The 72,089-nt window shown below is 36.4% G+C and overlaps 2 protein-coding genes across 5 annotated transcripts in view; both read left to right on the forward strand.

The window, feature by feature from the left end:
- The first annotated feature begins 16,645 nt into the window (after window positions 1-16,645).
- Window positions 16,646-28,200, forward strand: LOC109011462 (protein NARROW LEAF 1-like). Of its 3 annotated transcripts, none has more exons than XM_018992677.2 (6): window positions 16,646-16,958; window positions 18,797-19,291; window positions 19,556-19,699; window positions 25,296-25,536; window positions 26,761-27,261; window positions 27,596-28,200. In XM_018992677.2, the coding sequence occupies exons 2-6, from the start codon at window positions 18,800-18,802 to the stop codon at window positions 28,036-28,038; spliced, it is 1,821 nt and encodes a 606-aa protein (XP_018848222.2). In that variant the 5' UTR covers window positions 16,646-16,958; window positions 18,797-18,799; the 3' UTR covers window positions 28,039-28,200. The 3 variants fall into 3 exon arrangements, with proteins under 3 accessions (XP_018848222.2, XP_018848223.2, XP_018848224.2); XM_018992678.2 differs by lacking the exon at window positions 16,646-16,958 and adding an exon at window positions 17,137-17,908; XM_018992679.2 differs by lacking the exon at window positions 16,646-16,958 and adding an exon at window positions 18,253-18,435.
- A 41,503-nt stretch (window positions 28,201-69,703) lies between these two features.
- Window positions 69,704-72,089, forward strand: part of LOC109011463 (serine/arginine-rich splicing factor SR45) — a 19,381-nt gene continuing 16,995 nt past the window's right edge. The window contains exons 1-2 of one of the 2 annotated variants that reach the window (XM_018992682.2): window positions 69,704-70,079; window positions 71,218-71,286. In XM_018992682.2, coding sequence (XP_018848227.1) covers window positions 69,856-70,079; window positions 71,218-71,286 — 293 coding nt within the window. In that variant the 5' untranslated portion in view covers window positions 69,704-69,855. The remainder of the gene's footprint in view (window positions 70,080-71,217; window positions 71,287-72,089) is intronic. The other variant, XM_018992683.2, reaches the window with a different exon arrangement.

The raw sequence follows: 72,089 nt of genomic DNA on the forward strand, positions 1-72,089 counted from the left end.
CTTAGGAGTAATGCTAGATAAAGTCATGAGTTGTGCAAGCGTTGTGTACTTCTTTTGAAAAAGAGTGATGTCTACTATTAAAAAAATTAATTTTTTCATGTTAGTCTCATATTTACTTACTTTTAAAAAAAAGAATGCACGGCATTTAAGCACTCTATTACTATAAATATAATTTCTCTTCTCACATAGTGCATCCCATGACCCAAGCAATGACCTCTCCTAAGACTCAATGACTTCAACATAATTCAATCTTACAATAAAAAGGCTAAAATAACCTTCAAAATAATGAAAATAACATACACACGTGGCACTAGACAGTGCCTTATTTTTCCTAGAAAAAAGCTACACAACCTCCCACTGTACACAAGCCCACGTGGCTTTTTTTTTTTTAAAAAAAAATGTTAAAGCAGTGCTGCATTTTTCCATTTAAAATCAATATATTGGAAGCAGTCCTGCGTCTTTCCCCCGCTCGGCATACATAGTATCCTTGAGCCTTCTGAGCTCAAGGATACTATAAATATAATTTCTCTTCTCACATAGTGCATCCCATGACCCAAGCAATGACCTCTCCTAAGACTCAATGACTTCAACATAATTCAATCTTACAATAAAAAGGCTAAAATAACCTTCAAAATAATGAAAATAACATACACACGTGGCACTAGATAGTGCCTTATTTTTCCTAGAAAAAAGCTACACAACCTCCCACTGTACACAAGCCCACGTGGCTTTTTTTTTTTAAAAACGTTAAAGCAGTGCTGCATTTTTCCATTTAAAATCAATATATTGGAAGCAATCCTGCGTCTTTCCCCCGCTCGGCATACATAGTATCCTTGAGCCTTCTGAGCCCATCTCTTCTTGTAACGCCCCGTTCCTGGAGGTCTAGAGAGTTATCTCTTGTAATCTAAATCCAACTTCCATAACATATTTAAATACTCCAATATTCTCAAAAAAGTACAAACCCATTTATTCAAACAAAAAATATATGCTCCTTTACCAGGACACCAAATAAATAGCTCAATGAGATAATTTAAAACTCTACTAAATATTTAGAAATATCTAGGACTCCAAATATCAGCTAACATAAAATCATAAACCTACTAAATAAGACTCCAATAACACTTATTCCACTACGATCATCACACTTTACTAAAACTTCCTATCTTATTCTCCAGCTGAACCATCAAAATTATTTGAAAGATATTAGGAGATAAGGGGTGAGTTGTCAACAACTCAGTAAGCAGAGAACATATACTAGCATGTAAACATGAGCATTTTCAGAATTCAGAATGCCAAACAAAATGTTTATCTTCAGAATGCAGAAACATAAATATTTACTTTCAGAATGCAAATATCAAAACATGTTACAAAAATATCAGAGTGAAACTTTCAGAAAAACATTCTTATTCAAAATTCCTTTTGACATATTCAAATATGAAACCTCATCTTTATCAATTAGAGCATCACATCAGGGCCGATACATGCTTAACCCCCGTGATAGGGTTATAAACCACCATTATAACCCGTGGAATGGCCGTATCCACTATTATTACCCGTGGTTGGGCCGTATTCCACTATTATTACCCATGGCTGGGCCGTATCCACTATTATTACTCGTGGTTGGGCCTTATCAGAACATAACAGAACCATCAGAATCAAACTTTAATCAGAATACAGAATCAGAATCTCATGCCAAGGTTTTTAGAAGCCACATCATATAAAAAACCAAATGCTGAATAGTTTCAGATAATTTCACATGTTCGAAATAAACAGAATCAAAACATTTTCATTTATTCACCACAAAACTTTTAGATTTTCATATTCGTTCTTTTTGCATGATCAGAAACAAAATGCAAAAAATTAGCTTATGTCTACACCAGTCATGACGAAAATACTTTCTCTTATACAGCTTTCATGCATATGCAGAACACATATCTGAGATTATTTTCTGATTTTTTTTCAAAACAAACATGCATATTTTTAAAAGCAACCTCATTTTATATTATTTTATGCAAATTCTAGCATAGAAATCCCGCTTACCTGAACTTCTTAGCTTTTCAAAATTTTCCTCAAAATGCCAAATCAACTAAAAGTCGTCACCTATAAAATAATCACATAATTTTTATAAATTTCCATTCGAACACATATTTCAATATTTAAGCCTAAGATTCTAAAATAACCTATTTTAATTCTTCAAAACCTAAATTCACGTAATCCTAAAATATCGTCACATTTCTAAATTCATCAATATCCAATTAGTAAGTCTGACTAAAACACACAAATCTAACTTATTTACTAATGAAATCAAATTGTAAAATTTAATACTAGCTAATATATTTATACCAAAGTATTTTAAAATTAAACAGCTACAACTATAATAAGCCAGATCATAATAATAAAATACAACATTATTGTTTACTCTTTGAAAGAAAACCTTGCTTAATACTAATTTAATTTACTTCAAAGATTTGTGTAAAACATAAATAAATTAGAGAGTACTAAAACATAATAAAAGTTTAAAAGCATATTAATACAATTTGTAGTAAAGGGTAAATGTAATTTCATTTAATTAATAGACCAACTATTCGGTAAGGTATAGTTAGGCATTTTATTCTTTGAAAACATATAAAACTTGTGTGAAATTAGTTTTGCATGGCAGGGGCTCACCGAGAAGAGAACGTGTGATGGCGCAGGGAGCTGGCTGAGGTCGATGGCGGTGAGGGCGGCGCCTGGGCAGTTGAAAATGATAGAGAGGAAGAGAGAGAGATGAACGAAAGAAGCACACGATGAGAGAGTGAGGGAGAGACTGAGAGAGACCGAGAGAAGAGAAAAATAAAAAGAAACGACGTGAGCTTACAGGAGCCTGAGGCGGCGTGCGGCGGACTGGGGTGACGGGAAGTCTTTGCCAGTAGTTTATGTATACACTTGCCGTGGTTGATGGCAGCGAGAAGGAGCTGGGAACGGCTGTAAGTGGTGGCTCTGTTTTGGTGTGGGAAAAAAAGATGACAACGGCTGGCGGCTTTCTTTAGGGCTAGTGTTTTCTGTTGTGCAAGGGCCAATCGTGTGGGTTGCGGTGTGGAGGAGCTTGGCAGTGGGATTGCCCTTCGGTGGTGGTTGTGCGGTTTCTCGTGGGGCTCGGGCAATGGCTATCACATGATGGTACACATGGCTAGATTGGTGAAAGCGCATGAAGGGTGGTGCATGGCAGCGTGCATGAAACAACCAATATGCTGCTGGTTGCTGGGCGTTCTTGGACAGGAGGCATGGAGGCTTGGAGATGCTAGTTGCAGCAATGGTGGTTTTAAATGGAGGGCTCACTCGTGGCTGTGGGAAGCTGAGAGAAGCTGAGAGAAGCTTGGGTAGCACAAAGATTGGACGGTAACGGGGAGAGCTTGACAGGGGTTTTATGGTGGTTGCTGGCCAGTGGGGGAAAGGTCCGAGAAGGTTAAAACTGGTGGTGTGGCGACACTCTAGTCTAGGTTAAAGATCATTTACGTCTTCCACGTACGAGTTCTATATATATTTGGGGACGGTTGCCGTGAAAATTGAATGGAAACGTGCGTGAACTGTGAAGTTAACGTATGGATATGTGGGTGATTGGAAACCCAAAAAAAAAAGAAAAAAAAATACAAAACCCTAAAGCTGAGGAGAAGAGAGACGTACGTGCATAGGAGTGCTAGCGTCGGCGGGTGAGGAAAACTGATCATAAACTGATAGGTTTTCATGGTTTAAACAAATAGGTGTGGCCATGTTCCACAAACTGCTGGGCCAAAAGCCCAAAATAAAATCACTACTTGACCCATAACATAATAACCAAAAAAAAAACTAAATATCAAGCTCAATAAAAAAGTCCATAGTCCAACCATACAAATTCTGGGTCCGTAACCTTTTCTCAAAAATTACTCGCTAAAATCCCAGTGGATTTTTCATCCCTATTAAAAAAATTCAAACAAAAGTTTCGTATTGGGCCTGGGTGTTACACTTCTCCCTCATTTCTTTCATCGTACTCCCCCCTCAACCCATCTCTTCTCCCTCACAGATGCCTATCTCTTCTCCCTCACCCCTGAAACCCTAGAAATGCCATATTTCCTCCTCAACGAAGACCCCATCTCCCTCACCCCCTTCAGCCCCTCTCACCTTATAAGGACCGTGCTAACCCCATCCATCTCTCTCGCTCTCAAACTCCAGACGGTGGCTATTTTTAGTGTAGAATATTGGCACATTGTTCATTTTTTTGGTTGTTTTTTGCTTTATCTCGCGAATGAACCTGCATTGCTGACTTATGTTATATGTGGCATATTTAGATTTCAGAGAGCGAAACCAATAATTGTAGACCCGGGATTGTATATGACAAATAAAGCGGACGTTTACTGGGTCACGTAGCAGAGAAGTGTGCCAACAGTATTCAAACTCTTCACAAGTGCGAAGTTCCCGTCATATGTTTCATGTTTGTTCATGCCTTCTATATTAATTATAGAATACAACTTTGCTCCACTTTGTTGAATCCCCTGTAGTAAAACTCTTTCAGCAATTTAATAATTCTTCTTCATCTTTTTGGGTATTGGCTCTCAAGCTTTTTAAATGAGGAATTCTCTTGCAGTATTGTCAATGACCGAAGCTGCTTGGAAATCAAATAATTGGTTTGTAATAGATAGTAATGTTATTTTATAGAATGAGTTTAATTGGTTGTTCATATGCTGTGGGATAGACAAACATATGATGTAGTCTCCCTAAAATTTTAAATATAAAAAAATCAATATATTGGAAGCATAATATTTGTCTATCTCACATCATATGAGCAAAGCAAATGCGATACTAGTCTTAGAACAAATTGTTATCAAAATTTTAGTCGCAAAATACATTAATTGGCTTATAAATAAAGCTAAGACCTTGAATTTGTCTATTTAAGTAGATGAAGAAAAATGCCAATTTTTAATTGATAGTGTGAGTTGCTTGTTGAGCTTGGGGGTGAATCTCAAATGTGGTCTAGAACTGTTTTTAAGAAATGTTTCATCAGTGGTGGATTACATGGAGAGCCTAGACAAAATATATTATATTGCACTTCAATTTTCATTGTTCTCCAAGTGAATTCACCTAATTACCATTCCAGTCATTTCTTTGTTTTGTTTAATTGTACCAAACTATCATCTCTATCACATGATATATTGATACTTTGGGTCTTCTTTTACAATTGATATATTGCCTATTTTCCTCGCTTTCGAATGCATTTACAAAGTTGTTATCTTTGAAGCTTGAAATTCTTGACTTCTACGCTGGGAGAAGCAAGATGTAAATTTTTTATATGGGTAGATATATTGCAATTAGTAGAAGGAAATATTGTAATAAGAGAGAATGCAAGTATGAAGTTAAAAAAACCAAAGATAAAGTAATAGAGAGAGAGAGAGAGAGCAAGAATGAGCTTCATAAGCAAAAAGACGAACTTCAAAGGTGGATCACAGAGAATAGGGGTGCACGTACAATGTTATGTTTGTACTAAATCATATCTCTTGTAATAGTTTTTGGTTAGCCTGTGCTATAGAATGTATAGGGATAGTTTGAATGTAATCTAATCTATTTTGAGTAAGTAGTTCTCATTTCTGAAGTCCAAAAATATGTTATGGTAGTTGAGCAGATTATTCTTGAGAAGATTATTCTGGTAGTTAGGGAACAAATGCAGGATGAAGTAAATTGTTATAGTGGTTCATCCCTTGTATATGTGGTTGACGAGTAGCTTTTTTTTATATATGGTATTTGGCGGCTTAACAAGTATTTGGAGGGGAGATTATAGTGCAATTGTCCTGCACCCATATTGATGCACAAAAGGCATCAGATTTGAAGAATCATGCACTGACAAGTCAAAGTTGTTCTATTATATTTTAGCAATTCAACTTTGGATAACTTCCACGAGAACTTAAGAAAAAGAATGAAAATATTTTGGGTAACAAGATTGCTCTACTTATTGCAGATAGAAATTTATAGCATCCTTAGAACAAGTCCTCCATAAAATTTGAACTTCACTAGAGTCTACATAAATAATATTAGTCTGCCTTAACTCTTTAACACCTGAGTTTTAATGTCATCGCTCTTAAAGTTAAGATGACACTTTGAAATGCAGCACTCAAAATTATATTGTAAGCTGCCCTGCCCCCTCAACTCAAGAAGCCAGAGATTCATGTCTAGATGCTTCACTTCCATATGTAAGTGCTTCGTATTGTGCACTGGAGTTTCCACCCTCGAGAAGACTGCCATACACGTTGAGTAAAATCCTGAAGACCATTCACTTCACCACTACCTGCCTTTCAAACTCAATCAACTACCAACTTAGGTCTTTCAAGAAAACTGCCATCTTGGGGACATGTCAATCCAAATACAATAGGAAAATAATATATATACTCGGTTGTGATCCACCAAGACCACCAAAATATTTACAATCATTTTTTTTTATAATCATTTCCATATCGGCTCTAGTAGGTCACAAAAAAATTATTTTGCAGACCATGTTCAACCATTTTACAATCATTTCTATACCGGCTCTAGTTAGCCACACCAAAAATATTTTCCATACCTCATTCAAGTATTTACAAATACACATTTACCCATATTTTACACAAAAAAGTGTTGCTCAAACTTGACCACTAAGTTGCACTAAGTTCTATAAGGAATGCAAGGCAATTCTTGGAGATATGCAAAATTTTAAAATTAACCCAAAAACATCATCATATGAATATTTGAGAAAGATTTACAAAGGTAAAAAATAAACTCATACCTCATTATTGTCTGGTGGCGTTGGTTGTGTTAGAGCACTACATTGGGTTGGGATAACAATCTCTTCAAGACTATTACCAACTTGTGATTCCAGGAGGTCACCATATTGTATTTTGTCGTCAAATATTTTCCTACATGTCTAAATTGACAAAAAAATTATGAACATGTCAAAAAGTAATATACATGCAATCCAATATTTACACAAGTACTTGACCAAAACGTAATACATGTTTCTTCTTTCTTTTCATTGCAACATTCTCCACTGGCAGTACCTTTCTTCTTGTTGGCGGCCTTCCTTTGCCCGAACCACATGAGGGCTTAATATTTTCTTACCCTTATCGGCAATCATCTTCTCTTTCACCTTGGTTGAACTAGACTCAAGTTGTAATCCTGCAAATTTGTGCTCAAAGTCATTCAAATGCTGCAAAAATGTATTCACATGGTCATCACTTGGGTATACACACGTCGCCAATCTCAGACATCTTTTAACCACAAGGTCATATCGTTGTGCATCCGCATTGATCCGCAAGTCATCATAGCTACTCTTCACTAGTGTGTATCTCCTCTTTAAGTCTTTTCTTCATCGATCCAATACATATTTCTCTGGCAGCTCATGAATGTACGTCATCTGACAGACTCTAAATACATGCCTACAGACAATCCCTTTCATCTTAAACAGGGCACATGTGCATTTAACTTCGCACTCCTCTTCATTATAGTAAATTGAGTATTTGACAATTTTTACATGTTCATCGGAGGTGAAAATTTATTCGAAAACATCGAAGGTGAAAATGCAACCTTTTGTGCTGACGAGTGCAGGGTTACACAAAACCATCCCCCAAACCTCTCACTGGACCTCTTTAATGATATGAACCTGCGGGAATTGAATCCCTTAGACCCAGAATCAATTTGAAAACTCACCTAAGAAAGTCAAAATCAAGTCAATGAATAGAGAACCTAAATCCGATGAGAACTTGTTTCAAGAACCTAGATTATATTAAAATCTAGACCCGTTGAAGAATCTATCTCAAGAACCTAGATTACAATGAGGAACGCCACAAAAGTTGTGATTTACCTCTGATAAATTCAAAAGTTCAATCAAGAACAAGAGCAGATAAACTCAACTCACAATAAATAAATTTATCAAATTTCATAACCTATTTAAACCCTAACCAAAATAAATCTCCATCTTCCAAACATGCCCCTCGAGTGAATAGTGCCACGTCCACAGTGCGGCTACAATAACTTCTTGAAACCCTAGTTCAATAAAATAATAATTTTCTCAATATGCCATTGCATAGGTCCCCCTTAAGTCATTCTCATAATAAACTCAATTATTCTAAACTAATAACATAAGTCCTTTAAATAAATTAAATAAGTTGAAAGCCTTCAAGTGCCAAAAAGCTTTCAAGTCATGTTGTTGCCCTCTTTAATAACTTATCAAATGAATCAAAACTGGATCTTCATCTTTCAGGCCCATCTTGAATGTTGGGCTCTTGCTAAACTCGTCCAAAGTGGATTGTATCAATCCTTGCATTACCTCATTGATTTTCTTGGCTCTTGACATTGTAATTGGCTCATCTGGAACTTGCAAATGATCTTTAAGACTAGGTCCATATTGATGCCCATCATTCACCCTCTTCTCAAAAGGATTCGGCCTCAAATTTTCAACTGGATCAAAGGGAAAAATGTTAGTAACATTGAAAATAGAAGAAACATGATACTTACCTGCAAGATCTACTTGATATGCATTATCATTAATTTATTCAAGAATTTGGAATAGTTCATCCAAGATACTCTTGTCATCAACTGGTAAATGTATTAAATCTAAAGAAGTAAATAGATTAAGTTTATAAACAATTTCAAAAGGTGAAGATTGAGGAGTGGCATGAATGCTCTAATTATATATAAACTCAATGAATGACAAATAATACTTTGACAAATGTTCACGAAACATATCTAAAATCTTTCTTACACCAAAATGACCACTCTATTTATATGCAAACTCAATGAAACACAAATGATACTCCCACAAACGTTCATGAAGCACACCTAAAGCTTTCCTTACCCCAAAATAGCTATTCCAATTTTATGCAAACTCAATGAATGGCAAGCAATACTCCCACAAACATTCATGCAACACGTTAATAAATGACAAATGATACTTCCACAAACATTCATGCAACATGTCAATGAATGGCAAATGATACTCCCACAAATGTTCAGACAACACATGAAAAGTTTTCCTTACATCAAAGTTACCCAACAAACTACCATGTCTATCACACACAAGCAACATATGCATAAAACTAGTAGGCACATAAAATCTATTTTCTCTAAACAAGTACCAATCTAGTTTATGGAACTTACCAAATTAGGCTTTCCCACGTACTCCACACACACTAGCCAAGCCATCATAATTAACATACAGTTTCTTATCATATTCAAGTCTCAATAACTTTGTATCTAAAATGATGACAAGGACATACATTCTTGCTAAAACATCAATCACAAAATTTTTCTTACTTTGTGTGTACTTGATTACATGAGGAAATGTCTCAATGAATTGCACTCACTTGGCATGCATTCTATTCAACTTACATTTTCCCTTCAAGTGCATTAAGGACTCATGTTCTTCAATTAAAGGTCGGGTAGGAATTGTCGCACCTGACACAAAATCAATGTAGTGCTCTATCTCTCTAATAGGTGGCAATCCACCAAACACACTGTTAGGAAACACGATCTCATAACCCTGCAACAAAGAGACAACAACACTAGGCAAAAATAAGTCAAGTTCATTAGTATTAAGACTTGCCTTAGCATAAAAACTCACTTTTCTCTTTGTTTTTCTCTCACTTTCTTCACTCTCTCTTTTCTTTCCACACTCTTTTTCTTTTTCACTCTCTTTTTCCATTTCACTCTCTTTTTTCTTTTCACTTTTTTTTAGCTCAATCTCACTTTCACTCTTGTTTTTTAGCTCAATCACTTTTTCACTTTTTCTTTTTTGATCACTCTCACTTTCACTCTTTCTTTTTTGATCACTCTCATCTTCACTCTTTTTTTTTTTTTGAGCAACCTCACTTCTTAGTTTCAATTGGTCCCCATCGACTTGTGTTGGAGTTAAAGGAGTAAGTTTGATTATATTTCCATCATTTTCAAAGTTGTAAATGTTCTTTAACCCATCATAGATCACATTCCTATCATACTGCCACGGTTTTGCCAACAAAATATGACTAGCATGCATAGACACTACATCACAAAGGACCATATCTTGGTATTTTCCAATTGAAAAAGAAACTAGCACTTGCTTATTTACTCTAATCTCCCAACAATCACTCAATCACTGCAACTTGTATGGTCTAGGGTGTTTCAAGGTAACTAAATTCAATTTCTTCACTAAAGTAGTGCTAGCCAAATTAATACAACTCCTCAAATCAATGATCATACCACATACCTTGTTGTTGATGTGGCATCTAGTATAAAAAATGTTCTCGCTCTGTATCATCCATCTTAATTTGTGTATTGAGTGCATGCCTGGCAACAAGAGAATCATCATACTCTTCATTCTCATACCTATTTTGAACACTAGACTCACGTCACCTCTTATATTTCCTGCCCTGTAGATTTCTAATTACCGCTTCTTGATGATCCATCATATCGCTTAGCTCACCCAACACCAAGTTCAACCGCTCAAACTATTGTTGCATGACTTGCAACACAAATGATGAGTTATCTGCCATCCCCTTTAGTGATAAGTAACTCCTATGAGACATCGTAATGTGCTGCACAAAAAGAATGTTAGTGAAAAACCTCACACACTCCCTTATGTGTTTATACTCATATAATGATACTCTACTCGTGTTTCACTCTTAATTGATTTTTTCTCAATAATAGTCTCACAATCTCTTGCATTTTACCTCAATAGTTTTCCTGCTCAAGTTCTTTAAGAACTAGTTGAACTAAAATCAAGACAATACAATCTTGTATAATTCCAACCAATAATATAGATCCAAGGAACAAGGAAGGAATAAAATGAAGCGAGACTTAAGGAATTTATACGAGGGAAAGAGTAATTATAAAATAAGATACCAATTAGAAAGATGTATTTAGCCCTTATGATGATAAAGCTTAATCAACAAATGTATTTATTTCTCTTTGTTGTAACTACGTAGTAACCTTTGAATATGCTACATTTTCTTTTCTTCTTCTTCTTCTTTTTTTTCCTTTCTTTTCCTTTCGTTTATCTTTTATAATTCAATCACAAACAGCAATATTCAATTGTGAAAATCAAGCAATTGAATTCAAACACACAAGAATTGACAATGAAGTAGAAGAGATACAGTGAAACAACACTCCAAGCAATTGACAAACTTAGAGATACAAGAAACCCTAGAATTTTGAAACCCTAGGTGATGCAAATTTCAGCCAAACCAAAAATCTTAAGAACTTTGGCAGTCTAATTTTTTTTTTACAACCCTAAAACAATGAAGCCCTATAATCAAAATTAAAGATGCAAGAATTAAAAGATAGAATCATACCTGATTGGAAACCTTGCTCTGAATACCAAATGATATGAACCCACGGGAATGGAATCTCTTGAACTCACAATCAATTTGAAAACTCACCCAAGATAGCCAAAATCAAGTCAATGGATGGAGAATCTAGACCCGATATGAACTCATTTCAAGAACCTAGATTATATTAAAATCTAGACCCGTTGAAGAACCTATCTCAAGAACCCAGATTACAAGGAGGAACGCCACAAAGGTTGTGATTTACCTTTGATAAGTTCAAAATTTCAATCAAGAATAAGATGAGATAAACTCAACTCACAATGAATAAATTCATCAAATTTCATAAAATTCCTTAACATGAGGCTACAAAGAGTTTTTAAAGTAAAACCTAATTAAATCCTAGCCAAAATAAATCCACATCTTCCAAAAATGCCCCTTGAGTGAATAGTGTCAGGTCTACATGTTGCTACAGTACTCGCTACAGTAATTTCTTGAAACCCTAGTTTAATAAAATAATAACTTTCCCAACATGCCCTTACATAGGCCCCCCTTAAGTCCTTCCCATAATAAACTCAACTATTCTAAACTAATAAAATAAGTCCTTTAAACGAATTAACCAAGTTGAAAGACTTCAAGTGCCCAAAGCCTTTAAGTTATGTTGTTGCCTTCTTCCATAACTTATCAAATGAATCAAATTTGGATCTTCATCCTTGAGACCCATCTTGAATGTTGGGCTCTTGCTCAACTCGTCCCAAGTGGATTGCATCAATTTTTGCATTGCCTCCTTGATCTTATTGGCTCTTGACCTTGTAATTGGCTCATCTAGAACTTACAAAGGATCTTTAAGACTAGATCCATGTTGGTTCTCATCATTTAAACTTCACATTCATGTACAATGACTGAAACTGCTTCTCAATCTTGAATGCGTATGCACATGGTATCATTTGATTACAAGAATGGAATTCAGTCGTCGTCTCCACCTCCACCTTCTTCCTTAGAGCATTATCAAATTGATCTAATTTTTTTTTAATATCGTGCCAGAATGCACAAACCCATCAAAGAATGCATTCATGCTCTCAGACAACTGTGTAGTGCTCATACCAGCCAAGAATACATCATTCAAGTAAACTGGTACTCAAAATAACCTCTTATTGTACAACTCCTGCAACCATGCATTATCAGTAAGATCATATTTATGAAGTAATTGACCCCACTTCTTCTCAAATTCTCGCAACTCTGTATATCATAGAGTGCATTATGAATCGAAATCTTCAACCCTGCATCGTATGCTGCATGGGATCCCAATTTCTCGAGCAGTTTTCGTATGATATGCTAGAGACGATATCTATGACGGTTGTTCGGGAATACGATGTCAATAACACTCTTCATTGCCTGGTCTTGGTCTGTTATAATTGCTTTGGGTGCCCGTCCTTTCATGCACTCTAACCATGCTTCAAACAGTCAAACAAAAGTACTTGATGGGCACCAAGATGGATCTAGTCTTAAAGATCTTTTGCAAGTTTCAGATGGGCTATTACAAGGTCAAGAGCCAAGAAGATCAATGAGGCAATGCAAGGATTGGTGCAATCCACTTGGAACAAGTCTAGCAAGAACCCAACATTCAAGATGAGCTTAAATGATGAAAATTCAGTTTTGATTCATTTGATACAAGCTATGGAAGAGGGCAACAACGTGACTTAAAGACTTTGGGCACTTGAAGGCTTTCAACTTGTTTAATTCATTTAAAATACTTATTTTATTAGTTTAAAATAATTAGATTTATTATGAGAAAGACTTAAGAGGGGCGCCTATTAAAGGGCATGTTGAGAAAATTATTATTTTGTTGAACTAGAGTTTCAAAAAGTACTGTAGCTGCGTACTATAGCGTTACTGTAGACGCAACACAATTCACTTAGTTGCATTTTTGGACGATGAAGATTTATTTTGACTAGGGTTTTAATTAGGTTTTGCTTTAAATACTCTTTGTAGCCTTATTTTAATCAATTTACGAAATTTGATGAATTTATTCATTGTGAGTTGAGTTTATCTCCTCTTATTCTTGAATGAACTTTTAAACTTATCAAAGGCAAATCATAACCTTTGTGGTGTTCTTCCTTATAATTTGAGTTCTTGAGATAGGTTTTTCAATAGGTCTATATTCTCATATAATCTAGGTTCTTGAAACGATTTCCTCAACGGGTCTAAACTTTCCATTGGCTTGATTTTGGCTTTCTTGGGTGAGTTTTCAAATTGATTGTGGATTCAAGGGATTCCATTCCCTTGGGTTCATATCATTTAGTATTCAAACCAAGGTTTCCAATTAGGTCTTATTCTAACTTTTAATTCTTGCATCTTTAAATTTAATTCTAGAGTTTCATTGTTCTAGGGTTGCAAAAAAAAAAGTAGGCTGACAAAATTTTTTGGGTTTTTGGTTTAGTTGAAATTTCCATCACCTAGGGTTTCAAAATTCTAGGGTTTCTTGCATCTCTAAGTTTGTCAATTGCTCAGAGTGTCGTTCCATTGATTTTCTTCTACTTCATTGTCAATTCTTGTGTATTTGAATTCAATTGCTTGATTTTCACAATTGAATATTGCATTTTGTGATTGAATTAGAGAAGAGAAAAGAAAAGAAAGGAAAAGAAAATAAAAAAAATTCTAAAAAAAAAAAGAAAAGGAAAAAGAAAAGAAAATGTAACATATTCAAAGGTTGCAACATAGTTACAACAAAGAGAAAGAAAAACATTTGTTGATTGAGCTTTATCATCAAAAGGGCTGAATACTTCTTTCTAGTTGGTATCTTGTTTTATAATTACTATTTCCCTCGTATAAATTCCTTGAGTCTCGTATAATTTTATTCATTCATTATTTTTTGTTCATGTTTCTTGAACCTGTTGTTGGTTGGAATAATATAAAATTGTATTGTCTTGATTTAGTTCAACTAGTTTTTAAAGAATTTAAGTGGGAAGACTCTTGAGGTAAAAGGCAAGAAAATGTGAGACTATTATTAGAGAAAAAGCCAATTAAGAGTGAAACACGAGTGGAGTGCCATTATTCTAGTGTAAACACATAAGAGAGTGTGTGAGGTTTTCCACTAACATTCTTTTTGTGCAGTGTATTACTATATCTCACAAGAGTGACTCATCACCAAAGGGGATGATAGATAACTCATTCTTTCTGTTGTATGTCATGCACTAACAATTTGAATGGTTGGATTTGGTGTTGGGGAAGTGAGGGATATGATGGATCAACGAGATGCGGTGTGTAGAAACTTGCAAGGTGGGAGAGATAGGAGGAGGTATGAGCCTTGTATTGAACATATGTGTTAGAATGAAGAGTATGATGAGCCTCTTGTTGCTAGGCGTGCTCTCAATATATAAATTAAGATGGATGATATAGAGCAGTAGAACGAGAACATTTTTCATACTAGATGACACATCAACAATAAGGTATATAGTATGATAATTGATGGGAGGAGTTGTATTAATTTGGCTAGCACTATTTTAGTTGAGAAATTGAATTTACCTACCTTGAAACACCCTAGACCATACAAGTTGCAGTGGCTGAGTAATTGTAGGGAAGTTAGGGTAAATAAGTAAGTACTAGTTTCTTTTTCAATTGGAAAATACCAAGATATGATACTTTGTGATGTAGTGCCTGTGCATGCTAATCATATTTTGTTGGAGAAGTCATGACAGTATGATAGAAAGGTAATCCATGATGGGTTAAGGAACATATACAATTTTGAAAATGATGGAAAAACAATCAAACTTGCTCATTTAACTCCAATACAGGTCCATGAGGACCAACCAAAACTAAAAAGAGGAAGTAAAAATGAGGATGAGATTGAGGAAAAAAAATAGTAAGATCGAAAAGGAGAGAGAGAAAAATGAGAGAGAAAAAAGATGAGGGTGATGTTGAAATCACAAGAAAAAAATAGATTGAGTTGAAAAACAATTGTGAGGCTGAGAGTTCAAAAAAAGAGGAGAGAGTGAAAGAAAAAAATAGAGTGAAAAGACAAAAAAGAGTGAGAGGAAAAAAGAGAATAAGACCGAAACATTAAGAGAAAGATGGAGTGAAAAAGAAAACAAATAGGTGGCTGAGAGTCAAGAAAAAAAAGTGAAGCCACCAGAGGAAAAAAAAAGAGAGATTGCATAGAGAAATAGAAAAATAAAAGTGAGTTTTTCTACTAAGGTAAGCTTTGATACTAACGAATTTAACGACTCATTGCCTAGTGTTATTGTTTCTTTGTTGCAGGGAATTGAGGTCATGATTCCTAACAGTGTGTTTAGTAAATTGCCACTTATTAGAGAGATAGAGCATTAAATTGATTTTGTGTCAGGTGCGACAATCCCTACCCGACCTTTCTTTGAAGAACATGAGTTATTGACGGACTTGAAAGGACAATGTAAGTTGAATAGAATGCATGCCAAGTAGGTGCAATTCATTGAAACCTTTCCTCATGTCATCAAGTACACACAAAGTATAAAAAATTTTATGGTTGATGCTTCAGCAAGAAAGTATGTCATTGTTATCATTTTAGATATAAAGTTATCGAGATTTGAATATGATAAAAAATTGTATGTTAACGGGGGTAGGACGATGCTGAATGTTTAATGGGGGACGCGAGACAACGTACGCCAAAGGGGGGGGGAGGGTTTCTAGGAAGGATAATACTATGTCCACAGGAGATTCTCTCTGATCATGCTTTTTTTTTCACTTTTTTTTTCAAACATTTTTTAAAGTATTAAAATATTTCTTAAAAATAAAACAAATCATAAATTCATTTAAAAACACTTCTTTAATCATTAAATAAAAAAATTAAAAAAATAAAATGTAATTCGGTAGAAACTTTATGTGAGAATAGTATTTTCCTTCTGGAAAATTTTTTTAAATGAAAAAATGCAGTATCAGTTTAACATTTTATTTTTTAAAAAAAAGTCACATAGATTGATATATAGAAGTTGTATAAACAGTGAGAAGTTGTGTATCTTACTCTTTTTTTCAAGAGTAATGCTACAGCCTCTATACAGCATTGGGTAATAGTTTTGAGTGGAATTTATTGTTAAATAATTTTTTTTTTTTAATTTGAGTCTTATATTTATTATTTTTTTTTAAAAGAATTGTGGGATACTTACAAATTTTACTGTTTCGAATATGATTGCTATTTTCCCCGACACATAGCAGTTCACATGGCATCGTTGCTCAACCCGAGTTCTCACTTGCATTAGTTGTAAACTGTTGTAAATGTTGTTGCGTTTACATGTGCGTTTACATGAACGGATGTCAATATTTCTTGCATGTGAAAATCAATCGGAGTTCGACGTACTGATACAGAATAGTGAAATCAAACGGCTTCCATGGAGATACCTCAGAATCCTTTATACGAAGCTGCCAACACCCTACACGACACATATTCCACTAACACTTTGTGACTTTATACAAAAAAAGTGAACAAACTCAATAAATATATGGGCAAGTCAGAGCACGCTACGCCGCTTGCTTTACCATATTTATGTACATAATATATACGATTTTGGGTTTCGTGGGTTTCTATGTCAACCTCCAACAGGCAACGCAAGCTGCAGCTTTTGAACAAATTCTTCTTCAATCCGGTATCTTTGAGGGGCACGAGAGATAGACGTATTCAAATTTTGGACATTCAGCATTGCTTGCAATTCTGTGAGTCTTCCTCTTCTTGCTATACTCTTTGAATATTTTTCTGCACGTACTGTCAGTTTTGTTGCTGGTCTGTGTAAAGTTGTGCCTTTTGCTTTCCGGGTTTTCCTATTCTTCTTGTGTTCTTGTTTTTTTTTTTTCACCGAAAAAAAGAGAAAAAAAATCGAACCTTCACCATTGCTGATTATCTATTGGCGCTGTGATTTTAACGTTTATATAGTTCTTTATTCTTCTACCTCTCTCTCTCTTGTGATTTAATTATTTAAAGAAAAACTTCAACTCCAATAGCACAAAGGATTGTAAATGGCTTTTTATTCTTCTGTCCGGTTGCTGAGAAATACACGGACATAAAATAAATTTGAGTTTAACTTTTTCTTTTTGGTTTGTTCTCAACTGCAAAATGCCGGCTTGAAGTGATTTCCAACTTTTTTATGATCGGTTTTAAGTGACTTTACCATTATTAGGAGCCACAATTTCGGAAGATGCCAGATTTCGGATTGATTCTTTTTTCCAATTCTTTCTTAGTTTTTCTGGGTTACCAAACAAGTGGGGGCACGTTGTCACTTGTGATTTATGCTGCTTAGCTATGTGACATTTTTCCCCCTTTCAGTGTCATGTCTTTTCAGGTTTATTTGCCTAATTACGTTTTTCGTTTCTTTTCTTCTTGAACTAGGCAGTGCATAAAGCTGTCATTGTGGGCGAAAAGCAGCCCTTCTCTTTTAATTTAATGGGATTTTATTCCTGTAGGTAGTGCGGGAGAATGTATAATAAGCTAGTTTACTGTTTTCATATTTCACCTTTGAGGAACCCTTGTTGGTTTTTGCGTCAGTTTTTACCCCTTCATGTCTCCAGCATCCACTTTCTGTCGGGCAGTGCAAATTCAATCGGTGGCCCATCGTGTCTGATGCCAGATTGGGTTTTGTTTAATATGTATTTCTCAGAAGAAAGATAATGTATGTTACTATCGACTTAGCTTTGCATTAAAGGAACTAGCAGTAATTTCTGTGGATGTATGCAAAAGTCTTTGTTGTGTGATTTCAAGTGTTGAAACCGCTGCATGCCATGAACCTCGAGATATTTTTCTTCTGTGCTGAATTATGTAAAATATATCAGAGGGAAAAAGAAAAACTGAGAAGTGAAAAACCAAATAAGTGCAGTAGCTGTCCAAGTTATTTCATCAAAACAAATTGTGTCATATACACTTAAAAATACATTATCTCACATAATGCTGTACTTCTTTTAGATTGTGGAAAAAATTGTTAAAATAGTTCACAGTTGTTGATGATAGCTTCTTTTCCACATTTTACTTTTAACCTTCTTTTCATTTGCTTTAAAAATTGAGGGAAGCAACATGTTAACCATCTCACCCATTTTGATATGTTTAGAACTTAAGATGTTGGTGCTCACTGCTTTCTGGAAGTCACTTTGTCTGTACTTATTATGAATTCTATCCTTTCCCTCAAGTGCTTATAACTCACAGGTTTGTTCTTTGTACTTTCCATTTTGAGAGTGTCGCTGATTATGCAGTCACCCCATAGTTTCTGTATTCCACTTGCTGTTGACTTTGTTTGTCTTTTTTTTTTCATTATTATTATTGTTTTCTTTTCTGTTGTTCCAGTTCAAGCTTTGCGATCGCACCCATAATTACTTTTACTTGATGTATGCATCAAGCAAGAGAGTTATTTTTCCTCTTTGTTATTGTTGTGCACCTTTCCTCTTTATTTTTCTTTTTCTGTTCTGATCTTGTTTGCCTTACCTCTTAGATTTTTGTTTCTTTTGTCATCATTCATCAACTTTGGTTCCTTTCACCAATAACCATGTTATTTCGATTGGTGAAGTAGAATATGGAACGGACCAGAGTTAATATGAGGTTGCGTTGCTCTGGTTCAACACACTCTGAGGAATCAGCTCTGGATCTTGAAAGAAACTGTTGCAGTCATTCTATGCCTTCATTAAGTCCACCAACAATACAACCCTTTGCATCAGCTGGACAGCACTGTGAGAGCAGTGCCGCTTACTTCTCATGGCCAAATTCAAGCCGACTAAATGATGCTGCCGAAGAGAGGGCAAATTACTTTTCAAATTTACAGAAAGGGGTGCTACCTGGAACTCTTGGCCGGTTGCCTGAAGGACAGCAAGCGACAACATTGCTTGAACTCATGACCATCAGAGCATTTCATAGCAAGATATTGCGTTGCTACAGTCTTGGCACAGCAATTGGATTTCGTATTCGACAGGGTGCTTTAACCGATATACCAGCTATTCTTGTTTTCGTATCCAGGAAAGTTCACAAGCAATGGCTCAGCCCCATCCAGTGTCTTCCTACTGCCCTAGAGGTCTGGAAAGCAAGTTCATTTTCACCTTCCTGATTATATAATTTCATGTTATTGTTTTTCCTTCCCTGTGCACCCCTGGGATTAGTCGGGACGCTGTTCTAGACACCCGGTGCCAATAATAAAAAAAAAAGGATTATTGTTTTTCCTTCCGAATATTATTTTTAGTTTTTGTTGGGTGACTGATTGATATTTCCTATTCCTGGTTGACCCCAGTTTTGCTTTTATTATTTGTTAATTGTTAAGGGATTTGAATCTTTATATCAGGGACCTGGTGGTGTATGGTGTGATGTGGACGTTGTAGAATTCTCGTATTTTGGTGCACCTGAGCCTGCTCCAAAAGAACAATTATACACTGAGATTGTAGATGATTTGCGTGGTGGTGATCCATGTATTGGTTCAGGTTCTCAGGTATTTTACTTTCCTGAGCAAGCATACAACTTTTGTCAGACTAGTTTATAGAGAGAAACTACTAGTTGTCTATGCATACCCTATCTCCATTAAGTTTGATTATTTTGACGGGCTTTTTATCGCATGAAGTTTGGTAGCTTGGTTTTTTTCAATATCTGGGCCTATACCACTGCTTCATGTTCTCCATATTTTGAGGGATTGTTTTATTCTTTGAGCAATATTGGCAATCTAGCGAGCCAAATAGTGGCCTACTGGGCTCGTGCAGAGTCCTGAGCTTGTAGCCATGTGTGTGTACACGCTCCCAACATCAAAATACCTATTCTCTGCTGTCTCTGCCGACCCTAAACTTACAAACTCTTTGTTTAGTTTTGCAACTGAAATTTCCTCCAAGAAAAATACTATGCATAAGCTCTCTCTCTCTCTCTCTCTCTCACATATCCCCAATGGCCATTCCCAGTGCTTCTCACCAGAAATAAGCTCTTTCCTTCTCTCTCTGTGTTTTTTCATCATGATTAAATCATCTCATATTTATTCTTCTCTTCATCACCGTTTGCTTAACATATTTTCTCTTCTTATCATCATCCTTTTCTATTTCATGATTGGTGGAGAAGCTGGTTGCTCTATGGAAGCTAGTGGTCGGCTCAAAGGTTTTCGAGTTTGCAAGCGAGGGTGACTCTGCTCTACATATTATTGGAAGGAGCATGAATGTGATGAAGGATATCATCATGGATAGTGTGCTACAGTGGGTTGGTTGGTATGTGTAACGCCTCAATGGAAGGTCCAAACCACATGGCCTATACTCTAAAATGACTAGTCAATAATACAATTAGAGCCCCATTGGAACCTTATAAAGAGCAAGAACTTCTCATTCCCAAGCAATGTGGGATCTCATACACCACCTACCCTTAACCTTATCATATGGGATATCACAAACTACCCCTTTATAAAATTGTGATATCCCATATGATAAGACTAAGGGTAAGTGGTGTATGGGATCCCACATTGCTTAGGAATGAGAAGTTCTTGTTCTTAAGGTTCCAATGGAGCTCCAATTGTATCATTGAGTAGTCCTTTTGGAGTATAAGCCATGTGGTTTGGGTCTTCCATTGGGGTGTTACAAATGGTATCAGAGTCTATCACAACCAGAAATGTGGGACTTGAGCCATGCCACCTACGACGGATTGGCCCGACGAGGACGTCGAGAATTTAAGGGGAGTAGATTGTGATACCCCATATGATAAGGCTAAAGGTAGGTAGTGTATGAGATCCCACATTGCTTGGGAAAGAGAAGTTCTTGCTCTTTATAAGGTTCTAATGTAGCAATTGTATCATTGACTAGTTCTTTTGGAGTATAGGCTATGTGGTTTGGGTCTTCCATTAGAGCGTTACAATATGGTGGAAGCTTGTGCTTTGTCAGTGAGTGTTAAGGATTTTTATACAACATTAAAGGATGAAAACAGAACGTATCTTACGCAACGATGTTCTAATGAGTTTAGTAGATATATGGTGATGGCAGAATATGATGGAGGGAGATGTGGGTTTATTGTCATAGTGGAAGGTGTGGAAGGGAGGGGTTGAAAGTTTGCTGAAGTTCTTAGGCAAGTCTCTATGTTCAAAGTCTCTGTTTTTAGTGGCAAAGACAAAGGGTCATTAGTTCAAATTGGTGCTGGGTTGGCTCGCTATGGAGGAAGAATATATCTCATGCCAACTCCATTTGAGGCCTAATATGGTGCATGGGAGGTCATATAAGGTGGCCTTGGGGGGTTTGGCAAGCTTCACGGCAGCCCAACATCCTTATTGGGACAGTGGAGGAAACATGGAGGATGTTGAAGTAACCGTTGTAAGTGGATCTTGTTTTGCCTGAAGAGGTATCTTCAGGATTTGCCTACACCACAAATCAACCTAATGCAAACCTAGGTGGTGTTTGAGGCTTTTGAAGGCAACTCGATACAAGAAACTTTGTACATAAACACTTATGGGTCTGAAATCTCAGCTTTTGGAGATGAGATCAAACAAGTGGACTGGGCTTGGGCTCGGATGTGGGCTTGGAGCGTGTTCCTTCTCTGTCTATGGTTAAAGAGCCCACAGATTTGGCCGGCCTGCACTGGTTGACGGGCTTAACTAAAACTAAATCAAGCGCGCCAAAGCCAAAGGTAATGAAGAAGGGTAAAGCGAAAATTGGGCTGGGCATGGAGTCAACCTGACCCACATACACGTGGTGAGCAAAAAAAGCAGTCAGGTTATCCCCAAACACAGCCTCAAACAATGTAGTATTAGTAGATAGCTGGTCACTTGCGTTATACCACCATTCATTGACATTCATTTGGACCAATCTCTTGGATTGTCCCCAAAGAAACACCTCAAATATTCCTCCAATGTCTTGTTAGCAATTTCATCCTGCCTATCTGATTGAGAATGGCAGTCCCATATAAGTTTAGCTGGACCACCTGAGCCCTAATACTCTCCCACCAGAACCTACTTTTGAAGGTGGGATCTCACTCTATCACAATGTTTTCATGCATACATGGAAGTTCATAATGTGGTGGATGAAAATATCTGCTATCTTGGCAGATGTGTATGGATGTGTAATTGCTATAAAACGAGCATCTTATTTAACTTTAGACCACCACTAATATTACTAGGTACTTATATAGGATTGGCTGTCCTTCTACGAAAGCCAATGAGATGCATGACCACACCCTTTCTCGAGGGGGCGAGAGCTGTAGAAGCCCTCCTCATGTTCTCCAGTTTAGCTCTGTGACAAATATTGAATTCCTTGACATTGTTTTTAATGTTGGATTGCAGTCCCACCCAAAATAATCTCTTTTAGTACGCATTAGGTCTTTTGTACCTACTTATTAAAAAAAAAGTCTTTTCGTACCTAGAATGCCCAGCTATGGGGCTGTCATGTACGTGCTTCATGACTGAAGCCTTGAGGACATATTTTGTTAGTGTAAATTTTTCTTTTATGAAGCAGCAGTGAGTACTCCATCCAGTAGGCTGTAATTCAGGGAATCCAAAGTTTTCTTCTTGATCTTGTGAAGGATTTCTTGGACCTCCTCATCTCTATCATTGCTGGCCTTAAGCTCACTAGCCCATTATGCCACTAGTATTGCGTATCCACAGCCCATTTCTCGGTTTTGGTGAATGGCATCCTTGTTGGCTTCTTTAAGAGTTCCCATGAATTGAGACAAGGGGATCCATTGTCTCCTTTTCTCTTTGTTATAGTTATGGATGCACTTAGTCAGATGTTGAGGCTGCAGTTGGTGGAGGTTTTCTTGCTGGCTTTTCGGTGGGATGTACTAACAATGGCCTTGTTTATGTTTCCCATCTTCTGTTTGCACATGATACATTACTTTTTTGTGAGGCAGATCTTGGCCATGTTCAGTTGCTAAGAGCACTCTTACTTTGCTTTGAGTCTGTATCTGGTCTAAAGGTGAACGTTGGAAAGTCAGAGATGGTGCTGGTGGGCCCTATGCATAATATTAGAAGTTTAGCAAATGTTTTGGGTGCAAGGTATCTTCTCTGCCCATGAAATACCTTGGTCTTCCCTTAGGGGCTGCTTACAAGGCGAGAGCTATCTGGGACGGGGTGATTGAGAAGATTGAAAGAAGGTTGGCGGGATGGAAAAGGCTTTACTTGTCAAAAGGGGGAAGAATCACTTTAGTAAAAATCACTCTTTCTTTGCAAAATGTACACTTTTGTAACAGTAAATGTACACTTTCTTTGCAAAATGTTGATGCTACCTCAAAATTCCCAAATATCTAGTCCAAGTTGTTCAAATGCTCTTTCATGGTCTTTATGGACAAGAATGTTGTTGAAAAGACCAATACAAACATTCTTAAGTTGGGCTTAAAGACCACAATCATAAGGCCAAATTGGGCTTAAAGACCTCGTTCTTCAGAACTGTTATTGTCTTGCGATTACCTCAATCAGAAGAAACTTGTTTCCTTATTGGCATTGCTTGGCTAGAGCTCTGAGAGTATCATTTCCCCAGGACCGCCGGTTTGGGATAGGAGGCAAAGGTGGCATGGAATGGGAAGATTGCTCTTGTTATCTTTAATATAAATTAATTATATGATATTCACTAGCTAGTCGTCTGATTCATTCGTGTGAAGGATTCTGTGATGCTCACCTTTTCTCCCTGGCTTAATCAAATATTCCTTTGCAAGGGCAATAAGTCACCTCCCATGATATTTCATTTTGGCATTAGGAGCAAGTTATTGAAGAAATAGGGACATGAAACATGATACTAATAGCTTTATATAACTGGCATTCAAAAAATTTGTATCGTACGTAAATTGCAGCACAAGACATGTGTGACAAGGAACCTTCATATTCTGTCTGGGTCTCTATTTTATTTTACTTTTTTGTCAATATAATAGTACTGAGAGTGTATAAAATTCTTGAGTTAATGTTTCTTTTTGCAGTTCTGGTTGATATCAATGCCCACATTAACTATTTTTGATTGTCCAGGGGCTGACCTCAAGTTTGATCTTATGATAATTCTATAAGCCAGAGTTTTTGATATTGGCTGGATCATATCAATTCATTTCTTCCGAGTACATGCGTCATTTAATAGATTAAACTGGTTCATGGCCCTCAAACAAGAGCCTCCTACGTTTGGTGCAAGAGAATACTTTCCCCCGCTCAAAGAAAGAAAAAAAAAAAAAGTCACATTGATGTTTAGAGACCTTTAGTGCTACAAGGGCAGCATTACAAGGGAATGAGATCAAGAACCGGAGAAGAGTGATTTATGGACTAAGTTTTGAAATTAGGCCCTCATGCTAGATAGAGCAGATATGCCAAAATGGAATTGCTTATCGGTCCCATAGTCTTGAATAGAATATTTGAGCTACAATTTCAACCTAACAATATTTCTTAGAGCTTAAAATGGTTTCATGATAGTTTAAACCTAAGTTTCTATTATGACAGATTCACAGTTGTTTTTTTTTTTTTTTATACCAATGAAAAGCAAGAATTTCTAAATTGAAGTTTCTCTAAAGGAAGCTTTAATTAGTATTAAAGATTCCTGCATCTGTGCTTTGCCTGACCTGACTCATATTGGTCAACCGGCTGTGGGAGCTTTTACTCAAGGGGTTATGGTGTTCTGTAAATTGTAGGTCAATCTACACAGGCAGTTGAGGATATACTGTCATACTCAAGGGTTTATGGTGTCTCATTCTGCCTCTATCTTCTTCTTTTTCCCAACTGATATTTGCTTGGCTATATTTCTAGCACTTCTGCTATACTTTCATACTTCACTTATTCAACTTGGAGAATCACCTAAGGTTTTTATCAAACAAAAAGAGAGGAAAAAAAAAAGGAGAGGCACCTAAGGCCAGCTCACAATTTTATCTGACAACAATAAAATGTTATTCAAACTCACGCGAACCTATGTACATTAAAATCCAAGGTACCACTACTTTGGTACTTCATCAGTAGTCATATATTTTTCTTTTCTTGCCACAGTATCACTTTTTTAATCACTTTTATTTTATTTTTCAGGTGCTTTTCTCTTCAGGTTATTCCTTGAATTATCTTTGCTTTCCATTTTATAAAATGTTGGTAATACATCCGTCTTACTTTTTGTTAGGTGGCTAGCCAGGAGACATATGGAACCTTGGGTGCTATAGTGAGGAGCCAAACAGGCAACCGGCAAGTTGGTTTCCTGACAAATCGTCATGTTGCAGTTGACTTAGACTACCCAAATCAGAAGATGTTTCATCCTCTGCCTCCAACACTTGGACCTGGGGTGTATCTAGGTGCAGTGGAGAGAGCTACCTCATTTATCACAGATGAGCTTTGGTATGGTATCTTTGCTGGAATAAACCCAGGTAATGAGGATATCTCACTACTCCGATTACTATAATTGATGTAACCATGCCATTGATTACAGTAACTAAGCAAACTGATGGTGAACAAGCCTGAACATTTTATCATGGAGAGTAAATGTATGTAGTTGGATTAATGATGAGGCATGGTCTCATCATTAGGCATAGTCTCAATCATTAGGATAACCAGTAGGGGTGGGTGGTGGGTCATCCAGGCCTGCCCCTCCTGTGCCACTAGGGAACGGGCAGGCAGGCTGTGTATCAAATTTTTAAAAAGTGGCAGGTTGCAGGTGGGATACCCACCCGCCTGCCCACTCACTTCGCAAAAATAAGAATAAACCCTATGTTTGCACATTTCAACCACTCGCCTACTTCTCCCTCTTTCTTCTCTTCTTCCTCTCCAGACCCTTATGATCTCCTCAAGTCCAACTTCAGGCTGGATTTTAGATGAATTTTGTGTATTTTGTTCGATCTGTTGGTTTAGTGGCATTTTTTGTATATTTGTAGTGGTTGATGGGTGGATCTATGGACGAAGAGTTAAAAAACCTGACTGCCTGTTCAACCAGGGCAGGCAGCTGCGGGCCAGAGCTGGGGGCCATGTGGCCGCCCTGCCCCAGCAGGTAGTTGCCCTAATAACTGCACTCTATATACCACCACAATTTGGATTACACACTCTTGGTTTATCTTTTTTTTTTCCTATGTAATGAAGCCACTAACATAGGATAATGGTGTTACCTAATTAACTCACATTGCGGCATGCATGTCTGTTTGCATCCCCGTCAAACAGGAGAAAAATTAATGTAACCTAAGAGGAATGTGACTGCTCAAATCAATCGTGTTTCAAATAATCTGCTTCAACTTAAACTTATAATCAATTTACAGAGAGAATGACTCTAAGGCTTAGTAGTAAGAACATGAATCAGGTACTTTCTTATTTTCTGCTCCATATTTATGTGTGACTCATTCCTTTATAAAGATTCTCTTTTTTTCCTCTTGGATTTTTTGTCCTCCACACTTGTGCCGAGTTCTCTTTTTTTCCTTTTTTGGTTTGCAGCTTTTAAATGTTTTTATTTAATTTGTTCTGCTGTTGTTATATTATGTTGCTAATAGATGTATCTAACCACTCCAAAAAAAAAAAACCAGTAGATGCTTAGGAAAAATTAAGAGAGATATCTAACTGTTTTAAAATATAGGTTTTCGTTAATTTATAAGCTGTTATCTATGCAGAGACATTCGTAAGAGCAGATGGTGCATTCATTCCTTTTGCCAATGATTTTGACATGTCCACCGTTACTACATCTGTGAAAGGTGTAGGAGAAATTGATGACGTCAAAATTATAGACTTGCAGTCTCCAATTAGTAGCCTCATTGGGAAGCAGGTCATGAAGGTTGGAAGAAGTTCTGGCTTGACCACTGGAACTGTATTGGCCTATGCTCTCGAGTACAATGATGAGAAAGGCATATGCTTCTTAACTGATTTCCTTGTTGTGGGTGAGAACCAGCAGACTTTTGACCTTGAAGGAGATAGTGGAAGCCTCATCATGTTAAAGGGTGAAAATGGCCAGAAGCCACGACCAATTGGAATCATATGGGGTGGAACTGCTAACAGGGGCCGACTTAAACTCAAAGTTGGCCAACCTCCTGAAAATTGGACTAGTGGGGTTGATCTTGGGCGCCTTCTCAATCTCCTTGAACTTGATCTCATCACATCTGATGAAGGACTCAAAGGTTTGTGCTGCAGATGCCTGTTTTGTGCTCTTTTTGTATCTGATCTGTCTGACTTTTACTGTGGATTTATATTGTTCATAAGCACACTGATTAAGCTGCTGGTGCAATTTTATATAAATCAGAAAACCAGGATGCCCTTTCAATGGTGAGGACATCGTGTTTTAATTTGACAAAGTTGTTTTAGGTTAGGGAAATGTGATCATATTATGGTCTTATAATTAATGATTAATGAAAAACCAGGTACAAGTACAGGCACAAATAGAACTGTTAACTGGTTTGTAAATTTTGTAACGGACTAATCGTCATTCGAAGTATATGTTTTTGTAATTTATAGTTGCAGTGCAAGAACAAAGAGCTATGTCAGCAACAGCAACAGCAACAGCAATTGGGTCGACTGTCGGGGACTCCTCACCACCTGATGGAATGTTGATGGACAAAGTTGAGGATAAATTTGAACCACTGGGTCTTCAGATTCAGCACATCCCACTGGAAGTGGAAGGCAACAGCCCAACAGTGAAACCATCACTATTGGAAACAGAATTTCGTCTGGAAGATGGGATCAATGTGGCTCCCAGTGTTGAGCATCAGTTCATTCCAAGCTTCACCCGATGCTCCCCTCTACATAAAAATAATACACAGTTTAGGGCTGTTTCAGAGAATCTCTCTTCTTTGAGAAGTGGCGGTGATGAAGATATATGTGTTTCGTTGCACCTGGGTGACAATGATGTTAAGAAGAGGCGTTCAGATGCTTCAACAAGTGCAGAAGAACCAAAATGAATCTGTATTATGTCAAAAATTTCTAACCCTTGATTACATGTTTATGTTGTGTATAAATTTCAGCTCAAACAATGAGCCGGGTCTACTGAAATCTGGACCATCAAAGTTAACCCTGGTGATGATGCCCTAGAAATATTCATGAATCCGGATTCCCTTTGTTAAGCTCTTGAATCAAAAGATTTACCGTCTTTTATCACCTTTGCCAATTAAGGTGCTTGAGACAAGTAATGCTACATACAGTCATATAGTGCGCAAACGCCGCGTAATCGTTTTGAAAAATAGTGATATCTATTATTAAAAAATTAATTTTTTTTTTTGTAGGTCTCGTATTTACTCATTTTTTTTAAAAGAATTGTGCGGCGTTTGCACACTTCACAATTGTAAATATTATTTCTAGAAAGACCATAATAGTTTAAGCTCCTTTAGTAAAAGTATGTAAGTGTTCGGCTGGGAATGTGCAGTTTTGCCTCAGTAGTCGGGCATGCAAGACGTTTAGGTGCTAAGTTTGAGACGTTTGATTCATCGGATTGCAGCTATTTTCATTTTCATTTTACCTCTTTCTATTTTTAGACATTTTCTTATAGGGTAAGAGAATGTTTGATAATTTTTTAAACATGTTTTGAGATGCGGCTTGAGTTGGGTTTTATGAAAGTTTTGAGAATTGTTTGAATAAGAATTTGTTAAGATATGATTTGTATTGGGTTTGTGAAAGTGAGTGGCTAGATTTTAAAAGTTTTTTGAATATAATCTAAAGATGGTTGGTTTGTTTTTTTAAAAATTTTTATATTTCTTGCATTTTAAAATCTAGGCAAATGATGAGATATATATATATTTTTTTTTTGAGAGAATAGAAAACTTTTTTGAAAAAGTTTGACACTTATTTATTTATTTTTTTTATGAGTTGGTGCTACTCTGTCGCATCTATGTGCTCACTCTGTGTGCAGCCTAGTGAAAATTATATTTTTTTTATTTCAAATATTTTTAAACATATTTAAACATTTTTTTAAAATATATCAATATATTAATAGTCACTTTCTTAATCATTAAAAAAAATTAAAAAAAATAATTTAATATATAAACGGTCAAAATGATGGAGTAAAATGAAGAGACATACTAGCATTATTTTATTTTTATACCCTAAGCATGTTTCTTCCAGCTTTCCCGTTAAAAATACTTAAAAGAATGTGGCCTCGTTACAGTTCTCAAATCATTTTTTGCTTGAATTTAAATTGAAAACCTTTTGAACAATTTTGAAACTTTTTCTTTTTATACCCAAAGTTTTATAGCCTACGTGAAAGTTGCTCAATCATTCCTAGACATGGTAGAAGATTATGGACGAAAATTCATTCATTATCCTTCCTTAGAGTACCGCTACACCTACGGAAAATTCGGTATCGGATAGTGTAAATTGTTTTCTTTTTTTTTTTACTCAACCATTTTTTAAACTCTTTTAAACATTTTTAAAAATAAATAAAAAAAATCATAAAATCATTAAAAAATACTTCCTTAACCATGAAGTAAAAATAATTAAAAAATAATTCGATACAAAATAGTATGCAATTTTTTTTGTTTAAGTTTCAAAATCAGAAAATCTTTCTTTCCCAAATAATCATTATCCAAAGTTTAGTTTTTTTAAGTTTCTAATTTTGTACTCTCCTCTCATCTCATTTACTGCATATCTCAAATAACTACACTTTTATGTTATAAAGGGTTCTTGAACATGTTGTTTTTCATAGCAAAATATTAAAAGAATATACAAGATGTGTTAGATTACAATATTAACCCTTTTTAATACCTTTTTTATGTAAGTTTTATTTTTTAAAAAAGAATATAAATGGCTCGTGTCAATTTTTTTTTTTTTTTTAGCAAAACAGGGTCTATTTACAATTCCTTTTTTTTAATAAGCCATGTAAGTGCTTAAAAAAAATTTACAATTCCTTTTTTTAATAAACCATGTAAGTGCTTAAAAGATAAAAATAAAACCATGTAAGTGGCCTTTTTGATGGGGCTGAGAGAGTGGGGCCTTTAGGCTAGCGCCTTAGTTTTTTTTTCTTATTTTGAAATAACATCTTCCATTCATAACCTTTGCTAAAACAAAGTTAACAAGCAGTTAGGAATGTCCTCAGTGTCGACAATATAATCTCTGATATTAAGCGCATCCTTCCCTAACTTATGGGCAACCAAGTTGCCTTCACGATATGTATGATTATAAAAACATTGCTCAAATCTATCTATTGTTGCTTGGATATCTGAGATGATCATACCAAAAATGCTCCCATCCTTCTTCTATAGTTGTATAGCATTCACCACAATCTTGGAGTCACTTTCTAAAATTATTTTCTTCATTCCTAATTCAAGTCCAAGATTGATTGCCTTTGATGCAGCTGTTGCCTCTGCCAGAAGTGGATTTGGAAATGCATCTTCTTTCTTTCTCAAGGTTGCCAAAAACTTTCCTTCTTCATCTCTTACTGCTACTCCTATCCATATTTTATAGTGCTTTTTATCTACAGCCATATCCCAGTTTATCTTACAAAAACCTTGAGGTGGACTAACCCATGTGACCCTTCTATTGTTTGTTGCTACAATCTGATCATCCTCTTCTGACCTTATTGTTGAACATTTTGTCATCAATTCTCCAACTCTATGCATGATTGTCTTAGGATCAATCGTGTTCTTAAAGACATATTCATTTCTTCTCCACCAACTGTTCCATAAAACTAGAATAAGCTCAATCATCTCTTGCTTGTTGAGTCTTTTGAACATGTCCTGAATAAACACCTTAAAGCTACTATGTGCTATCTTTGTTTTCTGAATTTTCCTTGGACTTTGACTCAGTATATCAGTTGTTGAAACACACTCCCATTGTACATGTTCAGTTGTTTCTTGTTCCCTGAGGCACATTGGACAACTTGAATCTTGAATGATTTTCTTTTGGCACAAGTTGACCCTGGTTGACAGTATATTCGAGCATGCTCTCCGTAGAAAGTTCTTGGATGCTGGAGGTATTGGCAGTTTCCAGAAACTGGTCCATTCCTCTCTGTTGGTAACTCTTTTTGAAGCCTCTCCTTGTTTCCTTTCTTTCAGTTCCCTTAGTAAATGATAAACACTTTTCACTATGAATTCTCCCTTAGCATTGCTTTTCCAAATCAATCTGTCTTATTGATTATACTTGCTAATAGGGATTTTAGTTATAAGACCAACTTCTGTACTATTGAAGATTGCCTGAATTATGAAATGTTCCATTCTTTTGTATCTTGTTGAATGATGGCTTCCACTCTTGCATCTTTTACCAGCAAGTTATAACCAGATTGAGGTATGTACAATATAAGTTGAGGCAGCCATGAATCTGTCCAAATTCTGACGGATTTACGACTTCTGATTCTCCAATTTGACCCTTCTTGAATTAATTCTCTTATTGATAACAGACTTCTCCAAATATAGGATGGGTTGCTTCCTAGTTTTGCATTGAAAAAATCTGAGTGAGGGTAGTATTTTGCCTTTAAAACACTTGCTGCTAGAGAATCTGAATTTGTAATCATCCTCCAAACTTGTTTTGCTAACAAGGCTTGATTAAAGTTTTCAAATTCTCTGAATTCGAGACCCCTATTTCTTTAGCCTTCTCCATTTTTAACCAATTCATCCAGCTCATCTTTCCTCATTTACTTGCCCCCACTAGTAGTTGCTCATTAAATTGTTTAACTATTTCAGCAAGCCCTTAGGAAGTTTAAAAAATCTCATTGAATATGTTGGAATAGTTTGTATCACTGATTTTATTAATCTTTCTCTGCCTACTTGAGATAAAAACTTCTACTTCCAATTTGTCAATTTCCCTCTTACTTTGTCTAGTATTGCCTTGGAACTTTTGTTCCTTGATCTGCCTATCAAAGCTGGAAGGCCTAGATATTTATCATAGGAGTTTGTAATTCTTACCCCTGCAACACTTGTGATAATGTCCCTTATGGAAGCCTTTGTGTTGTTGCTGAAACATAGAGTAGATTTGTCTTTATTTAATCTTTGGCCTGATGCTATTTCATATCGACTGATGATGTAACTGAGTCTTCTCCATTCTACTGATGAGGCTTTGCAAAATAGTACAATGTCATCTGCAAAAAACAGATGGTTTAAGTGAACTTGTCCTCTGCCCAATGGTAAACTAATAATCATCCTCTTATGTTCAACCTTCTTGAGCATTTGACTTAGAGCTTCATAACATATTATGAATAGATAGGGTGATAGTGGGTCACCCTGTCTAATTCCTCTAGTTGGAACAAATTCTGGTTGAGAAAAGCCATTCACCAGTAAAGAATATGCGACTGTGGTAACACATTTAAGAATCAATTATATCCATCTCCTATTGAACCTCATCCTTGCCATTACTAATTCTAGAAAACTCCACTCTAATCTGTCATAGGCCTCGCTCATATCCATTTTAAGTGCCATGAACTCAGTTTTTCCTTTCATCTTACACTACATTGAGTGCATAGCTTCAAAAGCGAGTACTGTATATGTAATTATTCTCCCTGAAACAAAAGCTGTCTGATTTGAAGAAATGATGCCAGGTAGGATTTTCTTCAGCCTATTTAACAGTACTTTGGCCATTATTTTGTATAATACATTACACAAACTAATAGGCCTATATTATGTGACATTTGAGGGGTTTTTTGTTTTAGGAATTAAGACTATGAAAGTCTTATTGATAAAACAATCCCACCTATTTGTGTTCAAGGCCTTTGTTACTACTTCACATAGGTCTTTTCCTATAGTTTTCCAATGTTGTTGAAAGAAACTTGCTGAATATCCTCTTGACCAAAAGAACTGAAGGGGTTCATGCTGAATACTACTTCTTCTACCTCTGAGTACACAAATTCTAAAGTTAGCATTATATTCAGCTCCTCAGTAATCAGTGTTGGCATGTCCTCAACACACTGTGGCTGACCCATTGGATGAGATGTTGCATTCAGATTAATGAAGAACTCCTTAATAATGTGATTGATGGCTTGTGTTGTAGAATAGGTATTTCCTCTTCATCATTGATTTTGTGTATAGTGTTGTTCTTCTTCCTTTGATTAGCACACATGTGAAAAAATATGGTGTTTCGATCCCCTTATTTGAGCCATTTCTGTTTTGATCTTTGCTTCCAATTTAGATCCTCCTGCTCCAGTTTCAAATTCACATTCCTTTGAACCTGTTTGATTTCCTCTTGATCAGCTCCTATATTTCTTTCCTGAAGTTGTTTCACTTTGTTGAGTTGATTTTCAATTCGTTCTTTGTATAACATCTCTTGTCTTTTGCTCCAGTTGATGAATTGACTTGTGCATTTGTCCAATTTGTTTATGACATCAATCACTGTGTTATCAGTGTTGTTATTCCATTTCCAAGCTCTATTAACCATTACCTTACATTCCTCATTTAGACTCCAACTTTTTTCATATCTAAAAAATCTGATTCTTCTTCTTTGTGGATAAGACAGAGATATCATATTTGTGAGTATGGAACTATGATCTGATGTGCATGCTGCTAAAGTCATAACATTAATGTCTTGAAAACTGTTTATACAATCAATGTTAGCAAGCACTCTATCTAATCTCTCTTTTGTGAATTCACCTCCTTCTCTAGTTTTAAACCATGTGAATTTATTCCCACTATAACCCATGTCATTTAACTCACTGTCTTGTAATGCTTTCCTAAAGCCTACCATTTGAGCCAAAGGTCTAGTGATACCCTCATGTTTTTCATATTGATGTAGTAATTCATTAAAATCGCTCATGCATAACCATGGTTTGTTGTCCACAGGTTTTAAAACCCTCAATAACTGCCAACTTCCTTATCTTTTAGCTGTTAGTGGGCTGCCATAAAAACTTGTGATTGTCCATACCGTCCCAGTTTTAGGATCAACAACTCTGATAGAAATATGTGATTTAGTGTAAGAGTCTACCTCAATGTCAGCAGTGGAATGCCACATCATTGCCAACCCTCCACTACTTCCTTTACTATTCATTGTAAAACTTCTATCAAAACCTATTTTGTTCTTTATACTTTCAATCCTTTCCCGTGCTTTTTGTTTCAATGAGGAAAAGGATTTGTGGGCTCTTTTGCTTCACCATAAAGTGAAGCTCTCTAACTGTTCGAGAGTTCCCAAACTCTCGATAGTTCCAAGAAAGGCACTTCATTGTTGCTGGTGGCACTGCTAAGCAGCCTCCACCATAGATTCTTGAGTTTTTCTCATTTCAGGATTGAGATCCTCTTTGAATTTTTTGATTGCACCTTGGTCATCTTCATTGTCTATGTTTTCATTGTCTCTTTTCCTTCCATTTTGATCACTTGTTCCTGTCTCTTGACTCTCCATATCTTCTGATTTTTTATGATTAACATTTCTTGCCCTTATTTTCTAGCTCAGGTTTTTTGGTGATAAGTCCACTGTGCTTGTGGATTGTTGTCTTGAATAAACAAGTTGACTTCCTCCTCCTTAATTGAGAGTTTGATTCGTTTGATTACTGTATTAATAGACAAATCTTCCTAACTTCTATTTGTGATGTTTGTCTCAGTTGATGGAACTCTCTTTTGTTCTATAAGTTGATCAACTTGTCTGCTATACTTCAGATGAGCTTTTTGTTTACCCTTTGCCACTGCTAATTCAATTTGCTGATTACAGTCTTCTTGAGGGTTTTGAATGGGGTCCATGATTGCCTCCTCCTGAGGGATTTGGTTTTCATGATAATAAAGAAGACCCCTGTTGTTTTGTTCCTCATCACTTGAACTTTATACTGACCTATGTTGCCCCTGCTTGTAGTTCTTTTGTCCCCATTACCCATCATTGTGATAGCTATAGCCCTTAGCCACTGTCCATATTGGGATTGGACTTCACTTCTTGTATTAGTTCTGCTTCTTCCCATTACACAATTCCTATTTACATGTTGAATTACACCACAGTGAAAACAAAATAAATGAAGTCTTCATATTTGAAATCCAGCCAAAACTATTTCCCCTCTATTTTTACCAACTTCCCTAGATGTAAAGGTTTGGTAGTATCCATATTTACCCTGATCCTGAGATATTTTCCCCACCCTACCTCATCCTCATCCACATCTACTGTTAAGACTTCCCCTATTGATGACCCTTTTCTTTTCCCCCTTCATATGTCATCGCTACTAAGGGCAAATCATGTATCTAATATTGCTCATTTACTTTAAGCCACTTTGCTTTTAACGTTGTATCATCCCTGCCAGGGGCAGCTCAAAGGCAAGTCAACTAAGGCGCTTGCTGGAAAGGAGTCCTTTCCATATCGGGTAAGAAGCAAGTCCTTTCCTTCTGAGAAGGGTGAGGCGGTGGGCAGGAGTTCTTGAATTTCTAGCATAGTTTCTGATCAATCGAAGCTACAAAACATGGCATATGAAATAGCAGGGCTTTGGGAAGGATTCAAATTAACTGAAACAAAGAAAGAGGTGGTTGATTTAATAGAAGAGGAAACTAAGAGAGCTGCTCTGAAGTCCAAGAGATGTCTTCTTCTATTTGTGTTGACGGAAAAGAATCTAAACAATGAAGCTTTTAAAGCAACCATGACAAAGGTATGGAACCCTGAGGGTTTTCTGAGCTTCAATGAAATAGGGCGTCACAGATTCTTAGTAGAATTTCAAAAAGTAGTGGACATGGAAAGAGTAATTAATGGAAGACCATGGACTTTTGACAAAAACTTAGTATGTATATAACCCTTTGATAGCAGTAATCCTCATAGTGTGATCTATCATTAAAAAATTAATTTTTTCATATAGATTTCATATTTACTAATTTTTTTCAAAACAAGTGTACAACACTTACGCCCTCTATGACTACAAATATTTTTTTTTTTAGAATATAACAACTGAAGAAGTGCTGAACATCAACCTACAAATGGCATTAAATGCTTTGGGTGGCGCAACCCACATTAAATATGATACCAACTATGGCATAAGGAAAGAAACCTTCATGTGCTAAGAGTAACCTTTTACATATAAAAGAGTCCATATAAGAGGGAACAAACTCTAGAATTATTACACGACACTCTCTTTTCTGTAACTTGGGCATTAGAGATATCCCCAAGAGCCATTGTTGCATTCTCTTTGTGACTTGTAGGCTTGCTCAGGACCATAAACAATGGTCAAAGCCGACAAGAAACTGTATCAACAATTATATATATGAAATCGGGACACTGGTAATTAGCGATTTTTGAATTTATGTGGAGGGACGTTTCTCACCCCAATAAGCCCAGGCCCAAGGAAGAGGCTCGTAGAATGTCATATCAGGATCATGGAGGGTTAGTTGCAATATGAATTGATGTTGTAACTGCTGACTTGATAGGATGGGATAACTTGTCCATTGGAACAGCAAGAAACTTGCCGTATCATTGGATAATTCCCTATTGGTATCAATTTCAATCTCCTAAACCAATAAGGGAAACCAAGAGATTGAGTTGGTATCCCATACTTATCACTAACGTTCATGACTATATATCGGGCAAAAGACGGTAGCCCCAGGTAACTTTCTCACCTAATACTTTCATATCATCTTAGTTTACCCGTTACTGAGTTAGGCATCGAAGGTGCATCAGGCACACCTTACCGTCATCAGTCTTTGCTGCATATTGATTGTTTTGGTGAACAGCGGCTGGAACACGTCCCGAACATGATGGTAGGTTGGTTAGTTTGTACAACTCACATGTGAGCAGCTAGTGGCCTTTTAGCTATTTGAATGGAACAAAAAATCCCTCCATCTATTAGGCATGTTGTGGTATTAACGTTGACCCATACACAAAACTAGAATAAACCATTCATTTTTTAGTGCTCATAGTCTCCTTACAAAATTGAATGGTCAAGGATTCATCATATTCCGACGACTTATGAGCATGCATTTGGGCTAATGTTAAATGCCAACGTGAAAAACATCATTCTTGCCATTGCTAGAATTAGTGCAACTATATCTTTTGATAGATATCTTGGATTACCTTTTCTGGTTGGTAAGTCTAGAGCGAAGTATTTTAAGCAAATAAAGAATAAAGTTTGGGATGCTATACCTAATTGAGGTACAAACTTCTTTCCCAAGCTGGAAATGAGGTTTTGATTAAGGCTTTGTTGTCCAAGCAATACTAACTTATAGAATGGGTGTGTTTTGTTTTCCTAAAACATTATGTCAGGGAATCAGTAGACAAATAGAAAATTTTGGTGGACTTTCAGGGATAAAAAATAGGCACACAATGGGTGAATTGGGATAAAAATGGATAAAGCTAAATCATTGTTGGTCTTGATTTTAGAGATTTTGAATGTTTCAATGACGCCTTGGTAGTCAAGCAAGACTAGAGATTACTGTAGGAACCAACCTCCCTTAGTCTTACGATTTTCAAAGCCAAGTATTATCTTCGTGGTGACTTATTAACAAGAAAACTAGGAAAAAAAAACCATCGTTGTGGCGCCCCAAACTCGCCCACTTGTGTTTGGGCAAAGTACCATGTCACTGGGGATGTGTACCTCATGGGTCACATCCCTTGCCTCCTTAAAAGAGAATTTCGTGTGCTAGTTTGTTGAGCACACATGTAAAAAAGAAACGTAGTGAAAATTATTAAAGTCATGAAAACTAAACGATCAATTTTTAATACTAAAGATAATATTATAAGCACCAACCCAATGTCATAAACATCCATAAGTCACCATACTTCAACTTCAAAGCAACTAAGTTAGCTACAAATACAAAGTCCAAACGGGGACAGGACTCCGCCTCATTCCTCAGGCTGTGAAGGGTTTTCCTACTCACCCTTGTTGTCTAGATTTGCGTCAAAGTCTACGGTTTCTAGTAGCAAAATTGGACTACTATGGTGAGATTTCAAGAAAATCTCACTAAATTAAGATCTATGATAAGACATACAACATACGTGGTGACAAGGAATATGCAAGAAAAGAAATACTTGGAAATCTGGACAATGATACAAGCTTAATGAGGAAAAAGAATTGAGCAATCTAGTATTCACTTCAAGGTATGCAACACCCCCAGCAATAGGAACAAATGATTATATGTACACTTTTAAATGAAAAAATAATGAGGAAACCAAGCACATATCGATTATTATTGTAGACCATTAAGAAAATATAATTAATGTAGTTTCCAACATCATAAACGTTTTCTTGGCATCCAACACTCAACACAAGCTTATAAGCCCGAGAACCCCAGGCTCTCCATAAACCAAAGTAACCAAGGACTAGGCCCTCCCATTAATCAAGTAAAAAATCTCAAATCTTTTTTTCTTATTATGTATGGACCACAACCTCCCCTATAATGATTGTGTACACACCCTGGCTCCCTTCGTTACACCACAGGTAACGAATATGTGTATGATTTTGTAACAAACAACACTTGGCTTTGCTTATCCGTCCTTCACCACAACATTCTCTAGTCTCTGCCAGTAGAGAGGCAATGACTATGATTCGAGAGTATTACAGTCTTAGTTGAGCCCATTGATCACCCATCGAGCTCCACCAAGATAATTTCCATCTCAGCTTGAGGTTGTGAGACACACACCCACACTCTTTCGTTAAACAGTCAACATCCCTATTTTAAACATCAATGAAAAATCGAGATATAATACCATAAGGTTTTGAGAAATCTAAGATATATGGAAAAACTATTCCATAAACATAAGTAGGAAGTGTTATAAAAATGCTTGAACAACCTTTGCATGGGCATTGTAAGAGCAAGATAGCATGCAAAACAGAGTGGTGGCATGAGGAAATACTAAATAATGAGGTCCCTTCCTAACATGTACCTAAGACATGCATACTTCACAACCATCCACACATTTTGTAAGTATCGTTACGGCAGACACTTACTTGGATAATGAAGGTTTTCCCTAAGCTTGGTTGTTGTTGAGTTGCCCTCGCCAGTCAATCAAAGGATGACCTCAAGTGTCTAGATGCAAGTGAGTTGTCTTAGAGAAATAGGGTTCCTCATTCTAAAGGAAAACCAGATTGAATGAGGGAGACAAAGAGATAGAGAGAAAGACTAAGTCTTTGGAAGGAAGATGAGGAAAACATAAGGCCGTCGTGGAGAATAAAAAAGAAAAGAAAGACATCACGGGCCTCCTAGTTGCCCAAGGGTATGCTAGATTTGAAAGAGATTATAGTGGCTGAAATGATGAGCTCTGCCTCATTCTAGAAGTTCAGCCAAAGAGAAACAAGCTCCTCAAATGCGGCTGGTATCCCAGTCTATCACGATTGAATGTCTTCCACGTGGCGATAAAATTCCTGTGTGGTCGGACAGATGGTGAGTTCGTGACTCTGTTTGTTGCAATGTCATTTAGGTGGAAACAAGGAGTTTGTGAGGGCACTTCATCGCTTCCAAGTGCTCCCATATTGCTTCTGGGCACTCCCAATTTCAGGGCGCTTTGTTTAAACTCTCATTTCAGTGTGGGAAACACGTTCAGGTACTAGTCAAATCTCTTAAGTTTGGAGAGTGAGATGGGATGATAATTTTATGAATAATAGTAAGATGTTTGTGAATAGTAGCGAGATGGTTTGAGTCGAGTGTTTTTTGGATTTTGGAAAATGAGTAAAAAAATTGAATAAAAAATATTATAAAGTTAAAATATTATAATAATATAGTTTTATAATATTATTTTTGTTTGGGAATTGAAAATGTTGGAATTGATTTTTATTTTTTATTTGAAAATTTGAAAAAGTTGTAATGATTAGTTTGAAAAAGTTGTACTGATTAGTTTGAAAATTTTGTATTTAAATTATATTTAGAAATAAAATGGGATGAGATTAAATGAGAATTTTATGTCTTATCTCATGCCCCAAACCTGCCGTAGGATAGGGGGAAAACATTTTAGAACACTTGCTTGACCACGTACTGTGTTTTTTGTTGCTCACCCTTCACTTATTTAATTAGTTCTTGTTCGCCCCCTTTTTAGTGTTTGTGCTACACTTTGCTCCCCATTGTATAACCTTGCTCAGTACCACATTACACGCGACTATTATTTGCTTGCCCGCGTTATTACTTATGTTACTTGCTCACACATTGCTCGTTTATTTTTGCTCGCCTAAGAGCTTGTTTGGGAAACTCATCCCATTTCATATCATCTCAAAATTTCCCAAAACTTCATTCCTAAATATCACTCAAATACAAATACTTTTCAATTTCAAATTTTCAACTTTTTCATTTAATTATTTTCAAATCATTATAACTTTCCCAAACTCCCAAACAAAAGACAAAAAATAAAACATCATTTTTAAATTTCAAAACAAAAATAATATTCTAACAATATTTTAACTTTTTAATATTTTTATTCAATTTTTTCTTTTTCCTTTCTCAAATCTAATAAAATATCTTAATTCAAACAATTTTACTACTATTCACAAGTCATTTTATTACTATTCACAAAATTCTTGTCTTATCTCATTCCCCAAGTATTCCCTAAGTCTTTACTAGCTCAAATGATGCGTTCAATTATTCCAGTTTGCCTAAGCCTTTCCTTACCCAGGGCTTTATTTGTTGTTCACCCGGTAAGGTTTTTCCTTACGTTCGAGACTATGAGACACGATTCGGTTACATGGTTACTGTGTAAGGGGTTACTTTTGTCATTCGGATGGGCTCTCACAATTGTATGCTTGGTGAAGTATATTTTCTGTTGTAGGTCTCCTTAAAGATATTGCCTAGAGAATTGGGTGTGAATGGTAGAAGAGTCAAAATCTAGAAAGATAAGTGGCAGCTAGGTTTTTCTTATAATACTGTTATATCTAGAGTCCAAGTGTTAAATGAAGAGAGTAAAGTTCTTGATTTAATTAACCCTGACTCTACCCTTTATATAAGCTGTTAAATAAGGTTAAATCGAATTATCTCAAGAAGCGGAATTCCAACAAGATCGGATCTTTACTAGTCTTACAGCCCACATCACTTTGTTGTTTGCACTTTTACGTCGCTTAGGAGGCTACTAGAGTCTCCTAGAAAATTTCACACTTCAAGATCAAAAGACCTAGATGATTTCTCTAGGAAAATGAAGAGAGAGAGAGAGGAGAGTTTTTTTTTTATCTTTTTACTAGACTTTTTCACTCACCACATTTAATGTATGTAGACTCTTATTTAAAAAGTTTTCACACTTGAAAGTTAATTAATTTCCCTAAAGTTGTGGTAGTGGTGTGTAGTGAATAAATAACTTCCCCACCCATGTGGACACAACTTCGTCATGAGATTTACCCGCTACCAACATCTCCCACTTGTCTACTATGGGTGTTATATCCATTAACAATCTCATCCTGATCTCTCAATCAGTTATCCCTCGTACAGAAAATGAAATGTGCGACCTGACGAGAAGGCAAATGGTAGGAGTACTATATTAAGTCACCATCATACTAACAGAGTACATCATCAATTATATCTCATCTATGACCCAGATTATTTGATCTCACCAGGTCAAGTGTCCTTAATCTCTCACAAGTTTATAACTCAAAGCAATTCTTGACCTCACATATATAATATGCTCATGATTATATCGAGTCAAAACAACACAATCGCTCGGGCTATGAGACATAAAATAACAAGTAAGAATCCAAACAATCTTCCCTAGACACTCATGTCAATTTAATTAGACTTGATTGTTTTCCTCAACATGATCCATGAGACCATATTATTCGTGGCCCTGAGAAAACATGCTAAAGTAGCAATATCAAGTTTTCATTTCATGATATAGATTTTTTTTTTTTTTTTTTTATATAGGAAATAGACTTCATTTCATTTCATTCATAAGGAAGTTACATTTGTGACTCAAGTTACAAGCCAAACTAAACTTCTGTTGTAAGCTCCACCGTACACAAATGTTATGCGACAGGCAATGTCTGTACTTCATAAAACTCTCAAAAGAGAGTATCAGTCTCTATATAAAAAAGAGAAAACCCCGAAATCAAACTCCATCCTCCAAAAGATGAGAAGTGAACAACACACCCATCCTCCTAACCGGAGGAGGGAGGAACCCACATAGCTATGGACATAAGTCCAATAGCCTATTTCACTTTCTTTACCTACAAACAAAACCCAACCAACAAATACCAACAAAAAATACACCGACATTAAATCGGAAATACAGAAACAGAAACAACAAACTACCACTAAACAAACAGAATCGGAAAAATCATTGAAGGGAAAACGACGTTAGCGCGTGAAAGACACACACCACATTGGGACGGAGCTAATCGGCTGGTCAAAACAGTGCCGGTATACTGGGTCCTAAGCTGCTGCACATGGCACCGACGCAGTGTAATACGCGGTGGCTCGAGGGTACCACGCGTTCTCTGTAACCAGCGCGTGGGTGCGACGTGCCGCTCCGAATGGTACCCAAACGCGGTCGGCTGCAAGATCAGCGGGTAAGGGTTCTCCCGGTGGTATGCATGTCAGAAGATGGTCACTAGAGAAGCTCAGATCGACTACCTTCCCCTTATTTGGCTGAAAAACCTAAAAAAAATAAAAGAAAAACACAAAGAAAAACATTGGAGACAACAGTAGAAGAGGGAGGAGAGGAAGGGGAAGAGGAAGCCGAAGCTTCCCCTCCCCCAACTGTGTTCGGACGAGAGTTTTTAGAGAGAAGAGCTTGCTGTTTCTTGAGGCACAAAGATCAGGTAAACTTCCAACATTTCATAACATAGTTTCAGGTTCAAGGGCATATGAATAGATCATTTATTGATCCATTAGGGCTTACATAGTGATGGAGCAGGGACCCATCCGATTACTCCCTCATATGGTCGTCTACAACATGTATAGTATGAAATGTATGTTACAGCGAAACTCCCACTTAATTGGGTTTGTCACATTCAAAACGCCGTAGGAATCTTAGTTTAGTCACCACAAATGTACTCTAACTTGAGTTTCTTTGCACAATCAATCATCCAACGCCTACCTAAGACCTCACATTCCGCTTTAATCAAGCTCGTGAAATTGTGCAAATACCATCTCAGCCAACTTAAGGCGACGTTCTTTAAATTTATCTTAAATGCTCCAAAACATTAAGATATTTACTAGCTCGCTTCCCAAACGCCAAAGTAATCAACTTGTCTCATCTTGCTCGCTACTCAAGCGCCAAGGTGATCATCCATGTGAGTGGACTAATCTTTGCCTTGTGACTTCTTTATAATGTATACTTTTCACTTAGTATCAATTACTTAATAATATGAGATAAACACAATAATCTCACTGCAATAGATACTAGCAGTGTTAAATATACAATAAAGTTTAAGGTATCCTCAATAAACATATATCAAATTCGATGAAGCCTCAAACTCCTACCATAAGTTTGGAAAACATTTATACTAATAGCCTTAGTAAGAGGATCAACTACCATCTTGCTAGTAGAGATATTTTGGAGGATCAACTACCATCTTACTAGTAGAGATATTTTGGAAAACATTTCTACTAATAGCCTTAGTAAGAGGATCAACTACCATCTTGCTAGTAGAGATATTTTGTAGGATCACCTCACCTTGCGCAACATCTCGAATATAGTAAAAACGAATGTCTATATATTTGTTTTTGCCATGGTATTTGGGATCTTTAGCATATGCCAAAGCTATCATACTATCACTGTATATCTCAAACTGCTTCATCTGCAAGAGCAGTAACCTCTAGGCGTTGAACAAATCCCCTCAACCAAGCAACCTCTTGTACAGCTATTGAACAAGCAATGTACCCTGACTCCGTGGACAAAACAATATATGATTATTTCTTGCTACACCAAGAAATAGCTTCCCCACTAAGCATAAAAGCGTAACCCGTCGTGAATTTTTGCTTATCTCTGTCACTAGCCCAATCAGCTTCACTATGACCCTTCAGTCTCATATCTACACCCTGATAGCAGAAAACGAGGTCTGTTGTCACACGAAGGTATTGAAAAATCCTCTTAATTGCTTGCCAATGAATAGGTCATGGGTTACTCTGATAACGACTGACCAATCCAACTACAAAGCAAATGTCAGGTCGTGTACATAACATAGCATACATCAGACTTCCAATTGCACTTGCATAAGGAACTCTGGTCATTTCATTCTTTTCCTCATCATTCTTAGGGCCATATTCTAGGCTCAAAGTATAACCATTCTCAATTGGAGTGTCTATGGGTTTGGATTTGTGCATAGGTAATCATTCTAGAATTTTCTTAATGTAAGTCTCTTAAGAAAAACCAAGAAGCTTCCTGGACCGATCCATTAAAATTTTACTCCCATGTCCTTTATCTCAAAAGTATAGGACAACCACTCTTTTGCAGTGACAATTATCTCAATATCATTTCCAACTAATAAAATGTCATCCACGTACAAAAATAAAATTAGAAAACTCTTCCCTGTACTTTTGACATACACACAATGATCTTCTTCTAATATTTCAAAGTCAATTGAAGTAATGGCCTCATGAAATCTAAAGTACCATTGTCTAGACGATTGTTGAAGGTATAAATAGAACGTTTCACCTGGCATACTTTGCACTCTAGTCCCTCAACCTCAAAACTAATAGGTTGATCCATATAGATCTTCTCGTTTAGTTCTTCATTGAAAAATACAGTTTTCATATCCATTTGGAAAAGTTTCAAATCTAGATGTGCAACTATAGCTAGACGAAGGCGAATGTAAGCAAATCTCACCACATGGGAGAATATTTCTTCATAATCTATACCCACTATTTGGGTATAGCCCTTCACCACAAGTCGAGTCTTATATTTGTCAATTGATCCATCTGCCTAGCACTTAGATTTTAAAATCCATTTGTTTCCAATAGATTTGTGCCCAGGTGGAAGATCAGCTAACGCCCAAACTTGGTTCTTTGCCATAGAACTTATCTCATCATGCATAGCAAACAACCATTTATTTTAAATAGGTGAACTTAGTGCTTCTTCATAAGAAAAAGGTTCATCAAAGTTACACAGAGCACACATAAAAGATTCTCCTTCAATCTCAAAACGACGACGAGGAAAAGTTCCACGTTCACTTCTACGTAACTAAGACTCTTGTGAGTTACTTTCTAGTGGTAAGCTCCCACTAGGAGGTAAGTCACTCCCACTATCTTTTACGATTCTAGGATGTGATAATTTTCTACTTTCGCCAAAAGATGGTGTAGCTCCCTTAAGTTCTTGTAACTCAAAAAGTGCAAGTCATTCTTTGCTTCACCAATATTGGAAAAATCACTCTCGATAAATGTGACATCACGTGACTATTTCTGTCATCCCTCCACTAGGATGTTCACCAAACATTACATAACCCTTTGAGCTCTCTGAATATCTTATAAAGATATGCTTATTTGCTCTAGGGCCAAGTTTTCTATATTTATGGAAAGTGGTGTGAACATAATCTGCAGAACCCAAAGGACGCAAATGTTCCAAATTTGATTTTGCGTTATTCCATAACTTATATGGGGTTGAAGGAACGGACTTAGAAGGCACACGGTTCAAAATGTAGGCAGCAGCTAGAAGAGCATCCCCCAAAAAGAAATTGGTAGGTTAGCTTTCGCCATTATTAATTAAACCATTTTCAATAAGGTACGATTTCTCATTTCCACAACACCATTTTGTTGTGGTGTGCCAGGAATCGTCAATTGCTTGCGTATCCCTTTTTGTTCATATAGTCCCTGAAACTCTTTAAACAAATACTCTTGACCACGATCAATTTGTAGAATTTTTAAATTTATTTCTTTCTAATTCTCAACCATAGCCACAAAATGTTTGAAATAGTTTAATGCTTCAAAGCGAAGAAAGATCAGATAAACATGACTGAAATGTGAGTAGTCGTCTATAAATGTGAGATAATAAGAGGCGTCATGACGTGCCTTTACATTCATAGGTCCACAAATATCATAATGGACTACCTTTAAAAGATAAAATGCCCTAGGAGTTTTTCCAAAAGGCTTCCTACAAGTCGTACTAGCTAAACAAGACTCACACACAGGTAGGCATAAATTAGCAAGAGACCCCCAATAAACCTTCTCTAACTAGTCTAGCCATTCTATCTTTTCCTATGTGACCTAGTCTAGCGTGCCATTTCAAAGAATTAGAAACAACATCATCATCATTTGAAACCATAAAGGAAAATGAGGAACTATCTAAATCCAACATAAAGAAACCATTCGAAAGAAAACTAAGTCCATACAAAGCCCTATCCAAATAAAAGTCCAACTGAGGTCCATCAAAGTGAAAAGTAAAATCAAATTCCAACATAGAAATAATTGAAAATAGATTATATTGAACACCATGCGTGTATAGTACATTATGAAGAAGTAACAAGCGCCCCATACGCATCTTCAGTTGGTAAGTGTCAACTCCAAGCACTTCCTCTCTAGTTTCATTACCCAATATAACATATTGTCTGCCAACTAGTATTTTTCTATAATCTATGAATCCTACTCAATATCGAGCTACATGTTTGGTTGCTCCTGTGTCTACAATCCATTTAGGGATTGAGTGAGCAACAAAAATATGTGAACAAACATAAGTAATGAGAGAGTTGTGTTTAGTGGATACATTTTTTGCCTCAGTGCACTCACGAGCAAAGTGTCTCACTTTTCCACAATTATAGCACTTCAATTTGGACTTGTCTTTGCCAGCATACTTGCTTCTACGACACTTTGCTACTTTTCCATTCCTTGGCTCAAGACTATTTGCCGCTCTAGCAGATCTCTCATGTTGCTTGTGCTTAAGCCTAAATGCCTTGCGCTTCCCAGTTTAGGCAACAAGAAGAGTATTAAGGTATGCATCTATGCACTCCACCTTTATCTCCAAAAAGAATCCATTCACATAAAAATACATACATACATTATGAGTTACACTTTATCCATTCACATAAAAATACATACATACATTATACATGAGCCCAACAAATTATCAATGTGAACTCTATTTATTTTTATAAAAAATATCAATGAACTCAAATATTCAATCATAGTAGTATACTTGATTGTTTAATCAACATATGATTACACGTCCACACGTGTCAAAAAATGGCGACCAAAACCTCCACACACGCTGCCTATGCGTGTGGGCTTCGTTTTTGCTCTAGAGGTTGTTTTGCCTATGCTTCACTTGCCGTTATGAAGAGTGTACGTCACCTCCTCCGCTCACGGCTTTTTCAGACTTCTAAACTCAAAGTTCAGTCATCTTAATGTGTATGTGTGTCGGTTAAGTAAGTAATAATAGAGCCAAGTGGAAGGGTGGACTACACTCTCTTCCTTCGAGAGTGGGACTGGGTCAAAAATACTATTCATCATCTTCTTCTTCAACTCAAAACTTTGTTTTTTCTAATTTCAACCACCTATTTTCAATCGTTCATAACTTACTTATACTAAGGGTAGGTTTGGGGGGTGAGATGAGAATTTTGTGTTTTGTTTTGAAGTTTAAAATATTAAGTTTTAATATTATTATTGTTTTGGGATTTGAAAAATGTGTATTGGGATTTGAAAAAGTTGAATTGTTTATTATATTTTATATGGGGATTTGAAAAAGGTGTAATGATGAGATGAGATGAGATGAGAATTTTGTGTTTTGGTTTTGGCCCCAAACCTGCCCTAAGTCCAAATTAAGCATATGATATGTCAAATTAAAACTTATGAACCCATCTTTCTAACCATATAAAATTTATAAAAAAAAAATAAGATTTGGTTGGTTAAAAAATGACTCAAAGTCATGGTTTAAACATGAACTCTATAATTAGGGTTTCGGGTTTCTTCTTCTATATGTAATGAAACTTCACCAAAATTAATAGACATGTTTCAGACATTATAAGGAATTTTTTCATGTAAATAATTTAATTTTAAACATGTCATATCATGGCCTATAATGAAAAATTTGAAACACAAACAATCATGGCATATCATCAATTACATGCTTTTAAACTCATTCCAAAGCATCAAACAATATGTAATCTTATTCATATGGGCGAAAACAAGTAGCATATGCTCTGATATCAATGTTAAATAAGGCTAAATTGAATTACCTTAAGGAGCAAAATTTTCACAGGATAGGATCTTTACTCGTCTTACAACTCATGTCACTTTATTGTTTGCACTTCTACGTTGCTTTGAAGGCTATTAGAGTCTCTTAAAAAATTTTACGCTTCAAGATCAAGAGATCTAGATGATTTCTCTAGAAAAATGAAGAGAGAGGGGAAAGTTTATATATTTTTACTAGATTCTTTCACTCACCACATTTAATGTACGTAGACTTTTCTTCAAAGAGTTTTCAAACTTGAAAGTTAATTAATCTTGTGCTGAAAATATCTGCAAGTGCACAGAATCGTAACAAGCAAGAAAATATTTTAAAGAAAATGGATGTCAAACCCTCAGAGATTAATTATTCTATTGAGTACTCAAATTTACTAAATTAATTACTATTTGGAAAATCGAAATTTAAAGAATAAATTATCTAAATTAAACTGAAGAAAAGAGCAGTAAAATTAAGATTTTAAAGATAATAAGAATAGATCTAGAGTGTTTGATTTCACCTAATGAATCTCACATAATTTATTATTCCTTGTTATAAAATTATAATTATCCCAAGTTGATGATAAAAATTCATTAACTATTCAATATTTTCTCTCGAATCATACTAAAAATATCTCCAATTAAAGTACATTTACTTTCGCTCAACTAATAGTACTTAATCTTAGAACTCTAATCACAAATCACCTCTCGGTCTCATTGTGATTCAATAGATCAAATAATAATTAGCTAGAAAATTACAAGCATTAAGAACAAGTAATAAACACTCAATCATAGAAATATTGTAAATAAAATAACTTAGAATATAAATTGTGTGTTCAAGACTAGACTACATCAAAGTTCTAGAAAAAAAATTAGTTCATAATAAAACTGAAAAGAAAAATAATAGAACTAGTATTCTTCATTGGATTCGATTGATGAAACATGCGGCTCTTGACTCTGCTCCCCAGATCTGCCTCCTCGAAAGAAACTTAAATAATAATATCTGAAATATTGAACTCTAAAACTCAGACTCTCATATCCTTAATTTTGTGCTAATGATATGCTTAAATAGGATAGTAAAGAAACCTGCTCGTTTTCATAATTCCTGCCTAAAACAATGGCCTAACTTCTAGGACTTATATTGGCAGTCTCGTACGCATTTCAGGAGTCAAAATTTAGAAATCCTTATTAGAGACAAAATTGTAGTCTTTTAAGATAGCTTACCAACTCAACTAGAATGGTAATCATTGGATATGTAAGTAGAAAGTTATGATCAAAACACTCAATCATGTCCAGATTATCTCCTAGTGTATTCTGAATTTGGACTTCTTGTAGATTCTTTCTGTGATTTCTTTCTCTTGATCAAAATTACTTTCAAGTCTTTTACTAGTTGTTTACCATGATGTCGTTTAGATTGGTCTTTTAAGTTCGTCGGTTAGACTTGTCGCCCAATCTAACTGCCTAAAGTTTTGTCGCTGCTTGCTCAATCTAACCGCTCAGAGCCTTGTCACCAAGTCTTCTCGCCTTGGAGGTAAAATATCTCGCTCATCGCCTAACTCTTGTCACCAATTCTGGTCGCCATTGAGTCTCCTCACCTAAATCTCCTTAGCTCTCCTCAGATCTCTTTACCTCTCGTGAGTCCTGATCCGTAGTCTCTTCTTTTATACCAAAATACTCTCATTTCGCACTAAATCTTCTCATTCCTTCAAATCTAAGAAAATAAAGAAAAATATATAGAAATAAAATAAAATCAATAGTATTGAAGGAAAACTGACACTTTTCATAAATAAAAGAGGGAACGAATAGAAGGTGGAGGAGCTAATAGATCAATGTACTAGTTGGTGGGATGTGCAAAAAGTAAGAAGAATGTTGCCTCCTGAACCTGCTGATACAGTTTTGAAAATTATTCTCAGCGCAGAGAACCATGAAGTCAAATTAATATGGGACATGGAGAAAAATGGTTGCTTTAGTGTGAGAAGTGCTTATAAATTGTTCAGAAGACTAACTACAGAACCAGCAGAAGGTGAATGCTCTCCTAGCAGTGCTAATAAAAAAATATGGAAGCATATCTAGAGCATGGAGGTTCCCCATAAGGCTAAGGTATTTGCTTGGAGAGCATGCATTGATGCTCTTCTCACAAGAAGCAATTTGAAAAAAATGAAAGTAGTGGAAGATGCAACATGTCAACTTTGTTATTCAGATGCAAAAAGTACACCACATGCACTTTGTTACTGCAAATTGCTTACAATAATGTGGAGTCAACAGTTTCCTCAGCTCAGAACAGAAGGTCCAAATGGCAACTTCAGGGAGTGGATTTCTAGAATACAAGACATTTGTTGTAAAGAGGAGTTGGAGAAGTTATTCATGATAGCTTGGGCATGCTGGTATAGAAGAAATCAATGGGTCTTTGAAGAGAAACAGATCACACCTGAGGAGGTCATTAATTATGTTGTTTCTCTACATATGACATATAAAGCAGTTAAAGAAATAGATCAAAGTAGTTTCAACATGATATCTCAATGGCAATTACCTCCAAAAGGAATGATAAAACTCAATGTGGATGAGTTAATTTTTCATGATGAAGGCAAGGCAGGGGTTGGACTCATTGTAAGAGGTTGGGAGGAAAAGTTTTAATGGCAGTGAGTAAGAAAGAAGTTGTTGTCATGGAGCCTTTGGGGATTGAGCTTCTAGTGATACTGAGAAGATTGCAATTATGCATTCCCCTTGGTCTTCAGTCTTTATGCATAGAAACTGACTCACTGTTACTTACTAGTTCAAGAAATAACCAGTCCTCATACTTCAAATTCTAGCTATTAAAATGTAATAACAGATATTCAACAGCTCAAGAGTAGATTTCAAAGTTGCACTATTGTTAATATCAATAGAGAAGCCAATCAAGCTGCAGACAAGCTAGCTAGATTTTCAAGAAATGTTTCTACAACTAATGTATGGTGGGAATATGTTCCCAACTGTGTTCAACAAGTCTTATGGACTAATTTTCATTTGTAATGTTGTTTTGGCAGTTAATGAGAAGTTTATTTTTCTATAATAAAAGAAAAGAAAAAAAAAAGAGTAATACAAATCACACTTATCAATTAACTTCCCTAAAGTTGTGGTATTGGTAGGCAGTTTGTGATGATGCCCCCAAATTCTGCTTGGGATCGGACGGACATTTGAAGCGTCGAGACATGCAACACAAGGTTACCTACCCCCGTTTATGACATATAAGATGAAATATTCCTAACATGCATCTAACATTATGCAATATTCGCAACGGATAATTTTTTTTCTTCAGAAATACTATGCACCAAACCGAAATATCCCAAATACTTAAAACATACTTCATACATAACGACGTACTAAACAATTGAGATCACAACACTAGTCCAAAATGGTTGTGATCAAAAGAGTGTTGGAGATTGAACACTACAAATACAAGTAGTAATGAGGTAACTACTGTACTACCATCTACGTCACACCATTGTTTAGTCGATCATTTCCAATTGGTCGATTCTCGATTTTCCTTTAGATCCTGTAACAAAATCTACCATTCGGGAGGAATGGTAGTTGGGACTACCATAATGAGATTTGATTACAAATCTCAGCAAGTTAATAGGAAACTTCCACACAGGTTAATGATGCATGCATGGCAGTAAAAGCATGATGCATAATCAAATCATAAGTAATCATAGCATAACTTGACATACAACATAACATAACTGGCATAACTTAAACTAAAACTGAAACTTAGCATGAACGTGACTTGAAACATAACATGGACTTGAAACATAGCACGAGCGTGAACTTGAAACATAACATGGACTTGAAACATAACATGAACGTGAACATGCATAATTTGAACATGAACTTGAAACATAACATGAACCTGAGCATGACATAACATAAATGTGAACTTGGAAGATAACATAAACGTGAACATAACATAACATGAACTTGAAACATATTCTTGTCTCATGGGATTACCATGAATGCGTGAACGTAAACTTGAATATAATATAACGTGAAACATGACTTGAACGTGAAATGCATGAACTTGGAATCTTATTCAACAGACTTAATCATTAAAGTAACCATATGGGTGCTACACGGGTCCCTTTGAGCCGTATGTCCCTACCGATTACCGCATCACAACACAGGTGTCTATACCAGCTATGAGTGCGTTAATACATACTCCACAGTTGTTGTGGCCCCACGTATTCTACGTGTCACAATTGTTGTGTCTCATGTTGTGTATGCTCCACAGTTGTTGTGGCTCCATACTTCATACTCCACAGTTGTTGTGGTCCCATGACATATTTGTTTGTGCCACACTTGCTGTGGACACACGTAACATAATGTGTGGCACCATCAGCGTTAGTACCTGGCGCGCTCCAGTGACCAGCTAATTAGGCCTTAATCGCAACCTGTTGACTGTACTTCGTCAACCCAGAGAATTTCACACCTATTTTGTAACGCCCCGGTCCCGCAGGGATCAAAGAGTTGCTTCCTATAACTTAAAACTCACAATTCATCAATATATTTATAAACTCCAAAATATAACGTCATCAGAATACTACAAAATCTCTTAATAAAAACTGCCACTTCTCAAAAATTTTCTATGAGTAATTCACTATACTTAAATAATCATCTCACCGATGCTCCATAATCCTGATCCTTAGCTGGTCTATTCAAAAAAATCATCTGAAAAATAATTTGAGATAAGGGGTGAGTTATCAACAACTCAGTAAGCAGAGGACATATACTAGTGTGTAAATATGAGCATTTTCACAGAGTTCAGAATGCAGAAACAAAACATTTCAGTATCAATATGTAAATCTCAAAAAATACATCTTATCAGAAAATCAGAGCGACTTCTCAATTATTTCATATTCAGAAACCAACTTTTTATATCATATCAGAACAGAGACCATGTTTAACCCCCATGGTAGAGTTGTGCATCCTGCGGAAAGCCAAGCAGAACATAAATCACCGTGTTACCAAAGCAATTGCACTCAGAATAGAAAACCACTATTATATCTCGTGGCGGGCCAGAGGTCACTATTGTATCTCGTGACAGGGCCAGAGGTCACTATTATCTCCCGTGACAGGGCCAGAGGTCACTATTATATCCCGTGACAGGGCCAGAGGTCACTATTGTATCCCGTGATAGGGCCACATATCAGAGCAAATTAGAATCAGAATCACCATATCAGAGTCAGAATCAGAGTCAGAAAGTCATGCCAAAGGTTTTTCAGATGCCACATCATAACAGAGTACAGAACAGAACAGAATTAGATCACAAAACATACTTTATGCACAAAATTTCATATTCGCTCTCTTTTTCAAAGTTCAGAAACAGAATGTCAAAAATAAACTCATGTTTACACCTGTCATGACAGAAAATACTTTCTTCTTAAACAGAATCTCATGAGTAATGCAGAACAATTATCTGAGGTTGTTTTCAGATTTCTTTTCATAACAAAACATGCACATTTTCCAAAAAGGACCTCAATTCATTTTATTTTAATGCAAAGTCTAGCATAGGAATCCCGCTTACCTGGACTTCTTAGCTTTTCAGAATTTTCCTCAAAAATGCCGAACAAATATTAATCGTCACCTATAAAAATATTCACGTAACTTCCATAAATTTCCAACCAATCACGTATTTCGATATTAAAACTTAAAAAATGCTAAAAGAACCTATTTTAAGAACCTCAAAACCTAAAATTCTCATAATACCTAAAATACCAACATTTTCTAAGACTATCAATATCCACTTAATCGAATTCATACAGAAGAAGAAAATTTATCGAATAAGTATTATGATAATTATAGAACTCAATAAAAATTAATATTCAAAATATCTAAAATACCAACAATATTTTATAACTAAAAAGAATACACTGGTTAATAAACTTTTCCTAAAATAATTCATGAAAAATTCACCTCTTAAGAAAAATAGATTTACTTACTTTAACTAACAATATTATTAAAATACAATATAATACTTATTGAAACTTAAAGCAAAATCCTATTTAAATAAAACTCAACACAAAAAAATACTTCTCAGCCGAAAACTCAATTCGTGAACTTCCTAATATATATTAGGTTAAAACTAGTAAGTGCCCAAGTTAAAACTTTACTTCTAAATATACACACACACACATATATATATATATATAAACACCCTATACGTAAAACAACCGATAAACATACAGAAGAATAAACGAAAAAAATGCAGCAGCGGTAGGGACTCACCGAGATGGTGAAGTGCGACGGCACGGTGCACACGGTGGCTATGCACTGAACGAGAAAGAGAGAGAGAGAGATGCACGATGAGAGAGAGCTTACGGGAGAGTTAACCGAACGTGAGAGACAGAAAACAGAGAGAGAGATTACCGTGCGGCGGGGTGGCAAGAGGCGGACCTGGGGTGACGAAAAACTTCACCGACGGTTTCTGGAGCCGCAACGTGAAGGAGCTCACAGTGGTTAATGGTTGCAATGGCTCACGGTAGGAGGAGAAACATCCTCTGTTTCGGGAGTGAAAAACAGAGGCTTGCGGGATGGCTATCGAAGGCTACGGGTTCGCGGTTGGGTCACAACGGCGGCGTAAGGCAGCGTTGAGAAGGAGCATGCGGTGACTTGACTTCCTTGGGAGGCTGCGTTTTCCAAGAGACGGTTGGGTAAAACCGTGAAGATGCATGTTGGCTTTTGGCCATGCGCGGGCGAGTCTCTTGCCGTGCTATCTGCGTGCTCAGCGTCTCGCGTGGTGCAATGGTTGCCCACGGTTGCTGACCTCCTTGTATGAGCGGAACGCTCTCACGGTAGTGGCATGCTGCTGTGGCTGAGGCCGAGATGGACGTGATGGCGCACAATGAGGCGTTGAGCCTTGGTGAAGGACGCTAACGGTGGAGGGTATGGGCGTCGGTTTTACGTGCGTGGATGTTGGCGTTGAACTTGGAGGGGTTGCACGATGGTGAACTCTGGAGGCTGGATGCAGCGAGGATACAAGGCAGTCTTCAAAAAAATATATGATGAAAACGTGTGTCTATACGGTGATAAGAAAAAAAAAAAAACCCTAAAGTTTGAAAAGAGAAAGACGTGCAAGGGTAGTGCTGTGTGTGGGAAAAAATAAAATAAAATAAAAAAATAATAATTAAAGTCCAACAATAAAATTATTCATTAAAGCAAATAAAAAAACAAATTTAAAAACAAACATTAATTAATAACACCAAAGCACATCAAAGTAAATTTCACAACTTAAGCATTATAAAATAAATCCAACAAGAAAAAAAAAATCGATAAATTTTAAAACAAGAACAATAATATTTAAATTAATTAAAATAATCTTTCACTAAAAAGAACAATACAGTAAAAAATACGGGGTATTACATATTTAGACACTCCAGCGTGAACAAAGAAGTTTCACTAGGATATTACCCCATCCTAGCGCTTAGGATCGTGATTGATATGAATAACTTAACTAGCATACATGACATTTCGTAACGTGACGTAACATGAACGTGACATAAAAGACAGAAGTCCTGATGTAGCATAACGTGACATGAACTAAGATGACAGACATGACATACTTCGAGACATAAATGTAACAGAGAATATTTCATAACATGGTATACATGTAACATGCAACATTTCGTAACATGACATATCATATAACAGACAATATTTCTTAACATGGCGTAACATGTGATAGTGAATATTACGTGACATGAAATACATGTAAAAATAGCATACTTAACTTAACATGACATACTTGCAATGTATAGCAATTTATAACAATACGTGACATAATATTTTGTGTAACAGATGAATAATTCATGACAGAATAAATTATGTGTAACAGATAAATATGTAATGAATTGGCATGACACATATGATAACATACATACATATACTTTAGTTCCCTTACTTATCACTCAAATATATTAAACTGATAGTAAGTTAAAAGCTAACTTATCTCGGTCTTCTCGCTTCTAGAAAAAACTCAAGTGCGATCACGAGAAACTGAAAGTAGTGATTTCTAAAAATTAAAACTTAATCACTAACAATTAAGAATATGGAAAAATATCAACTTAGAGTAAAATGACCATTTTACCCTCTACATGTGAGAAAATGACCATTTTACCCCTAACTTAAGGATTTTGCATCCTAAATCCAAAAATCACCAAAATCTACATACCTTATGTAGATTTTGTCCTAAGCTCAAATATCAATTCAAAAGAATTTAAAACTAAACACAACCATCAAAACCCTATATGGCCGAAACTTACAAGACTATTTCCTTTGATTTTGTTGTAATTCTTTCAAATTTCAAAACTCATGATTAAACCAAAACTTTTCTTCTACTATACTCATAACATATTCCTAAGAATAATCATGTTTTGAATCATAAACAAAAGTCATCAAAATCACTAAAACCATACTTAAACTTTTTGATTTTTCTTCTAAGTTCAAAACAAAATTTTGTTTGTAACTTGTTTTGATCAACCTCTTGATCCAGACTTATAAAGAAATGATCTTCAAACCAAAACATCACATGGTTTAGAAAGGTGTCCTAAAACATATCCATGCATCAAAACATAAATTTAGCCAAGAACATCATCACTTTGGCCTAACTGAATATCTCATTGCATAAAATTTCATATCTTCGAAACTAACATCAAATATCTTCAAAATAACATTCTAACATGTATATAAGAGGCTTAGGATCTTCCAATAAAAATATCAAAGCCATTGAAATAATATTAAACCATAAAAGATTTAAACTTTCTCAAAACAGAAACTATTTTTCCCCTTCCAGTTTCTAAGTTTCTAGACCTAAGAAAATATTCACCAAAACTTTTAATCATGCAACAAATCCCCAACCAATAATCATATACACATGTTAACAGTACTCCATAAAACTTTCGAACCAAGATCTATTCATTAGCTTGGTCAAAAACTCAAAAATATAACACACTCTCCAGTTTATCGCCTAGAATGCCTTCCTGGGGTCTAAACAACTTTTGACCAGTCAAATGATCACCAAATGGAACGAATAAGATAGACACGTAAACTAGACTCCAAAATCAACAACTTTCATGAAGGAAACTTTACGAGAAAACACTTACAAAAGCTTCGAAACAGGCGTTCCAAAGAGATATGAAAAACTGTCTGAGAATGTCTTTTGTGTTCTATGGAGGAAAAGTGTAAATGAGAGTTTCTTTTCATGGGAAGTGGACTGGAGAGCCTCTTACACAAGTTATGTAAAGTGATAGGACTGAAGGAAAGGTTTAGTGTTGGCCTTTTCTTCTCATAAAAATCAGTCCAAGATCTTTTCTCAAGGTGGAGTGTAAGAGTGAAAGAGTGAGGTGGCCCTTGAATTTTGTATTTCAAGAACCTTCTAGGCCCTTCTTGTAAAGATCTAGCCAGCCAAGTGGGGGTACAAAACTTAGCTATGAAGCAATGCTAATGTGGTCAATTTCGTGAGCCTAAACCAAATGAGCCTAAATTTTGGGGTTTAAAGAGGGTTTGGGTTGCTATCAAGCCCAAATCCAATATCACTTGACCCAATCAATTTTTCAAGGTTAACAAGGTTGGATAATGATGTTCTAACTCAAATTTGAAGGATTAATAGCATGTGAAAGTGATTTAATCAAGTGATTAAACACAATACTAGAAATCAGATTAGAAAGAGTTTAGAGACCAACTTGAGGGTTTTGGGGAAACCGTTTAGGGTTCCGATTTCAACAATATTTTTGGGCTTTCAATTGGATTCCCACCTTTTAGGGTTTTACTAGGATTGAAGCCCTCTTTGATCTGGCACAATTTGGTTGAGCAAATGAAACAAAGTTTTGCTTAAATGACATGATTTCACAGCTTGATTCCTTCAAATCCATCATACGCTCCTCATGGTGCCAAGTGTCTAATATTATTCTCTAAGTGTGGCTAAGATCTTTTCAAGTGTCCAAATAAAATTTCTCTAATCTAATTTGGACATTCCACACTGTGATTTTGAAACACTGCAATTGGTGCGCTTACCGAGATTACTATTCACTCCCAAAAAATAAATCATAAACTTAACACTAAAAATTCCTAAATATTCATATTAACCTACAGTGAAAATCTTTTACCGAAATTCAACCTCAAAGTGCCCCTAAAAATAATTTCATAATTTCTAACAGACGTTTCGTCCGGAATTATGAAAATAGGCTATTGCGCCATAAAATCTAAATAATCTATTGAGTCTAATGGCGTAGATCATAATGCATTCTGACACTTCTAACACCTCAAATAAATAAAACTCATATTTCTAGCTCCATAGTGAGTGATAACACTGATTATGTTGACAAACTAAAACCTATGTGATTGGTCGATTCGTAAAAACTTATGGGGTTTTTACGAGATTCCTAAAGTCAATAGAAATTCCACTAATGAATTTCTAGCCGGCTGTTACACAGTTAATAGATAACTTTCCTACCCATGTGGAAACAACTTGGTCATGAGATTTACCCACTACCAACATATGCAATATTTGATCCATAAAAGGCAAAGTTAATTATTCAAGTGCCTGTTAGCACACATGCACAATTGTAGAGGATTGAGGGAGATTTTAAATAGACTGCCAAATTTGGCAGGCTCTCTTATAGGTCCAAAACACATGTTATGTAGTCTCTTCTCGATCAAGCAATTAGACATACACTTTTAGTCCACTGCAGTGTGACCACACACTCCTCACACTCCACATAGCACACATGCACACTTGTAAAAGATTGAGGGAGATTTTAGTTAGAAGAATGACCATTTTTCCACAAGATCCGAAGAACCCAAACGTAAAAGGAAGGGTAAATGGGGGAAGTGGAGTTTTGGTTTTGAGAGGGAGGAACCACTTGTCCAAAAAGTTTCATTTTGTTTCCAACACAATCTCATGATGAGGGAAACGGAAGAGGCACACGCACCAAGTTTCGGTTTCTAGAGGAAGGAGGACACACCTATAAGAAGATGGAACCAAAAGACCAAGAGTCTTTTTGGACTTTTGAAGACAAGCGTAGAGAATTTCGGTCACTCACTTTCTACCTATTTTCTATCATTTTCTTCTCACCCAAACACTATTCACGCCACCCTTTATCCACTCAAGTCTGGCTCTAAGTGTTTTCAAAGATCAGGATCATCTTTCTTCAAGGGAAGCCACAAGGTAAAGAAGAATCAACCATCTCTTTTCTTGTTTCTCACACACTACCAAGAGAGGGGGAATGCTTTTGTTTTTCCCATGTGTTCTTTATGCACAAATGCGCACACACATGTGACCGTGGGAAGGAGAATACTTTCGATTTTGAGGTGATCTTCCACATGAGCACACACTCACCATATTCAGAATGCTTAGGGATTTCTTTCCAAAGTGAGAATCCGAACCATCGTTTGGTTAACATGTGAGGATGAATATTTTGGGAAGGAAAGGAAAGCCACTTCCTAAACATGATTTTTTTGAAAAATAAAAAAAGAACTAGGCTTGTTATTCCTTAGATGTTTCGGACCTATAAGAGAGCCTTGAAGATTACGGTTTCTCTTGTTTTGAAGAATAACCTAGAGCACTCACTCACTCACGCACAACTTAGGGTTTTGAAAGAATGGATTATCATGACCTTTTTACTACATTTTTTTTTTCAGATTTGCTTATTTTACTTGGACGTTAGATTTCGTATGTAAATTTCCAACTTACTCTCTTGATAACACTTGTATATATTGTGTAAAATCTTGCTTGTATTTTATTGCTTGAACTTGCCATCTTATTGTATGTATATACTTGGTTTATATATATTTTGTAAACTCTTGTTTGTATTTTGTTGCTTGAATCTTATTATTTTGATGCATATGTATTCGGTTTTGGTTAAAGAAATGAAATATCATGTTTTGTGATGCTTTGGTTGAAGAAGATTTTGAGTATGCCATATAAGGGTTTTGGTTTTACATGGTATATGTGCTAAGCATGTTTTTTTTTCTTAACTTAAGATTGTGTGGAAGCATGAGTTTATGAGTTGTGATGATAAAAATCCATGTTTTTGAAGGCTTGGATGAATTGGCCAAGACCATATTAGAGTTTTAAAAAAATTGTTTTGATGTTACCAACTGTGAATTGAATATGTTTACATGTGTTTTTCATTAATCACATGTTCTAATACTTTTAAGCCATGTTGCACGATGCATGTTGTTGTTTGGACTACATGGTTAAGCTTTTACATATTGCATGAATTTGATAAGTGCTTCATCATATGTCCATATCTCATGCATTTGGGTTTATGTATGCAAAAGAATGAGTCAATTTATATTTTATCACGACCCCAAATGCTAGGATGAGAAAATGTTCTAGTGGAACTCTCTGTCCGCGCTAGAGTGTTTAAAGTCGAGTAGAGACCCTTGAGTCAATGAAGTACAGTCAACGAGCCTGAAATGATTCCTATGGAAGGATACCGGAACGAGATTGCACTTAAAGCTAGTGGGTGCAATACGATGAAGGTGAAGTAAGCGATTATCATATGATGTAAAAGAATGTGATTATGATATGACGTAGTCACCCTGGTGAAATGGATCGATGGCTGATGCGCTAACTAGAGGGGAACACACAATGCATAGAGGAACTGTTAAGTATCCAATCATGTGAATTATATGATATGAACAAGGCATTTGAGCTCTATGACATGATATGTTACGATATGATATGATACGATATGACATGATATGTTATGTCATGATATGCTATGTTATGATATGAAATGCTCAATATTACATGTTATGAAATGATAAAGAAATGACATAATATGTTATGATATGAACAAGAACCCAAGTTCAAATGATATGAACATGTGTTAAGAGTTTAAAAGATGAAAAAGTTGTTTTATGTGAAAGTCTATGTTGCATATGTCAAGGTTTTACGTCAAAGTACATGTCCATGCATTTATTTGTGGTTTGCTTTAAATGTTTCTGATATCTATGGTATATTGACTGTTTACTTGCTGAGAATTTTCAAAATTTCACTTTCGTAGTTTCCACTACCATTCCCCCCACCCGGAATGGTTGAAGTCATAATAGGTGTAGGAAACCCCGATAACGAAGCGGAAGAGGATAGCACTCTCTTCGGATAGGATAATGCCCAAGATGAAAGTGAGCTCTTCTGGGCTCTCCATCCAGGTGTAGCTGGAGACCATAGACTAGATGATTACTGAAGTATTCAAACTCATTGATGAGTTAAAGCGACTTAAGAATTGTGGTAAGCATCAATTCTTAGAAAAGAGGACGAAGCCTGAAAAGCCATGAAGACTTAAGATGGAAATCTTTTGTGGTTTAGACAATCTTTTGAAGGGTCCTGTGTTTTGGGAAAAAACTTTATAATACTCTAAGTGTTTTGGAAGTCTTTTGCAAAACATAACTCTTTTTGAAGTGCTTATGCTTATATAAAAGCTTTTGAGATATTTGCATTCATTGGTACTGTGTCTTATTTATTTTGTCATCGTGCTTAAGTAGATAGAAAAAAAAAATTTCGCTGTAATTTGTATTGCATATTGCTAGAATGTTAAGTGCATTGCATATTAACTATCATGTACAAGGGGTATGTAGCCTTGTATTACATGTCCCGACGCATTCAGTCACCGTCAAATCTCTAGCCAGGGCCGAGGGCTAGGGGCGTCACAAATACTATCTATAAATATAATGGGGTTGGGTCTAGGGTTTGACTTGCTCACATTTTCCTCCTATAAACTCAGGTGGGATGAACAGACTCTTCTAGAATTTTAAGTGAAATGGGCAGGGGTGGGTTTTGGACAAGACCGGCTCGTTTTAAACCTACCCACCCATACTATTAAATTAGGATTTTTACTCTAAAAGTACAATTCTACCCTGAAACCTTATTAGCTTATCTTTTTCCCTCATTTCTGCATTGCCCACCTTCTTTATTTGTTTCATTCATTTCTTCTTTCTCGTTCTTTATTTTTCTTCATTATAACCACAAATGGTGAATTCTTCATGAACCTAGCTCTAAAAATTTCTTATCTTTTTTTTTTTTTTTTTGTCTTCTTCTTCTTTTTCATGGCACTTTCATGGTTGTTGAGCATATGCTATCTTAGTTCTCTTCTTTGTCACTTTTGTGGTTGAGCATCTGTATAATATGGTAAAGTATTTTTGTTGTATTTATTATGGTTTTACGAGTGGAAATGCTGAAACATTGCCTTTCGTTTAATGGATGTGGGCAAGTCAGGGTTAAGGTGGTGCCGAAGTGTAGTGCCAAAATCTTATCCTTGCCACCTAGGCAGGTTGGGGGCTAGGGTGTTCGGCTACCCATCCATATAGGGTGGGAAGTAGGCTTATTTGGGTTTTGGTTAGGTTCTCAATATGTTACACTAAGGGTGGCAATATGTGACAAAGTCGTGAACCTAACAAGAATTCGACACGAAATTAGAGAGTTTGAGTTTGAGATAAATGAGGTCGGGTCAAAACGGGTTAACCCGTTAAGACATAATTAATAAACGAGTCAATAACGGGTCAACCCTTTTAACCTGAAGTCAAACCGCAATAACCCATTTAAATCTTATTTCAAAATTATAATTTTATTGTTATTGGGTTATATATTGGTATTTCTCAATATACTTATATTTTTATTGTTGGGATTATAATTCTAGATCTATGCTCATATTTGTTATTATTGGGTTTGTAATATTAGTTTAATTATATGTTAAAATTTAAAAAATATTGATATTTCTTGTTAGTAAGGTAGTATTGTTTTTTTTAAATGATATTATGGCTACTAATAAATATAAATTTTAATTTTTATGTGAAATTATATTAATCAGGTCAAATGAGTTATGCATGTTAGTTCAACTCATTTACATGAAACGGGTTAAAACGAGTCATGTTGTATTGACATATTTTTAATTAATTATTAAACGGGTCAAAACGAGAGACGCCACATGATCGGCTATTTAAATGGGTCGTGTTAGAGTTTGAAGGCTTGATCCGTTTAGTTTAACGAGTCGGATTCAGGTTGACCTATATTGTCGAATGTCCATGACTTGATACGACATGAACACAACTCACGAACACAAAGTGACACAAGCAGCACATATAGTACAAGAAGAGCATATGAAAAAAAAATTATGAAACATTCAAATATAGGATTAGTATCTAATTTTTTCATGGAATAAGCTCAAATAAAGGCCATAACATTTTCTCTCTGTACAAGTAACGTTTGAATGGCGGCTAGGGGCATTTAACTGCGAGGTTACTGTTTTACTAGAGCTGAAAGATGGGATTTCAGAATCATATAGTAATAGAATCAAAAGCTTTTGAGGTCACGAGGGATGGAAAATATTTGCTTGTCACTGAGGAGAGCTGGAGAGTTGTGAAGGAAATAAGGTTGGGGAGGTCCACGGTATTTTGGTTTGCCAAAGCCTTAGAGGACTGTTTGATGAGCAGAGGAAAAGAATTCTATACGGCTCATCGAGAGGGAAATAGAGGGTTCATTGCACATAGATGTTCTAACTCCCATAGTGGTTATATGGCTTTAGTGGAGTATGAAGGTGGTGGTAGAAGAAACTTCATCATCCCAGAGGAGAGGGACGACAAGGGATGGAGGAAGTTGGTGGATGCACTGAGGGTGGCTAGTAAAGAGGGTGGCTATGTGGGCCACAACAGAGGAGGGGAATTTTAGGTGCCGTCAGTGGAGATGGTGGCAATGAACCAGTCCAATAGGCGGTTGTACAGAGGGGTCCTCCAACAGACAAGGGTATCGGTGCCATTTCATGAACAAAACAATAAGGGGTGAAGGTCTGGCATGTCTATTAGTCTGAGAGGAGGCGTTGTACAGGGGAAATATGGTGGTGGCAGCTGTGTTGTTGGCTTGAAAGATGATGGCATGTATAGTACTCTGCTGGAAATGAAAAAGCAGTTGGACTTTTTGCAGGAGAGGATGGAAACTATATTAAGGTGCATTGAGGAGAATCATAAGGTGGGCTTGGGTTGTGTAGACAGTAGTTTGGTTGAAGTAAAGACATTAGGCGGAATGGGCCAGTTAATATGGCCAAGAATAGCTTTACATTCAGTAAAGCTTCAGAAATCAAAGGAAAGGTCAAGATGGACTTGGGCCAATGCAACAGGCCTCAACCTGTGGGCCATAACAAAAACGTAAGAAGGGTTGGCAACAGGCCTCAACCCTTGGGCCAAGGCATTTGTGAGGCAACCCATCAACCGGTGAGAACCAGACCATGCCATCGGAGGTGGTTCCGATGGTCGCGTCCAGTACACCGGCGACACCTACGTTTGTTTTTGAAATCACCTATGCTGAGTAATGCAAGGTGGTACCAACGGAGATACAGATTTGCACGTTGGTGCCCTCTAGACTGAACGGTGACATGACGGGTGAACTTTCACCCAATATGGTGGCACAGACTCGAGTGTCAAAGAAATATGGGTTGTTTCCCATCACCACGATGCAAATGCGGTGGTCCAGGCGTCGGAGACTGAGAAAGGCCATCATAGCATAGATAAGGGGGTGTATGAGTTGTTGGCAGACCTGGAACACCGTGAAGGGTCATAAACGCCGCCGTAGGAGACTTTTATCCCTACAGTCGACTGTAGTTCCTTGTTGTCTTCTATCCTGGGGTCAGACGACTCTTCAGATGGCTTTCAATTGGTGATTTGTGAGAATAGAGGCGATAGGAATGAGTGGGGCAGTCCAACCCCACTATGTGTTATTCCACCAGTATCTAAATCTTTGGATTGGGTGCTGAAAAAGCTGACAGAGTTACAGGGGTGTGTGGGGATTTCCTGTGAAGGCTTCGAAGAGCAATTTCAGGCCCTTTTAGTTGCTATAGAAGCAGGTAGATCAACAGCTTTGAAGTCAGTAGCCAAAAAAGACTGATATGTTCTATTAATTATGATAACAAGGAGAGTAGTGACGGGAGGGAAAGGTTGAAGAGGCGGGAGAGTTGTTTATCTTATGAAACCTAAAATCTTATCATGGAAGGTTAGGAGAATCAATGATGTTAATAAGCTACTTCACATTTGATCCATTCTCCATAGTTGGAAAGTTGATATTATTTGTCTTCAAGAGACTAAGCTGAGCTAACAAAAATATTATTCGAAATTTTTGGGGTTGTTCTTGTATGAGGTGGAGTTATTTAGCTTCTTTGGGTGCTCTAGGAGGGGCATGGGATATAAGAGTGGTGGAGTTAGTAGATGATTGCATTGGGAATTATTCAGTGGCCAGGTCATTCACGAATATTATGGATGGGTGGAGGTGGGCTCTTGCGGGTCTGTATGGGCCAAATGCAGATCGAGAAAGGAGCTTTTTGTGGGAGGAACTGGCAGATTTGTATTATTTTTGAGAATTACCCTGGGTCGTGTGTGGGGATTTTAATGTTGTACACTTTCTTTGTGAGAGGGAGGGGCTACTTTTTTTACAAGGGTGATGGAATACTTCTCAGAACTAATTTTTGATCGATTGATCTTCCTTGGGCTGGGGGGGTTTTTCATGTGGTCTAATAGTATAGGGTGGTCAAGGTTGGACAGATTTCTAGTTTCTACTTCTTGGGAGATACATTTTCCAGACCTAAGCCATAAATGATTACCACGGGTATGATCTGATCATTTTCTCATTTTGTTAGATTGTGGGGGCATTCGTGGGGGTAAGCGTTACTTCAAATTTGAGAATATGTAGCTCCGTACGATTGGTTTTGTGGAGAGAGTGAGGGATTGATGGGTTTCCTATTCCTTTGACGGTACCCTTAGTTTTATTGTGGCTGGTAAACTTAAAACTCTTAAGCTGGATTTTAAAAAGTGGAACATTGAGGTTTTTAGACATACGGGTGAGCAAAAAAGTCTTCTTTGAACTGGGTTGCATTCTTTAGAAGTTAGGGAGGTCAGTGAAGTGTCCTCGTTGAGAAAGATTGAGGTGGTGTCGGAGTTAGAAAATGTTTTGTTGATGGAAGAAATTTCTTGGAGACAAATATCTAGGATGACGTGGTTGAAGGAGGGCGACAAATGTACTAAGTTCTTTCACAAAATGGAAAATTCCCACAAGCGTAATAATGTGATTGAGGTGATCCAATCAGGTAACACGGTGCATCAATCCCCGGAGGATATTCAAGACCATATCGTGAACTATTATGAAGATCTTCTCAAAGAGACTGTGATGTGGCGTCCTAAACTGGATGGTTTGTTTTTTGACCAGCTGGATGTTAGTACAGCAAATTGGTTGGAGAGACCATTTGAGGAAGCCGAAGTGCAGCATGTGGTGAGTGGTATGTGCAAAGATAGATAAAGTCCTGGGCTTGGATGGATTTTCTATAACTTTCTTTCAGAGTGTTGGGACACAGTGAAGGATATGTAATGCGGGTTTTTCATGAGTTTCATCTTTGTCATAAGTTTGAGAAGTCTCTTAACGTTACTTTCATTGCCCTCATCCTGAAGATCGTGGGGGCCATTGAGTTGAAGGATTTTTGTCCTATTAGTTTGGTAGGCGAGATTTAATAAAATTATTTCAAAAGTGTTAGCAAATAGAATGAGTTTGGTGATGGATAAAATAATCTGCAAGCCTCAAAACGTCTTTGTACAGGGTCAGCAAATTTTGGATTCAGTTTTGATAGCGAATGAGTGTGATATGAACTTGTAAGAATGAAATCCCTTAAACCCACAATCAATTTGAAAACTCATCCAATAAAGTTAAAATTAAGCCAATGAAAAATTTAGGCCCATTGAAAAAATCGTTTCAAGAATCTAGATTATATGAAAATCTAAATCCATTGAAAAACCTGTCTCAAGAACCTAAATTATAAGGAAGAATGCCACAAAGGTTATGATTTTGCTTTTGATAAGTTCAAAAGTTCATTTAAGAACAAGAGGAGATAAACTCAACTCACAATAAATGAATTCATCAAATTTTATAAACTAATAAAAATTAGGTTACAAAGAGAATTTAAACCAAAACCAAATTAAAACCTTAGCCAAAATAAATTCCCATCTTCCAAAAATATCCCTGAGTGAATAGTGCCACAGCTACAGTACACGTCTACAGTAACTTACATATCTTAATCCCCTAAAAAACCTAGGTTAACATAAAATCTTTTTCTAAAATACCCTTGAGCAAAATACAAGGCATTGTTAAAGGAAACCTTAGCTACAAATTAAAACAACCCCTGAATTATCCTTAAAAACTTTTCTTGAAATCCTAGTTCATAAAATATAAAACATATGTAGGCCAAACATCCTTAAACCCCATTATTCTAGACTAATTCCTATAACTAATAAAATAAACCCTTTTAATAAAATAAACAAGGTCCAAACAATAACTTTAACTCATGTATTCCATAGCTTATATCAAGTGGATCAAAACTGGATATCCTTCTCTGAAGCCTATCTTGAGTGTTGGAGTCTTGCTAGCTTCATTCCAAGTGGATTGCACTAATCATTGCATTGCCCCATTGATCTTTTTAGCTCTTGACCTTGTAATTGGCCCATCTGAAACTTGCAAAGGATCTTTAAGACTAGGTCCATCTTGGTGCCCATCATAGTGTTTTGGATAGCCGGTTGAGGGATGGTATTCCGAGAGTTCTTTGCAAGTTGGACATAGAAAAGGCCTACGACTACGTGTGCTTAGAGTTTTTGCTATATATGTTGAGAAGATGTGGCTTCAAAGATAGGTGGTGTGGTTGGATTAAACATTGTGTTTTAACTCCTCGATTTCCTGTTTTAGTTAATTGCAAACCTTGTGGATTTTTTTTGAGTTCGAGGGGTATGAGACAAGGGGACCCACTATCTCCTTTTCTCTTTGTTGTAGTAATGGAGGCCCTAAGTTGCATGGTGGAGGTTGCTGTTAGGGGTGGTTTTCTTGCTGGTTTTTTAGTGGGTAACATTAATAATGGGGCTTTATCCATCTCCCATTTATTGTTTGCGTATGACACTTTAATTTTCTACAATGCTGGAAGTGGAAAGATTCAAGATTTAAGGGCTATTCTTTTGGGTTTTGAAGCCACTTCGGAACTTAAGGTGAACTTGAGCAAGTCGGAATTGGTCCCGATTGGGGATGTGGAGCATACTAACTTTCTAGTAGAATTGTTGGGATGTAAAGTTGCTGCTCTTCCTATAAAATATCTCGGACTCCCTTTGGGAGCCTCTTCAAAGTAAAAGATATTTGGGATGGTGTTGTAGAGAAGATAAAAAAAAAGGTTGTCAGGTTGGAAGCGGTTCTACCTATCAAAAGGAAGGGGATTAACTCTTATCAAAAGTACAATTTCCAATCTTCCTACATATTTTCTCTCTTTATTTCCTTTACCGGTGGGGGTGGCTAATTGGATTGAAAAACTATTTAGAACTTTTTTGTGGGGTGGCACGGGTGAGAAGAATAAATTTGATCTTGTGAGTTGACAAAAAGTGTGCAATCCGAAGGAGTTGGGAGGTTTGGGGGTGGGTAACTTGATCATTTTTAATAAAAGTCTATTGAGAAAGTGGTTGTGGAGATTCCAATTGGAAGAGACTTTGTTGTGGAGAATGGTTGTGGATCAAAAGTACAGTTGTGATGGGGGGAGGGGGGGTGGTGTTCCAAGGAGGGTAGGGGGACTTGGTGTGAGCCTTTGGGAATTTATTAGAAAGGGTGGAAGGTGTTTGCAATACATATCAATTTTGAGGTTGGAGAGGGCATAAGAATTAGGTTCTGGTTTGATGAATGATGTTGTGAGAGAGCTCTAGTTTTTGTTTTTTCAGCTGTTTTCTGATTGGATGGAAATTAGCAGACTGCAGTCTTGCATGTGTTTTGTTAAGCAAATGGTACAGTCATTGGAATATGATCTTTTCCAGTAATGCGTAGGATTGGGAAGTTAAGGAGATAACTGGTTTTTTCAATTTGCCTTATTCCAAGAGGATATGAGGAAATGAGAGAGATAGAATGTTGTGGAAACTTTTGGGGAGTAAAAAAGTTTTTGTTAAATCTTTCTATAAGGTGCTGACAGATCATCAGCCCATTGCGTTTCCTTGGTAGGATATATTGGAGACTACATGTGCCATCCAAAGTTGCATTTTTTACTTGGATTGCAGCTTTATGAAAGATTTTGACGCCTGGCAATTTAAGAAAATGTGAGATGATCGTAATAGAGTGATGTTATATGTGTAAGAACAATGGTGAATTGATTGACCATCTTTTTTTGCATTGCGAGGTGGTGAGAGAGTTATGGGTTGGCATAAGTAGAGTTGGGTTGTCTTGAGTTATGCCCACGAGTGTGGTGGAACTCCTATCATGTTGCATATTCATAGCTCTCAACTGGCAGCGACGTGGATGATGGTTTATTTGTGCTTATTGTGGTGTATATTGATGGAAAGAAATGAGAGATGCTTCAACAACAAGGAGGGAGTTGTGAGGGAAATATGGAACTTCTTTGTATTTTCTTTGGTTCAATGGATTTTTGTTATAGTTTTAAAAGGAGGGAATGTTCATGAGCTTTTTGTTTTCTTTTTCAGCTTTTTGAAATATAATTAGGTGTCTCTTTTGTATACTTTTTATATATATGTATTTTGCTTAGTTTTATTTGGTCAATAAAATTTCTTACTTATAAAAAAAATATATAGGGTTAATATGAAAAATATATTTTTTTCATAATAAACTATCTGTTTTAAATATGTGAACGTAATATGCACGCGTATTAGCGCAAGCAGCATTACTCAAAGGTACATAATGTCATAAAACACGCAAGAGACCAGCCTGTGCGCTATTTATCATTCTAGCCCCAGGCCAGTCTCAGCTCGGTCTCGTCTATTCTGCGGGGTTTATCTAGGGTTTCGCTCTCTCTCTCTCCCTCTCTCCCTTTGTGGGCCATAGCCATGGCGAAACCAAGCCGAGGCCGTCGGTCGCCGCCATCTGGGTCCGTTTCGGGCTCCTCCTCTCGGTCAAGGTCCTACACCGGCTCCGACTCCCGTTCCAGCTCTCGGTCCCGGTCCGGGTCCCTCTCACGTTCCAGATCTCGATCGAGGACGTTCTCCTCATCTTCTTCTCCGTCTCGTAGTGTCAGTTCTCGCAGCGCAAGCCCCCCGCCTTCGAAGAAGAGGTCAGTTCCTTTCTTAGCCTTTCGATTTAATCTTCTGGGCTTTGGTCCCTCTATTTTCTTCTAATACACACACACAGATATATATATATATTTAACAACCATCAGTAAAATTACTTTTTTCTCATTTGTTTTTTAAATTGCTGAACTTTTTCAAATGAAAAGCATGAAAGGCCATGCTCATTTAAGAAAATTCAGGAAAGAAAAGAATTGAGAACATAGCTTATTATTGATGGTTGTCAAATTTGGTTCTCTAAGGTGGTGCTCCCTAGCATGATCCATATAAAAATGCAGAAACCATACACGATTTTCTTGGTTGCTTGTAGAGTGTAGGAAAATTACTAAAAACACCATGTTAGGTCCTCCAATTTAAAAATTTCTAGAATTAGCAGAATTGTGCTTACGCGGTGTTCATTCTATTATTTGCAAAGGGCGTCTAGTTCTTAGGATCATCATTTTTTTTTTCTTGACTATGCGTCTCATTTCTCTATTTGATCGCAAAGGGAATGCTTGAACATTCATAAAAATAACACGAGTGGCTACTATTTTATGAGAAAAGGGAGATCCCGTTATACTGTTTTTATAACATAATAAGATAAGTCTAATGAGACTTGAACCACGATAAATTTATAACAGTGGAACATCCACATGGCTGCTACGTTGTTCTTAATTCCATGCATTTCTCAAGCAAATTTTTTCTCGTTGTTCTTAGTCTTATATTTCTTGTTCAGTCTCACTAGCAAGGTGACACCGGTAACTTTGGCAAAGGGTGGTAAATCCTGAGATAACATCTTATGCCAACAATAATCCTTCTTTCAACTAGAGCACTAATCCTTCTCTCAACTGTGAGCAGAAGGTGACTGATAAAAAAAAACTGCGAGAAGAAATTTTAAGATCTAATATTTGTAAAAATCCATAAAAAATATTGGTCAGAATCAACTATGAATTTTGTAAATTCATTTTCCGATAAATTGGCAATACTTTGATATTCACTTATCTAAACTTGCAACACATTGATTTGTAGGAGGATTATTTGTTTCAATCAATCTTAAGAAGCACACATCTTTCTAATTAGTTGTCTTTTTCTTTTCCAGTTTAATTTGACTTGTTTTTTTCATTTCATTTTGACAATGATCTTCAGTCCTATGGAAGTAGCTAGGCGAGGTCGTTCTCCACCTCCAAATTCTAAGAGAACTTCTCCACCACCAAGGTGAAACTATTTCTGAACTTTTGTTAATTTAATTTATAATTAAAACTTAAGATGTGGACGGTGTATATTTCAGACTAGTAGTTTTCTATTAACCTCTCATTTTCGGTATGCATCTTAATTTTTCAGCTTATTACATGAAAAACTTGGGTTTCACTTTTTTGTTACTTTTTAATAATACTCTTGAGGATTTAATAATGATGAAGATTTTAAGTAAATGAAGCTGCAAAATAAACAATGCCACTAGAAACATGCATCAATATGTACCCTTCCCTAGCATATATGGAAGTATTCCAGTTATTGCAGAGAATTCTGTTAAGAGTGCCTCCATCAGTTGTTGCTCTGAGCCTTGAGCTGCAATGGTTTCAGTTTCCCTGTAGCTTTCTTCTCTGCAAAGCAGGTTTGAGACCCTATCTTACAGTAAGTCAGGTTTTTACTTAGAATATTAGGGACCCTTGTAATACCATTATAACGGACTTGGATAATATAATTTTGGCTTATTTATTTTAATTGTTTTATGTGCATAATTTAATAGGAAAAAGTAAAGAGTTGTTATTGAGTTTTGGTTCTTTTCCTATGATCTGTCCTTTAAATATTAAGGCCACCAACGTCCTGTTTATTTGGGCTATGCCTATTTACTTCTATTAATAAAATTTTACGTTACTTATCAAAAAAATATTAAGGCCACCATTTTGGATTTCATTCTTCTTTAATGACACCATGAAATGTGTTGGAGATATCTTGTGAGGTGTATCTAAGTCAGAAATAGTTCATGTGGGCCCTTGTCTCGAATACTATGGACTTGG

This window comes from Juglans regia, chromosome 9 (assembly GCF_001411555.2).
Source record: "Juglans regia cultivar Chandler chromosome 9, Walnut 2.0, whole genome shotgun sequence".
NCBI lineage: Eukaryota > Viridiplantae > Streptophyta > Magnoliopsida > Fagales > Juglandaceae > Juglans > Juglans regia.

Coding starts and splice junctions, on each gene's coding strand:
- LOC109011462 (XM_018992677.2), top strand. CDS start 18,800: ATGGAACGGACCAGAGTTAATATGAGGTTGCGTTGCTCTGGTTCAACA. Junction 25,537..26,760: donor CTTTGCTGGAATAAACCCAG/GTAATGAGGATA, acceptor TTATCTATGCAG/AGACATTCGTAAGAGCAGAT. Junction 27,262..27,595: donor ATCTGATGAAGGACTCAAAG/GTTTGTGCTGCA, acceptor TGTAATTTATAG/TTGCAGTGCAAGAACAAAGA.